The sequence below is a fragment of the Salvelinus namaycush genome, chromosome 35 (assembly GCF_016432855.1).
Source record: "Salvelinus namaycush isolate Seneca chromosome 35, SaNama_1.0, whole genome shotgun sequence".
Lineage (NCBI taxonomy): Eukaryota > Metazoa > Chordata > Actinopteri > Salmoniformes > Salmonidae > Salvelinus > Salvelinus namaycush.
In genome coordinates, this window is record NC_052341.1 from 20082967 (window position 1) to 20155055 (window position 72089).

The 72089-nt window shown below is 44.6% G+C and overlaps 1 protein-coding gene across 1 annotated transcript; it reads left to right on the forward strand.

The window, feature by feature from the left end:
- Positions 1 to 25966: 25966 nt before the first annotated feature.
- Positions 25967 to 55626, forward strand: rhbdf1b (rhomboid 5 homolog 1b (Drosophila)). The gene is made up of 16 exons (XM_038975356.1): positions 25967 to 26083; positions 26973 to 27112; positions 42678 to 42915; positions 43373 to 43579; positions 45131 to 45259; positions 45461 to 45630; positions 45839 to 46096; positions 46651 to 46762; positions 46926 to 47000; positions 48896 to 49057; positions 49167 to 49267; positions 49376 to 49534; positions 50858 to 51034; positions 54294 to 54447; positions 54654 to 54877; positions 55182 to 55626. The coding sequence occupies exons 1-16, from the start codon at positions 25967 to 25969 to the stop codon at positions 55375 to 55377; spliced, it is 2619 nt and encodes an 872-aa protein (XP_038831284.1). The 3' UTR covers positions 55378 to 55626.
- The last annotated feature ends 16463 nt before the right edge of the window (positions 55627 to 72089 follow it).

A 72089-nucleotide genomic window follows, 5' to 3' on the forward strand; every position in this document is an offset into this window, starting at 1 on the left:
TCTTACTTGGATTTAAGTGTATTTTGGGTATATGTTGTGAAACTGTTCGATATTACTTGTTAGATATTACTGCACTGTCGGAGCTAGAAACACAAGCATTTCCCTACACCTGCAATAACATCTACTAAACACGTGTATGTGACGAATACATTTGATTTTAGATTTTTGGATTAGACAGGAATAGTAACCCAGATATAAAGGAAGACAGTTAGACAGAACAGAACACCAATGGACACCCAGCCCGCAGGCTCTGTAGGAAGGAGAAAAGAGCCCACCTGGATAGGGTTTTGCCAGGAGGGGTTCTGTGGTGTTATTCTTGGCTTCACTGGTTAGGGTATCTAGTATCAGGAGGTATCCATGGCCCATCAGAAGTGAGGGGTTGCAATGAGTTTTAAAGGATAAGGAAAAATATAACATGCTCTCACAACTACATGAACCATATATGGCTGGCTCTCTATGGTAGAACGGTGTATCTATTTCATACTCACGCATAAAGAAGACGCACGCGCGCCTGCTATAGCGCGGGCACACCGGTTGGCGGTGACGTTTGACAACTCTCGGTTTCTCTCCAGCACAGCACAGTCAACCTCGCGTGTCCGTTCCCGGTACCCGGGAGCGAAACTGTAAAGTCGGACTGAAATTCCCCGCGGAATTAGCCGAGCCGACTCGGGGACAGCCAGCGGTGGGAGAGTGTCTCTGTTAAGGCAACGAAGAGGACACGGTTTGTGAGAGTGACAGAATCCCCCCCTTTCGGATGCAGTTTTAAAATAGGTTATATTGTATATGTCATCTGGCAGTTGCATGATTGAGTCATGAAGTGACTTGATTTACACGGTATATTGTTCATCGGAGTGCGACCAACAAGGTGGAGCAAGCTGTTGAGGACCGGAGCATTTTCAGTAAGGTAGGTGCTCTGGCAATTATGAGACTATGCATGCTTTGGTAGGCTACTCTAAAAAAATAAAAATAAAAAGTGCAAAGAATTACAAACTTAACATTTAGAGTTTTCTATACTGGAGATGCCAAATCTATGTTATGATGCACATTGTGTAGGCTATTCGAGGGAAAATAGGATTTGAATAATGAGAGAGGATTGCATTTGGCCTCAATCCAACACACTTCAATTTTTCAAAACATGATTTCGACTGTACAGCCTACTGTGACAAGCCGATAGTATTGCATCCGTGATGCTGTAGCATACACGCTTAGAAGTAAAGGAGCCAGGGCTGGAAGACCCCTTTGGGGTTCCCAAAATGGCCATACAGGGGGATCCTTTATATTTCAAAAACCCTCTGAAACGGGTCTTTGAGGAACTCTTGTGTAAAGATTTATTTAATTTCACTTGTCAGTGCAGTTTTTCAAAATACATTATAAGTAAAAATGTCAAATCAATTTGGTTAAAATTCAAAACAATAAACAATTCAAACAATAAGTAATCAAACCAACTTAAGCTAAACAGATCAAAATAAAAAACAAGAAAACAAATATATATATTCAGTGAATAATCAGGTATCAATAATCAGTCCATCAATTAGTTAGTCAGTCAGTCATGGTTGGTCTGGTGGAGTGGTTGCCGGTGTGTTAGTGTCTTTGTGTTGGGGGGGAGAAGCTGTGGGGTCTGGGCTGGCAGTTGTTGGATGGAGGTGGTAGTTGTGGTTGGTCAGTGCTGTGTCCAGGGTTGGTGCTGCTGTTGGGGCTGGGACCAGGAAAACCTGGGTTGGTGTTGGGGCCGGGTTGGAAATCGTGCTGGTACCAGGGCTGGAAACCAGGGGTTGGTGCTGATTTTGGTGCTGGTACTGGGGACCTGGGAAGAAACAGGAAAAACAGGAATTGTGAACCAAGAACCGGGAACGGGGGCTGGGTTGGCATCTATAGAGGGCAGGAAGGACAACCTGAGGAGCAAGCAGACACACAAAGGAGCCCTAGACCTGCCGGTCAATGGTGGAAATTCCCTGTGGGTTGCTCGCTTCGAGTGAAGGTCGGGTGTTTGGTCCCTTCTCCATGCCTCTTCTGGTGGTCTGGTGCTGTTGGTACTCCCCTGTCGCCTGCTTTCGGCGTAGGTTTAGAGTTTTGGCCTCTTCTTGTGTGGTGATGAATGGCTCCTGGTTCTGGTCTGGTTCTGTGAGAGGGAACCAGACCAGGGGAGTACCAGCCAAAACCGTTCGGAAGAGTTTGTGCATATATTACAACAACATTTTGTTAGTTTTGGACTTCGGTAAGGTTTGTTTTCGGTTGTTCGTGCATACATTTTTTTCTTTAGGCCACACCCCTTCATCTGTGATAGGTCAACAGTAGGGATTTTTCAGTAAAGTCTTTGTTGTCTTTCAACAAGAGACGACTCGTTTTCATGCACATTTCTTCATTGCGAAACACTGCACCAAACATATTAGTTAGCTTTAAAATTGAGTGACTAAGATCTCCTCTGCAAAAACATCAAAGTTAATGACACATTTCTTGAGTTATCGTAGATTAATTTGGACTATTTTGAGGAAGTGTAAACTGGCTACGGCGTCTCAAAATGGACAAACAGTACAGGTCTTCTGGTCTGGTCTGTTGTTGGTCTGTTGTTTGTCTGGTCTTTTCCGTTTTGACATTTTTGACCAGTTTGGGTCATCGTCTAAGAACCAGTTTGGGTCATCGTCTAAGAACCAGTTTGGGTCATCGTCTAAGAATCAGTTTGGGTCATCGTCTAAGAACCAGTTTGGGTCATCGTCTAAGAACCGGAGTTGTGAGGGGTAAAAACAAGGAATGCTTCACAAATGTGCATGTCATACACCTCTATAAGCCTCATTGAAGCTACAAAACTGTTAGTGTTCAACCTTAACATGTGATGACAATACAACAAAACAGATGAACAGGAATGACATTTACTCCCACAGGTGGCCTAAAAAGATCTATCTGAAAGCCATGACCCTACTAAGCCACACCTCCAGTCCAGGGTTCCTCCAGAAACCCTTTGCTAAATTGAAACATTAAAGGTTCCTCCAAGAACCCCTCAACTAGTCAAAGGTGCAAATATGAACCATTGACTAGCAATGGTTCCTTGAGGAACTCCAGGTGTTCCTTGAGGTTCTCCAGGGTCCCTCGAGTCACCACTAATTCGAAGAGTGTACAATGTGTAGGCCTATTGTTATGCTGATGAATGAGGACCCAAAAGCGACGTAATAGTAACAGAGTCTTTATTCCAGTAATAAACAAATAATGATTCTCCTGGATATTATCAATGGTCAAATCCTCTCGTCAATAGAGAGGAACGACTGGAGACGCGACCACAGACTGCAGGTCGCTTCAGGAAGGCACTGGCCGTAGCTGACATAGACACCTGCTCACACGCAGCATCTGAAGAAGGCAAAGAACACGACAGGGCGGAACAAGGACACAGGAACAGCAAACATCAAACAAGAATCCGACAAGGACAGAAGCGGAAAACAGAGGGAGAAATAGGGACTCTAATCAGAGGGCAAAATAGGGGACAGGTGTGAAAGAGTAAATGAGGTCGTTAGGAGAATGAGAAACAGCTGGGAGCAGGAACGGAACGATAGAGAGAGAAAGAGGGAAAGAACCAAATAAGACCAGCAGAGGGAAGCACAGGGACAAGACATGAAGATCAAAGACAAAACATGACAGTACCCCCCCACTCACCGAGCGCCTCCTGGCGCACTCGAGGAGGAACCCTGGCGGCAACGAAGGAAATCATCAATCAACGAACGGTCCAGCACGTCCCGAGATGGAACCCAACTCCTCTCCTCAGGACCGTAACCCTCCCAATCCACTAAGTACTGGTGACCACGTCCCCGAGAACGCATGTCCATGATCTTTCGTACCTTGTAAATAGGAGCGCCCTCGACAAGGACGGGGGGGGGGGAGGGAAGACGAACGGGGGCGCGAAGAAAAGGCTTGACACAAGAGACATGGAAGACAGGGTGGACGCGACGAAGATGTCGCGGAAGAAGCAGTCGCACAGCGACAGGATTGACGACCTGAGAGACACGGAACGGACCAATGAACCGCGGAGTCAACTTGCGAGAAGCTGTCGTAAGGGGAAGGTTACGAGTGGAAAGCCACACTCTCTGACCGCGACAATACCTAGGACTCCTAATCCTACGTCTATTGGCGGCTCTCACAGTCTGCGCCCTGTAACGGCAAAGTGCAGACCTGACCCTCCTCCAGGTGCGCTCACAACGTTGGACAAAAGCCTGAGCGGAGGGAACGCTGGACTCGGCGAGCTGGGACGAGAACAGAGGAGGCTGGTACCCAAGACTACTCTGAAACGGAGATAGCCCGGTAGCAGACGAAGGAAGCGAGTTGTGAGCGTACTCAGCCCAGGGGAGCTGTTCTGCCCAAGACGCAGGGTTTCGAAACGAAAGGCTGCGTAATATGCGACCAATCGACTGATTGGCCCTTTCTGCTTGACCGTTAGACTGGGGATGAAACCCGGAAGAGAGACTGACAGAAGCACCAATCAAACGACAGAACTCCCTCCAAAACTGTGACGTGAATTGCGGACCTCTGTCTGAAACGGCGTCTAACGGGAGGCCATGAATTCTGAACACATTCTCAATGATGATTTGTGCCGTCTCCTTAGCGGAAGGAAGCTTAGCGAGGGGAATGAAATGTGCTGCCTTAGAGAACCTATCGATAACCGTAAGAATCACAGTCTTCCCCGCAGACGAAGGCAGACCGGTAATAAAGTCTAAGGCGATGTGAGACCATGGTCGAGAAGGAATGGGAAGCGGTCTGAGACGACCGGCAGGAGGAGAGTTACCTGACTTAGTCTGCGCGCAGTCCGAACAAGCAGCCACGAAACGGCGCGTGTCCCGCTCCTGAGTAGGCCACCAAAACCGCTGGCGAATAGAAGCAAGCGTACCCCGAACGCCGGGATGGCCAGCTAACTTGGCAGAGTGAGCCCACTGAAGAACAGCCAGACGAGTAGAGACAGGAACGAACAGAAGGTTACTAGGACAAGCGCGCGGCGACGCAGTGTGAGTGAGTGCTTGCTTTACCTGTCTCTCAATTCCCCAGACAGTCAACCCGACAACACGCCCTTCAGGGAGAATCCCCTCGGGGTCGGTAGAAACCACAGAAGAACTAAAGAGACGGGATAAGGCATCAGGCTTGGTGTTCTTATTTCCCGGACGATAGGAAATCACGAACTCGAAACGAGCGAAAAACAACGCCCAACGAGCCTGACGTGCATTAAGTCGTTTGGCAGAACGGATGTACTCAAGGTTCTTATGGTCAGTCCAAACGACAAAAGGAACGGTCGCCCCCTCCAACCACTGTCGCCATTCGCCTATGGCTAAGCGGATGGCGAGCAGTTCGCGGTTACCCACATCATAGTTGCGTTCCGATGGCGACAGGCGATGAGAAAAGTAAGCGCAAGGATGGACCTTATCGTCAGACTGGAAGCGCTGAGACAGAATGGCTCCCACGCCCACCTCTGAAGCGTCAACCTCGACAATGAATTGTTTAGTGACGTCAGGAGTAACAAGGATAGGGGCGGATGTAAAACGCTTCTTGAGGAGATCAAAAGCTCCCTGGGCGGAACCGGACCACTTAAAGCAAGTCTTGACAGAAGTCAGAGCTGTGAGAGGGGCAGCCACTTGACCGAAATTACGAATGAAACGCCGATAGAAATTAGCGAAACCGAGAAAGCGCTGCAACTCGACACGTGACTTAGGAACGGGCCAATCGCTGACAGCCTGGACCTTAGCGGGATCCATCTGAATGCCTTCAGCGGAAATAACAGAACCGAGAAATGTGACAGAGGAGACATGAAAGGCGCACTTCTCAGCCTTCACGTAGAGACAATTCTCTAAAAGGCGCTGGAGTACACGTCGAACGTGCTGAACATGAATCTCGAGTGACGGTGAAAAAATCAGGATATCGTCAAGGTAAACGAAAACAAAAATGTTCAGCATGTCTCTCAGTACATCATTAACTAATGCCTGAAAGACAGCTGGAGCATTAGCGAGACCGAACGGCAGAACCCGGTATTCAAAATGCCCTAACGGAGTGTTAAACGCCGTTTTCCACTCGTCCCCCTCTCTGATGCGTACGAGATGGTAAGCGTTACGAAGGTCCAACTTAGTAAAGAACCTGGCTCCCTGCAAAATCTCGAAGGCTGACGACATAAGGGGAAGCGGATAACGATTCTTAACCGTTATGTCATTCAGCCCTCGATAATCCACGCAGGGGCGCAGAGTACCGTCCTTCTTCTTAACAAAGAAAAATCCCGCTCCGGCGGGAGAGGAAGAAGGCACCACGGTACCGGCGTTGAGAGAAACAGACAGATAATCCTCGAGAGCCTTACGTTCGGGAGCCGACAGAGAGTATAGTCTACCCCGAGGGGGAGTGGTCCCCGGAAGGAGATCAATACAACAATCATACGACCGGTGAGGAGGAAGGGAGCTGGCTCTGGACCGACTGAAGACCGTGCGCAGATCATGATATTCCTCCGGCACTCCTGTCAAATCACCAGGTTCCTCCTGAGTAGAGGGGACAGAAGACACAGGAGGGATAGCAGACATTAAACACTTCACATGACAAGAAACGTTCCAGGATAGGATAGAATTACTAGACCAATCAATAGAAGGATTATGACATACTAGCCAGGGATGACCCAAAACAACAGGTGTAAAAGGTGAACGAAAAATCAAAAAGGAAATGGTCTCACTGTGGTTACCAGATACTGTGAGGGTTAAAGGTAGTGTCTCACATCTGATACTGGGGAGAAGACTACCATCTAAGGCGAACATGGGCGTGGGCTTCCCTAACTGTCTGAGAGGAATGTCATGTTTCCGAGCCCATGCTTCGTCCATAAAACAACCCTCAGCCCCAGAGTCTATCAAGGCACTGCAGGAAGCAGCTGAACCGGTCCAGCGTAGATGGACCGACAAAGTAGTACAGGATCTTGATGGAGAGACAGGAGTAGTAGCGCTCACCAGTAGCCCTCCGCTTACTGATGAGCTCTGGCTTTTACTGGACATGACATGACAAAATGTCCCGCAGAACCGCAATAGAGGCAAAGGCGGTTGGTGATTCTCCGTTCCCTCTCCTTAGTCGAGATGCGAATACCTCCCAGCTGCATGGGCTCAGTCTCTGAGCCGGTGGGAGGAGATGGTTGAGATGCGGAGAGGGGAAACACCGTTAACGCGAGCTCTCTTCCACGAGCTCGGTGACGAAGATCTACCCGTCGTTCTATGCGGATGGCGAGTGCAATCAAAGAGTCCACGCTGGAAGGAACCTCCCGGGAGAGAATCTCATCCTTAACCTCAGCGTGAAGTCCCTCCAGAAAACGAGCGAGCAACGCCGGCTCGTTCCAGTCACTGGAGGCAGCAAGAGTGCGAAACTCTATAGAGTAATCCGTTATGGATCGATCACCTTGACATAGGGAAGCCAGGGCCCTGGAAGCCTCCTTCCCAAAAACTGAACGATCAAAAACCCGTATCATCTCCTCTTTAAAGTTCTGATAATCGTTAGAACACTCAGCCCTTGCCTCCCAGATAGCTGTGCCCCACTCCCGAGCCCGACCAGTAAGGAGTGATATGACGTAAGCGATCCGAGCTCTCTCTCTTGAGTACGTGTTGGGCTGGAGAGAGAACACAATATCACACTGGGTGAGAAAGGAGCGACACTCAGTGGGCTGCCCAGAGTAACATGGTGGGTTATTAACCCTAGGTTCCGGAGACTCGGAAGACCAGGAAGTAGCTGGTGGCACGAGATGAAGACTCTGAAACTGTCCAGAGAGATCGGAGACCTGAGCGGCCAGGGTCTCAACGGCATGACGAGCAGCAAACAATTCCTGCTCGTGTCTGCCGAGCATTGCTCCCTGGAACTCGACGGCAGTGTTGAGAGAATCCATAGTCGCTGGGTCCATCTTGGTCGGATTCTTCTGTTATGCTGATGAATGAGGACCCAAAAGCGACGTAATAGTAACAGAGTCTTTATTCCAGTAATAAACAAATAATGATTCTCCTGGATATTATCAATGGTCAAATCCTCTCGTCAATAGAGAGGAACGACTGGAGACGCGACCACAGACTGCAGGTCGCTTCAGGAAGGCACTGGCCGTAGCTGACATAGACACCTGCTCACACGCAGCATCTGAAGAAGGCAAAGAACACGACAGGGCGGAACAAGGACACAGGAACAGCAAACATCAAACAAGAATCCGACAAGGACAGAAGCGGAAAACAGAGGGAGAAATAGGGACTCTAATCAGAGGGCAAAATAGGGGACAGGTGTGAAAGAGTAAATGAGGTCGTTAGGAGAATGAGAAACAGCTGGGAGCAGGAACGGAACGATAGAGAGAGAAAGAGGGAAAGAACCAAATAAGACCAGCAGAGGGAAGCACAGGGACAAGACATGAAGATCAAAGACAAAACATGACACCTATTTGCTTTCTGTTTTAAAGTACATGCATGCCATTTCCTCAGGCACACACACACACACACACACAGGTCATTGGGGTGGGATCCCCAGACTTGCCTGAGGGAAGTCAACTATGATCTCATGTTTTTATTTTGAGTCTTGTGAGGCAGGAAAGGGCAACATGATTTCCATATCCTCTATCTTTACTTTTACTGTCATTCTCTATTCCTTCTCACTGAATGTCTGATAGGGAGTTTTGGATGTAGGGACCATTGGATTATGATTTGGGAAAGAGCACCAATACTATTACCGATAATCCTCTTTTCTGCAATCTACCATTTCGTAATCTCAATTTTATTACATCATCAATTGAGATTAGATCACACTGTGGCTGACTGAGTTATGAGATAAACAACACAAGACCAAACTAAATCTGCTCATTACACTTCAGACTGTATCATGCCAACTCTACATTCTTAGAAAAAAGGGTTCCAAAAGTGTTCTTCGGCTGTCCCCATAGGATAACCCTTTTTGGTTCCAGGTAGAACCCTTTTGGGTTCCAGGTAGAACCCTTTTTTGTTCCATGTAGAACCCTTTACACAGAGGGTTTAACATGGAACCCAAAATGGTTCTACCTGGTACCAAAAAAAGTTATCCGATGGGGACAGCCGAAGAACCCTTTTAGGTTCTAGATAGCAGCCACTGTGGGAGCCAGTCGCCAGAGAAGTTCTGTTCATACTGTAGCCAGGGGCCAGAGCCGAGTGTTGAAATGAAAGAAACAGGTGAAATGCATTCTCTCTCTCTCTCTCTCTCTCTCTCTCTCTCTCTATCCTCCCCCTCCAATCCATTAATGTGCTATCGATGTTTCCCTGGGTACAACTGAGACATGTGACCAGCACAGGAGCATCAATAACTTGGTACATTCAAATTTTCCCACCTGTACACACGCAAACACAAACCCACACCCACACCCACACACACACACACACACACACACACACACACACACACACACACACACACACACACACACACACACACACACACACACACACACACACACACACACACACACACACACACACAGGTCATTGGGGTGGGATCCCCAGACTTGCCTGAGGGAAGTCAACTATGATCTCATGTATTTATTTTGGTTCCAGGTAGAACCCTTTTGAGTTCCATGTAGAACCCTTTACACAGAGGGTTTTACATGGAAATCAAAAGAGTTCTACCTGGTACCAAAAAGGGTTCTTCAAAGGGTTCTCCGATGGGGACAGCCGAAGAACCCTTTTAGGTTCTAGATAGCAGCCACTGTGGGAGCCAGTCGCCAGAGAAGTTCTGTTCATACTGTAGCCAGGGGCCAGAGCCAAGTGTTGAAATGAAAGAAACAGGTGGAATGCCATCTCTCTCTCTCTCTCTCTCTCTCTCTCTCTCTCTCTTTCTCTCTCTCTCTCTCTCTCGCTCTCTCTTTCTCTCTCTCTATCCTCCCCCTCCAATCCATTTTTGTGCTATCGATGTTTCCCTGGCTACAGCCGAGACATGTGACCAGCACAGGAGCATTACAGTTTTTTCCAACTGCTTACACACGTTTTCAAAACTGTCTCCTTTTTTCAAAACTCTACACACAATTCCCAAAACTGCACACACAAAATGCAAAATGCCTCACATCTCCTTCAAAATGTAACACTGCATTCAAAATGCCATAAACACATGTCAGAATGAAGCATTTGCATCAAATGGCAAACAATGCTTTCATAATAGTACATTTTTGGATATACCATGTAAACACTGTTGTTCTAAATCTAAAGCTCTTTCATAGGCTTATATCTACATTTCAATACAATGTTCTACAGTGAAAGTAATCTGCTGAGAGGGGTAACAAGTACACAGTAAACACCAATGCAATGTAGAAACAGAAAATATTTATTAGGCCAAACATTACTGTTGTATACAGTAGCATACAACAAAACCATAAACATATGTAAACCAAAAGTATATTCTTTAGAATACAGTAAAGAACACAATTGTGTGTGTGGGGTCCCGGGGGGGGGGCAGTCCAGGAATTGGTGGGGGGGGCAGTCACCAGTGCTAAGCTACGCTTCATCTCTTCTCCGGCCTGGGTCTGGCCACAATACTTCGTCCACATCACAAGATACGTTTTCTCTTGCCAAACATCAAGGGAAGTATCTCCTAGCATGGCGTATCCAACCTTGGACAGAGGCAACCTCTATGTCTCCACATGTCCTCCATTGCCTGGAGAAGCGGCATGCGGGCATAGGGTTGGCGATCATACACTTTCCAGCGCCAGGCTGAGAATTCCTCTATGGGATTTAGAAAAGGTGAATATGGGGGTAGGTACAAAACTACAAATTGTGGATGGGTGGCAAACCAGTTTTGGACCAGAACAGCCCGGTGAAAACTAACATTGTCCCATAAAACCACAAATCTAGCAGGCTCCTGATCTGGATCAGGGACAAGCATTGTGTAAATTGCATCCAGAAAAGTGAGTATATGGCCGGTGTTGTACGGACCCAGTGTGGCATTGTGATGGAGGACCCCGTTTTGAGTGATGGCAGCACACATAGTTATATTACCCCCACGCTGTCCAGGGACATTGGTAATTGCCCTCTGTCCTATTACATTACTTCCGCGGCTGGTTTTGGTGAGGTTGAAGCCAACCTCATCCACATAAATAAATTCATGGCGAATTACATGGGCATCCAGCTCCAATACTCTCTGTAACAGACAAAAGGGTATACAGATGAGTAAATATGGTATGTCTGAAGTACTGGAAGTAGTGTTGCATACGTACCTCTACAAAGTCATGTCGCATATTCTTGACTCTGTCAGAGTTTCTCTCAAATGGCACCTTGTAAAGTTGTTTCATCGTCACTCGGTGCCGTTGGAGGATGCGTTGTATGGTCGACAGGCTTACAGCATTGATGTTGTTAAATATGGTGTCATTATTCAAGATATGCTCTCTTATCTCTCGAATCCTAATTGCATTGTTGGCCAAAACCATATTTATAGTTGCAGTCTCTTGTACATCTGTAAACAAGCATCCTCGTCCTCCATGATGTCTTTGCCTTTCCACTCTGTACAGAATTCAAACACAGTATGTGTTAAGCATAGGAACTGTAAACAATGTACAAAAAAATGTAGTACAGCATGATAACTAACCTCATTCATTCAATGCAGTGCAGTAATTGGATGGCTTAGAGTTACAAATGTTTATGCAATACTATGCAGTCATACGTATTTTACAGTACATTACTGTAATGCTAAAATAGTCATTAGATAGTTGCATACCTGTTCTCATTTCTGAAGGTTCGAATTATGGGCGCCACTGTAAATCGACTCAAGTTGGGCTGGACTCTCAGTCCGGACTCTCAGTCCAGCCTCTCTCATGGTCAAAGCGTGGTTGATCACATGATCAACAAGTGTTGCCCTAATCTCATCAGAGATGGCTCTCCTTCCTTCTCTTCTTTGCCCTCGTCCTCTTCTTCCTCTTCCTCTCCCTCCTACTCCTCTTGCTCTCTGTCCATTGTTCAAAACAGGTAATCTGACCTTTGACCTATTTATAGGCATATACTACAGTCAAGCAGTGATTGGTTAGTGATCAGTTAAGCTATTAGTGTTTGCACATGTGAGGAGTGTGTGTGTGACCTGGTGAATAAGTGTAGCATTTTGATTGGTTGTGTTTGGAAAAGGAAAGCATGTCACTTCCTGTTAGATTTTTGTGTTTTAGGTAGAGAATTGTGTGTAGTGTTTTGAAAAAAGTGTTTTATGCAATTGACAACTGAGTCAAAGGCTGAGAAATAGCTTATGGTTTTGGATATTTGGTGTGTAGTTTTGCACTTTGAGTGAGAGGTTTCAAAAATCGTGTGACATGAAAAGATTTTGTGTGTAAGCAGTTGGAAAAAACTGTAATAACTTGGAACATTCTCATTTTCCCACCTGTATATGTGAGTATATGGCTGGTGATATATTTGAGGCAGGCATTAGGCAATCCCTTAGAATATTTGCAGATTTTTTATTTATTTAACCTTTATTTATGCAGAGAATCCCAAATGAGACCAGGGTCTCTTTTTCAGCTGTGCCCTGTGTTATAACAAACAACAATCCCAAAATTCTATACAGAATTTACCCCATTCTCCCAACATGTGTGAGAGAGTAAGCGTTTAAAGACAGGGTCAATTTCCTCTTATTCATCTTGCAGAAGGATGATAGGATCCCATGGAGAGAAAAACTGACCCATAACCTCAAGTGTTTGTTTTGGTTTCCTGTTTGATAGGAAGTGACTTCTGATGACTCAAGGCTTCTATGTAAAAGTAGTTATTAGTGGACGTCGTTATGGTCCTTCCATAGACTGACTCATCGAACCATCTGAATAATTTGGTCACACTCATTAAGCGTGCATACATGGTGTATTACATATGGTGTTACATGGTGTATTACATATAGTGTTACATGGTGTATTACATATGGTGTTACATGGTGTATTACATATGGTGTTACATGTTGTATTACATATGGTGTTACATGGTGTATTACATATGGTGTTACATGGTGCGTTACATATGGTGTTACATGGTGCATTACATATGGTGTTACATGGTGCATTACATATGGTGTTACATGGTGCATTACATATGGTGTTACATGGTGCATTACATATGTTGTAACATGGTTTATTACATATGGTGTTACATGGTGTATTACATATGGTGTTACATGGTGCATTACATATGGTGTTACATGGTGCATTACATATGGTGTTACATGGTGCATTACATATGGTGTTACATGGTGCATTACATATGGTGTTACATGGTGTATTACATATGGTGTTACATGTTGTATTACATATGGTGTTACATGGTGCATTACATATGGTGTTACATGGTGTATTACATATGGTGTTACATGGTGTATTACATATGGTGTTACATGGTTTATTACATATGGTGTTACATGGTGCATTACATATGGTGTATTACATATGGTGTTACATGGTGCATTACATATGGTGATACATGGTTTATTACATGTGGTGTTACATGGTGCATTATGTATGGTGTTACATGGTGCATTACATATGGTGTTACATGGTGTATTACATATGGTGTTACATGGTGTATTACATATAGTGTTACATGGTGTATTACATATGGTGTTACATGGTGCATTACATATGGTGTTACATGGTGCATTACATATGGTGTTACATGGTGCATTACATATGGTGTTACATGGTGCATTACATATGGTGTTACATAGTGTATTACGTATGGTGTTACATGGTGCATTACATATGGTGTTACATAGTGTATTACGTATGGTGTTACATGGTGCATTACGTATGGTGTTACATGGTGCATTACGTATGGTGTTACATGGTGCATTACATATGGTGTTACATGGTGTATTACATATGGTGTTACATGGTGCATTACATATGGTGTTACATGGTGCATTACATATGGTGTTACATAGTGTATTACGTATGGTGTTACATTGTGCATTACATATGGTATTACATGGTGCATTACATATGGTGTTACATTGCTTATTACATATGGTGTTACATGGTGTATTACGTATGGTGTTACATGGTGTATTACATATGGTGTTACATGGTGTATTACATATGGTGTTACATGGTGTATTACATATGGTGTTACATGGTGCATTACATATGGTGTTACATGGTGTATTACATATGGTGTTACATGCTGCATTACATATGGTGCTACATGGTGCATTACATATAGTGTTACATGGTGCATTACACATGGTGTTACATGGTGTATTACATATGGTGTTACATGGTGTATTACATATGGTGTTACATGGTTTATTACATGTGGTGTTACATGGTGCATTATGTATGGTGTTACATGGTGCATTACATATGGTGTTACATGGTGTATTACATATGGTGTTACATGGTGCATTACATATGGTGTTACATGGTGCATTACATATGGTGTTACATGGTGCATTACATATGGTGTTACATGGTGTATTACATATGGTGTTACATGGTGCATTACATATGGTGTTACATGGTGCATTACATATAGTGTTACATGGTGCATTACACATGGTGTTACATGGTGTATTACATATGGTGTTACATAGTGTATTACGTATGGTGTTACATGGTGCATTACATATGGTGTTACGTGGTGCATGTCACAACCTGGCCTCTGTTATATTGATTTTCTTTATTAGTTTAGTTAGGTCAGGGTGTGACATGGGGGATGTTTGTGTGTTTTGTCTAGTTTAGGGTGTGTGTATTGTTTAAGGGTTTTTTAGTATGTATGGGGTTGTGTTCAGTGTAGGTGTTTAGGAAAGTCTATGGTTGCCTGATTTGGTTCTCAATCAGAGACAGCTGTTTATTGTTGTCTCTGATTGGGAGCCATATTTAAGGCAGCCATAGGCTTTAGGTGTTTGTGGGTAATTGTCTATGTTGAACGTTTGTAGCTTGTGTATGCACTTACGTTTGTAGCTTCACGGTCGTTTGTTGTTTTGTTTTGTAAAAGTGTTCGTTTCGTGTTTCGTCATCTTTAATAAAAGAAGATGTCTTCATATCCCGCTGCGCCTTGGTCCGCTTATTATGACGATCGTGACAGTGCATTACATATGGTGTTACATGGTGCATTACATATGGTGTTACATGGTGTATTACGTATGGTGTTACATGGTGCATTACATATGGTGTTACATGGTGCATTACATATGGTGTTACATGGTGCATTACATGTGGTGTTACATGGTGTGTTACATATGGTGTTACATGGTGTATTACATATTGTGTTACATGGTGTATTATGTATGGTTACATTGCTTATTACATATGGTGTTACATGGTGTATTACGTATGGTTACATTGCTTATTACATATGGTGTTACATGGTGTATTATGTATGGTGTTACATGGTGTATTACATATCGTGTTACATGGTGTATTACGTATGGTTACATTGCTTATTACAACGATGTTCCTCTATAAAAGCTGGTCGATAGAATGCTGAGGGTTTGAGACATCCCACACCCATGCTGTTTCTGTTGTCAACATGATTAGTTGACAACAGATGGGATATGCCTTTTTTTCCAACACGATACTTAGCTAGAAACATAACACACTGGTCTTACACTGGACTAGGGCCTATCCTGCATGCACCAACAGATTGAAGGGCATGAAATCCAATGGTTCCCTCGAGGGAAATTCCAGTGAATGACACAACAGCTTCCGAATTCCTCTTTACAGCAGCAAGGTGTTGGTCCGGTGTTTAGCAACAGTCTGTGGATGATATGGTGTTACTCTGAGGTAAGTACTGTATGTGGGAGTACTTTGGAATCAGTTATGCAAAGTGTTAACGCATTATGAAGGGTGTGGCTTGGTAGTGAAACATGCTCACATGTTGTTTATTATCCTACAGAGAGAGAGAGAGATAGCATGATGGAGAAAGAAAGAGATGGGGGGGAGAGAGAGAGTAGATATCCATCTAACCTTTTCCTTGTTCTGCTTGTTTCCTGTTTGTTACATATTGGTGTGTCCCCTTTTCTAATTCCAGTGTCAACTTCAATCCCCCTACACACACACAGCAGCCATGGGAAGCGTGTCTGGGCATGTTTTCTGCTAGGCACAGTAGGCAGTAAATCAAATCAGTGATGGTATTTATCATGTTTATATCAAGGCTGATGCTGTTGTGCTATCCTGACCAGTCACCAGCGAAGCTGCTGCTGTAGTAGCACCATTAGTAGGAGCCAGTAGTAATTTGGGCGGTGCTTATATTTGTCCATAGAAATTAGTTTTTTTGCATATTCCAACTTCCCCTAAGACACGGACAGGGAGCAATTGGGGTTAAGTGCTTTGCTCAAGGGCACAGCAATAGATTTTTCACCTTGTCTGCCCTGGGATTCGAACCAGTGACCTTTCAGTAGTAGTAGTAGTAAGTCAATATCAGTCTACTGTTTCCTCACCTGTATTATCATCTCACCTGGCTCCATGTGACAATACTGGTTAGGGTCAGTCCCATTTTAATCCTGTCAATTCAGGAGATTGAAAAGGTACACATTTTAAAAATCATTTTTCCTATTCAGATTTTGGGGGGGGGGGATTGATTTGAAATGGAGTCGACCCCATCCCTGCTGGTAAGACTTTATGTTGACATTATCATAACACCATTATGTAGTAGACTTTATATTAGAAGGTTCAAGGAAAGTGTTGCTAGGATATTTCAGTGAATTGGTAACCCGGCCGGGACTTTGCAACTCTCCGCAACTGTCAGTCCAACACCTTAGTCATTACACCCAGAGGTACGAACTTCTTACACTCTTCCCTCTGTGAAGGGAGATTGGCTTTTCCATCAGATGATAGGGATATGACAGCACTGGCATTTACTGGGATTGTTGCTGTAAAACCATTTGTGGTGGTTGCTGTTTGTTTGGGCTTCCCACAGAATGACATGAACAAGATGTGATCTGCCATGTGATCTGAGATGATCCTCCGTGATGATGATCTGGGATGTGATCTGAGATGATCTGGGATCTACTGCTATGTAGGCTGGGGACAACAGCCTACATAGTGGGATGGGCAGAGTAGGTAGATAGATAGATAGATAGATAGATAGATAGATAGATAGATAGATAGATAGATAGATAGATAGATAGATAGATAGATAGATAGATAGATAGATAGATAGATAGATAGATAGATAGATAGATAGATAGATAGATAGATAGATAGATAGATAGATAGATGAGTTTCATTTAGGGAGATTGCTGTAGGTTGGGGATAGGGTTATATTTTGGCTAAGATTTAGATTTTGCAGAGAGAAAATACATGTAAATGTAGGTGTGTAATGGAGGCTAGAATCCCCCATAAAAGTCTCACCAAACTTGAGCGGTTGAATGGAAAATGCTTCACCAAAGTCTAGTCACATCTTTCATTGATGTCAATTAACATGGATGATGTCAGTGGTGTCACAAAGGCCAAAGTTATTCATGGTGACTCCAGACTGAGTGCTCCGTTTCAAAGCAGCCACAATTATGACATTCTTCATTCTCCTCTCTAAATATTCTTTTCAGTGTCATTTTTCTCCCTCTCCACCCTTTTCTCCAATGCAGCATCTGTGCGCAATTACCATTAGATGTTTTTATCCAGTGCGAGCCAACAGAGGAAGCTGTTATGTCTAAGTCACAGCATGTGGATGGTCCATAAGGAGCTCTATTCATCAGAGCAGACTAAAGGCCACACATTGACTGTGACAATGGTCTTCACTTCCACCAGCTAGCTGAGACAAAGGAGTCTTCCATAAAGAGATTGACTCTCTCTCTCTCTCTCTCTCTCTCTCTCTCTCTCTCTCTCTCGGTCTTTGTTATTAATTATGGGACTGTGTCATCTAAAGATCTGTCATCTATCACATTCCCAGCAGACATCAGAAAGCCGTTGGTGCCTTTGACACAATGACAGTGTACAGGCTAAATATCCATAGCACATGGGGCACATTTTTCAGCGAAAAATAAAGTGACATTGGAATGGCCTGGTGAATGTCTGTGTTGGGCTTTTATGAGTTTATTAATAGATGTATTAGTTAGTGATAGATTCATTGAACTCATAAAACTGCAACTGCATGTAATCTGAAATGTGTGTTGGGCCGCCAAGTCTCCTCCAGTCTCACTGCATATTAGTCAAGCACTAGCCGCTGGGTATCAGTATCAAAAACAACATTGTGAACTGGAGGATGGGAGCAGATTTACCGCCGTTATAACTGTCATTTACAGTGTAACGTGAGTGTAGAAGGTAGACCAGGCAGCAGCCGGAGTCCATTTGAACCATGTCATATTACAAATATTACACCATGTCATAAAGTGGTAAAAGGTCTGTGGAGTTGTGTCTCCTTCAGGTGAGTTACAGGTGGATCCTTCCTACTGCATTATAGCGAACCAACGTAATGTAGGATTAGAATTGATTCACACCGTCATTAGTCAGTGGGCTACATGAAGCTTATAGCAGCTTAGCGACAGTGCTCTCAGTGGATGTGTACCCCTATGAAACTGTAGCTAATGCTTCATAATTCCTCTTTGCTAATGGACACTATGGGCCGTTACCTCTGGTGTGTTTCTGATACGCAAACGGCTCTCAGAGTTCCATTCCGGAATGGAATGAAACAGAATTGGAATACCGACTCCCATTCCATTCTGAGCTTGTTCCACACAGTCTTTATGGAATTGGATGACATTTTGTTGTCAGGTGATAGGACTGTTGGCTTGAGACCGTGATATGTGAAGCCACATCACGGTAGTGCACTATATGGAAAAGTGTGCCATGCATTTGAGCCCTTAGTCTGCGGACTGACTGGAGTGGGTAGTGGGTAGTGGGTAGTGGGTAGTGTGGGTAGTGGGTAGTGGGTAGTGGTAGTGGGTAGTGGGTAGTGGGTAGTGGGTAGTGGGTAGTGTGGGTAGTGGGTAGTGGGTATTGTATGTAGTGGGTAGTGGGTAGTGGGTAGTGGGTAGTTGGTAGTGGGTAGTGGGTAGTGTGGGTAGTGGGTAGTGTGGGTAGTGGGTAGTGTGGGTAGTGGGTAGTGTGGGTAGTGGGTAGTGTGGGTAGTGGGTAGTGTGGGTAGTGGTGACAGCGTAATAGTGTTTATTTTCCCAGGCAGTTTGTTCAGTGCCAGTTGGAGAAGAGACCAACCCTCAGACTCCTAACTGTGTCTGTATTCTCTCCTCTCCCCTGAGGGACCGCTTTGTGGTAGGTCTGGCCATTTCCACCCTGCCTCTCACTCTTTCCCTCTCATTCTGGGTCTCTGTCGTCAACTCACTGTTTAAAAATGACAAACTGACAGATGGGAACCAGGCTATGCCTTCTGCTGTGCCTTCTGCCCAGGCTTTTGAAGTAACTTGGTATGATATTGGGAAGAATTGTAACTTTTTATTTCAAGGTTTCCTGGCAGTCAAATATGCTGTGATAATATATTGGAAATGTTGGAACTGCAGTGAGTTTTCACTATAGGATTTTTCCATTCCATTTGGAATATAATATTTTGTTTACATCATTTCCGAGATATCTTCATTAACTTAGAACAGTCATTTATATTTCAAAGGTATGCAAATTGAGTGAATGTTATGTCAATAAGTTTTATTTAGAAGCAGACCTGACATAATTATGTTAGTGCAGGAATAAAGCAGTGCCTTGTGTGGGCTTTTCTTTCTTTAGTGTCATTAGCATCATTATTAACGCCAGACCTTTAACTAACTGAGTTAAGGGGATACTGCAATATTCTGGCAATGACTGGAAGTCTACAGCTACGATAGCGTATGCAATGGAAATGATGTATACGGATAGATAGACCCACTCAGGTCTGTGAGTTATCCAGGGGAAGAGACCCATGGCCAGGGAGTCCGAGGGGTCTGGAGGCAGGGATGATGGGTCCCAGTAGAATTACCACAGCGCTTCTCTCTTTCCTCTCTCTTTTCTTCTTCTTCAATGTGTCATGTGTTTTTCTCCACCCCACCCCCTTTGTATGTCTTCTCCTCCTGTTCATGTTCTCTCCTCTCCTCCTTCCTCTCCTTCTTTTTCACGGCTTGGTAATCTCCTGAGGGACTGAGAGCTTGGCTGATAACCAGCCTCTTACACATGCTTTCAGATTGACATTCAGAGCTCCAGCTGGGCTGGAATCCTCCTGCAATCCTGAATACAAATAGAGTGTTTAATACTGTATATAAATGCCTGGTGTGCACTTTTTTAGGATCGAAGGAAAACCCGCATTCACTGTAAATGGTCTTGAAAGATCTAGTGAACTAGTGAGACCGTTTTGGTTTGTAGAATTCGGGGGTTCAGCATAGCAAGCTTTTACACTTCTGTGATTTTTACATACAGTATTAAACCAGCCCAGGACAATGAATGACTGAAACTGTTGATGTTTGAGGGCTTAATTTATGCGTGTGAATATTCTCTATTGGACTACTGAGAACTCTTATTGTGAAAACAGCTGGTCTTTTGCTACGCCTGCATTTTCATGGCTATGGCTCAATAACAGAGGCCTAGGGGGTGAGTTTCCCGAAAGCCTCGTAGCTGAATCAGGCTGGCAGAGTGGTTTTGGTTCTGTAGCTGTACAGCCATTCCACACCATCACGGTTCACGCCACCAGAAACAGAACTGAGTGGGATGAAATGGGGTGGAACGGCCTGGTCTCTCAGGAGGAATGTGAGGTATTTCCGAGCATGTGCACCACAGAGTGTCGAGCCAACCAGGCGGTGCGCCATGACTATCAAGGGCACCACTACCACAGGACTTCTGGTATGGTTAACTTACCCTGGTCAAATAAAGGTTGAGAATGGTCTGTGCTAGCTTGGTGGTGGTTTGTGCAATAGAGAACTTTGATTCTACCTCTACTTCCCTAGCGATACATAATGCATTATAGACCGGATCTTATCTTGAGGAACGCACACAACAGCCGTTCTCATAAATCTTGTGTTGATGTGCATGGGATTTGTTTTAAATTCAAGTTATGCATATACATTTACGTCAGGATTGGGCTTTATGAAAAAAGAGAGGAAGTCTTTAGTCAAAAGCTTATACTTCCCCCTGTTTCCTGGTTGACCACTGGGTCTGAGGATTGAGGTAAATAGAATGGACCCGTAATACCAGATTAAACTTGGTGACATATGTCAATAGTAGAATGAGTTGGAAAACAAAAAAGATGACTGTATTTTCTCTTTATCAGATCATATTCTGGCTTGGTTTTGCTGCTGGGGATGATGACGGTGTGGGTGGATTATGGAACAGTTAGTCCAAAATGTGGGTAAACCTTAGTGGAGTCAAACTAAAATGTGACTTCTTGTTTGAACTTCTTAAAAAATCCATACATTCTCTTTCCAATATGATAAGGAGATGAACTACAAATACAATCGACTTTCTGTGCCAATGAGTGCACCGTCTTCTTTACTGCAGGTCAGGGATGGGCAACTGGCCGCATGCGGCCCGCGGCAACCCTTTTGTAGGCCCACGGACCAATTAAGTCAGGTTCTCAACTTACTGTTGAGAGTTAGAATAATAGAATACACAAGGTGCAATTTCGAAATGTGATTGTGTATCAGCAGTCACTCAATTAGCGCATGTCAGCTATTTTATTTATTTATTGGTAAGTTAGTCTAGCGGCCAGCTATCTAAACTTGTAGTTAGAATGGTCGAATGACCAAACTGTGCGGTGTCCATTGATCATCAGTTATCATATTAAAAACAACTAACATTTGCCTCCACCCTATGACAAAATGTATAGAATTGCAGGAAATTTGTTAGAAAATTGCAAACTCTTCTCTTCGCCCCATGGCAAAATGTGTAGAATTGCAGCAAACTTGCTTTAAAATGGCAACATTTTCTCTACGCCGCATGGCAAAATGTGCAGAATTGCAGGAGATTAACTTTAAAATGATTTTCGCTGTCACGTGGGGGGCCGCTAAAATGTTTTGCTCGCAAGGTAGTGGTGTTTTCTTTGGGGGGGGGGTATGGTTGTGGGTACGCAGACCCGTTTCTTTGTGGCCCCCACCCCCATCAAAGCAGCCCATCCCTGCTGTAGGTCATACTTTTATTGTGCATTCTGTGGCTGTTTTCTCTGTTATACTCACTGTTGTTAGGTAGATGTGTTTTTTGCAGCTGGTCTGAGCGTGTGTTGTAGTCAAACAAAGCGAGGGTAAGGCACCGGAAGAGGGACACAACACAACAAACACAACACACACACACAACACAGCACCACTCGCAGAAAGGAAGCAACAAAATGAGGTCATCCATCGCTGGAGAACACACACACAAAGAGATATGACTGTAACATCTGGCACAGATCAAAACCCACTACACAGACCTCTGATGATGTCACGGGGGGAGGGGGGGACACATAACTAGGACTTATCTAAGAGCAGATGGCGGGTTCGCTGGGGTTCGATTTTTCCAACACATCAAATATTGATTTCAGCCAAAGATTCATAACACACGAGTCCATTTACATGACACAAGAGAATAAATATCATCACTGTTTGAACTGAGATGATATCAGGCCCATTGCTTTGTCCATGGTGCATAAAGCATAAAATGCAGAGCTCCTCTACAATACTCTGTCAAGCTGAAATGAGAAGAGGTGGTATTGGGCTCTGTAAGGTTACACTGACCTTATCCTGAGTTCTAAATCGAGTGATTGTTTCGCATTTTTTTTTTAAATAAGCTATTTTGAGACACAGGGAAACACAGTCGGTGAAGGAAGTGTCAATTATAATGTCAAAAAATACAGCCTGGCATTTCTGTACTCGAGCAAGGAAGGTTGAAATGAGAGAGGTAGAAAAAGAGAAGAAGAGAAAAGGAAGGAAAGATGAGGAGAGAGAAAGAGAGAGAGCGAAAGAGAGAGAGAGAAAGAGAGAGAGAGAGAGAGAGAGTAGGAGAAAGATTGGTTTGGAAAGTGCAAGGCTATTGAAACAGACACAATGAAGAGTAACTTGAGCTCAGTTCAACCCCAGTACTGTCCGGCGCAAAGCTCTTTCCATGAGCACAGCAAACAGGGTAGGAGAGGACAATGTTTGGACAACTCTTTTATGCAATGTGACATTCTGTTTAATTTCAGCAAGATGTGTCTGGAAGAAATGTCCCTGAATGCAAAACAGGCCTAAGTACTTGATATTGGGAAGCGTAACTGTAAGAGAAGATCCAGCTGTTTCTCCAAATCCATCCATATACTGTAGTTTACAGTATTTTGTAGGCCGTCATTGTAAATGAGAATTTGTTCTTAACTGACTTGCCTAGTTAAATAAAGGTTAAATATTATTCTTTTTTAAGTAGTGAAATCAACACCAATTGCATAACACAAGAGCAAGTCCATTCAAACACATTCATTCAGTTTCATTCAGTGAAAACGCATTTCCATTCCGTTCCTTTTGACTCCTGGTGCAGGGTGACTTCCTGGAGATTCTTTATGTTTATGACATCACCCGTCCAATCCATGTCCTGATCTCCTTCTAGGCTGACAGACAGGAGGAGGCGTATTATCATGTGGTCTACTGCAGGATTAAAGCCTGTCCGTTGGACCTTAATCTGCTTGTCAAACACACACACACACACACACACACACACACACACACACACACACACACACACACACACACACACACACACACACACACACACACACACACACACACACACACACACACACACACACACACACACACACACACACACACACACACACACAGATGGAAAGAACTGACCGGGTGAAAGAGGGATAGAGGGATCATGGAATAGTAAACTACGTGTGTTGAATGCTGTTTTGTGTCAAAAGGGGATGAGAGAAAAAGGGAGTGCTATTGTTCTTATTATTTTACCTCTCATACTGCTAACTTCTGACTTAGGCCTTAACCGCAGTTTGTGTGCGTACGTGCAACTGTGTGTGCGTGCGTGTGTGCGTGTGCGTGTGCGTGTGTATGTGTGGCCATAGGATATGGTCATATTGTTCTGGTGAGATGCTATTTGTAGGAGTGTGTTTACTCTCTCTGGCTCTGAAAGACTCTGAAGGAGTACACAGGGTTCTAGAACCAACCACAGAATGACCTTCAGAACACAGCCAGCCAGAACCAGCCACAGAATGACCTTCAGAACACAGCCAGCTGAGGGATAACTGCTGCTTTTTTTCTGAATTCTTACCGTAAACTCCATTCCCTTGGGTTTGGAAACACACCCACTCTGACTGCCTGGCTGGCTAGTGTGTCGCTGCTGGTATTGAATAGCACACATCTTGTTGGACTTGGCTTCAGTGAGTCTCAAGCCTCAAGAATCAATGATGATATAATAGACGATTGTTCTGTTAATGATTTCATGGCAAGACCAACGACTGTAATTTCCCTTCTGAGAAATATTTCAAAAGGAACCTCAAAACCATCCACATCTGATATCTCCTTAAATGGTGGTTGTCTGTTCAGTCTTACAGATGCTGCATTCAGATGTCCTTTTCATGATCATCTCATGTTTAACTCTTATTTAACATTGGCTGGCTCTAGGACTTCTTTTCCAGATCATAGTTAGATCCCACATTGTCACCACACAGACATAGGACAGCCTCAATGCCTTACGGCCTCCTGTTGATCAGCCAAGACCACCCTGCTGAATGGATGAAGGATTATGTGGATACAAGTTTGCTTACATCAAAGATCATATCTTCGCTCTTGACACATGGCAAACAATCTATTAGTCAACTGCTTCAGTGAGGAAGCCCTGCTTGTCTGGAGACAGTGTGGGTTTAGGTTTGACTCAGTGGGTGTGCTACTGTATGTGTACAGTATACCAATCACGACTCTCTGTGGTTCTTCTATCCACAGGATTACTTAGTAGTGTATGTTTGTATGTGTGGAGTGGAGCCCCTAAGTATACTTGGATTGAGTCAGGCTATTCCTTTGATGCAGTGGTTCCGGTGCTGACGGTGGTGTGTGTGTGTGTGTGTGTGTGTGTGTGTGTGTGTGTGTGTGTGTGTGTGTGTGTGTGTGTGTGTGTGTGTGTGTGTGTGTGTGTGTGCGTGCGTGCGTGTGTATGTGAACATCCTCAGGGGTGGCTGAGTTCAAAGACATAGTGTAAATACTCGGGGCTCCTGAGTGGCACAGCGGTCTAAGTCACTGCATCTCAGTGCTAGAGGTGTCACTACAGACCCTGGTTTGATTCCAGGCTGTATCACAACCGGCCATGATTGGGAGTCCCATAGGGTGGCGTACAGCGTCGTCCGGGTTAGGGTTGGGTCGGGGTAGGCCGTCATGGTAAATAATAATTTGTTCTTAACTGACTTGCCTTATTTTAAAAATAAAAATAAATACAGTACAACATTGAGTGGGGTTGGATGAGGAGAAGTTTTTGAGGCAATCATCGCCCCCTTGTGGGAGAATATACTAGTACAAAGTCTTAAAAGACACACAGTCCATGGAAATCATAGGTCTGCTTTGATATAAGCATTTCGCTACACCCGCAATAACATCAGCTAAATATGTGTATGCGACCAATAAAATTTGATTTGATTTTGATGCAGTGGTACAGCGACAGCATACCCGACACAAATATATATGACTACGAAGAATGGAAGAGAGACAGTGAATATACATAGAGAGAGCCCCGATAGAGCAGACTAAATCTGAGGCTGTGTCCAGATGGGCAGACAGACAGTGGACACAGGGCAGGCTGTGTCCAGATGGGCAGACAGACAGTGGACACAGGGCAGGCTGTGTCCAGATGGGCAGACAGACAGTGGACACAGGGCAGGCTGTGTCCAGATGGGCAGACAGACAGTGGACACAGGGCAGGCTGTGTCCAGTTTGGAGGGCACGTTGTCTGTTTGTGTTAGACTGGCTGGCAGCATCACCAGCATTAGGATCAGCCAACTTCCCAATAATTAAAGGTACTCAATAAAGCTGCTTCATGCGCTCTGCTCTGAGTCAGATCACTGGGTTTATCTGTAATACGGCTGCAATGTGTGTGTGTGTTCTGAACTTCTGTCTCACATCTCTCCTCTCCCTGTGTCTCCAGCTGGCAGGTGTAGAGCGGTAGGGGGCGGTAGAGAGCATGGCTGAGCCAGGCCAGCCCCAGGAGAGCAGCAGTCTGCAGAGGAAGAAACCTCCATGGCTCAGAGTGGACATCCCCCCACAGACGTCCCTGGATGAGCCCTCAACATTCATACAGGTATGATGACACATCTTTCTCTCTCTCTCTCTCTCTCTCTCTCTCTCTCTCTCGCTCTCTCGCTCGCTCGCTCACACACTCACACACACACACGTTTGTTTTACTATACTTGTGGGGACCAAACAATTGATTCCCATTCAAAATCCTATTTTTCCTAACCCCTATTTTACCCTAAACCTAACCCTTAACCAAACCCTAACCGTAACCCCAAAACCCTAAAACTAAACCTAACCCTAACTCCTAACCCTAACCCCTAACTCCTAACCCTAACCCCTAACCCTAACTCCTAACCCTAACCCCTAACTTTAACCCCTAACTCTAACCCCTAACCCTAACTCCTAACCCTAACCCTTGACCCTAATTGTAAGCCTAAACCTAAGCCTAAAAAACCCTTTTTCCTTGTGGGGACCAGCAAAATGCTTTCCTTGTTTCACTATCCTCAGGCCCACACAAGGAAAGTATAACCAAACCACACACACGCACACACACACACGCACACACACACACACACGCACACGCACACGCACACACACACACACGCACATACACACACACATATACACACACATACACACACACACACACACACACACACACACACACACACACACACACACACACACACACACACACACACACACACACACACACACACACACACACCCCTTACATTCCAGATACAATGCAACTGGATAGACACAACACACACACTTATACAGGTAGAGCACACACCCCACACACATTCATACATACATGTACAGTTGCTGTAATCTGGTCTACACACAGGTTCAATACAGATTCAATACAAGCGTACAATAGAGACCAGCTACAGTTAATCCACTCAGCTATTGAGGTGCAATGTCTTCTTGTTGTCTGGTGTGTGTCGCAGCCGGTGAAGAGGCAGGGGTTCCTGCGCAGTGTGAGCATGCCTGGCGAGAACATACAATCAGGCATCGCAACCTTTGACACCAGCAACCATCTCCAACCCCCCTTGCAGCGCCAGCCCTCCATCACACAGACCATCAAGAGGTGAGACCACACACACGTACACGTGTATCACACACCACACCTTCCACTCTCCTTGCTTCTGCATTACCTGAATATCTTTTCTAAATAACACTAACTTTTACGAACTGACTCTTACTCTTTTCCAGCTGATCTAAACTTATACTCTTTTCATTTCCCTTTTTACTCCTCTCCTTTATTTCCCACTCTCTCTCCTTTCTCTTGGTGTCTCTTCCTTCTCCTTCCCCATCTGCCTACCTGCCTCCCCGGCTTTCCTCGGTCTGGTGTGTGTGTGTGTGTAGTGAGAAGAGGGTGCATTTCAAGCGGGTCAACACGGTCCCTCCTAAGGGCCAGAGGGGCCCCCGACGGGTGTCTGTGCTCCGCAGGCGCTCCTGTGTCCCCAAACTGGTCACCCGCCGCCGCTCGTCCATCCCCAAACAAATCATCAAGTAAGAGTGAGAGAGGGGGGGAGGGGATGAGGAGGAATATGAAGAGAGAGAAGGATGAAAGAAGGAACAAGGGAAGAGAGAGAAGGAAAAGATTAAGATAATGTGTCAATACAATAATGTAAGAATCCTCAATACGACAATGTAAGAATCCTCAATACGACAATGTAAGAATCCTCAATACGACAATGTAAGAATCCTCAATACGACAATGTAAGAATCCTCAATACGACAATGTAAGAATCCTCAATACGACAATGTAAGAATCCCCTGAAGAAATAACGCAAACTTCCAGCAATTCGCTCACCAAATCATGTGTCAGAACAACACACAGGGACCACATCTGCTGTGTGTTACGTTTTCATGTTTTTGACTATGTTCCATGACGCATAGAGGATACATTCACACGTTCCACCCACCACCCCTTATACACACACACACTCACACACACACACACACACACACACACAATGACTCATAAAGAGTAGCTACCTGGCCTCCCACATCAAGGCCGCTGTGAATCCATCGGAGCTCCATGTAGCTGGTTTGTGTGTTCAGCTCATTGTGTGACAGTGGACCAACACCAAAGACAGCTACCTCTTCAAAGGCCTGCCTGAACCTTCGCATGCGAAAGGTGGAACCACGGTGTGTGTGTGGTCCAGTTGGCTCCAGTAGGACTCTATCAATAGCATGACAGTAGCACAGTGAGGGGGCACTTGTACTGGCAGGCTAAGGCCTGTGAGAGGGACAGGAATGTCAGCAATGCTAACTTTCTATTGACAGCTATTGTCACACCTATGGAGTTATATTCATAGACATGATGATACAGTATGTGACTGACTGAGTTTGAACCCCCCCGTGTTAGCAGTGTGTTACAAGACTGTGTTAGCCTGCTGAGCGAAAGGCATTAGTTAACCTTTTTCACGCCTCACCCTAAGGTAGTTTCCTCATGATCATGCAAGGGGTTCATGACTTTGCAGTGTCAATTTTGTGTGCATTCTTTCTCTCTCTCCACCCCCCCCCCTCTCTCTCTCTCTCTCTCTCTCTCTCTCTCTCTCTCTCTCTCTCTCTTGTTGAGACAGGTCCCACACACTCCCTCCACCGCCTGATATGTACAACCTACCTTGTTTTTTCTCTCCTTGTAATCTCTCTCTTCCTGGGAAGTGCTGGTATGTTAGTGGGAGCGTTGCCCAATTTACACAAACTCCCCAAACAGGGGGGGGGGGGGGGGGGGGGGCAGAGAAAAAGGGAGAGAGGAGGGGTTAATAGAAAGAGAGGGCTGAGAGAGAGAGAGAGAGAGAGAGAGAGAGAGAGGCATGTAGAACTAAGTGTGTTAGGGAGGTGGGAACAGAGATTCACAGAGAGCAGATATGTAGATCCGTTGTCCATTCCCACTGAGGATCAGGCAGCTAGAGAGAGAGGATTCATGGAGATACAGGCGGAAAGATTTCACAGCCTCAAGTTCAGAGAGACAATCTTCTGTTGAATTAAAAGGAATCCTGGAGAGAGAAGACAGATACTGGAGAGAGAAGACCGTTTTGAGGAAAACTGGATACTCAACACTTCCAAGCACAGTAGACGGATCACAGATCATAGCCTGGAGGTTATGGAACTGAAGACAGCAAATCCCTGTAATAGATACAGACTAGAATATCACACTGCGTCAAGTTTGTCTCAAGTTCAGAGAGCAAATCTTCTGTTGAATTAAAAGTCTGTTGGATTCTATTTCCAAGCACAGTAGACGGATCACAGTGCTGCAGGAGAAAGACAATTATTTCGGAGTCACACTGGAGGTCAGCCAGCTTCTAGACGACACGTTCTCCTAGTGTGATCATCTGGTCTGAGGATCATCAACTTTGCCATGCCGTTTGATTGACCCCCTCTCTGGGAAGAACATACTACTGAATGGAAGTACATTTCACATCAGCACCCAGTGGATGTATAGCAGCTCTCAGCCTCAACTGACCTTCAATTATTCTCACCAGCTGTGAACCAGAGGGTGACGTGGGGTCAGATGTTGGACAGGGGTTAAGGGGGAGACCAGGACATTATGTGGTTGTGGCTCCAGGCTGCTGTAGCTCTGTGTGAGCCAGAGGCATGACCCTACCTGTTTCCTGGGACTGGGATGGACTGGACAGGTAAGAGGACTTTGGGGGGGGGGGGGGGGGGGGGGCAACATGGGAATGCCTGGACAGGAGGACTAGAGGGAAGAATGGGGAGAGGTGCGTTAGTGTGTTGGAAAGGAATACAGAGGGGAGACAGGAGGGGGGCAGGGGGAGACAGGGATGTGCTGGACAGGTGAGACAGTGTGGGACTGGGTAGAGGAACATGTGGGAAACAGGAGGGAGGGAAGGAGTCGGGGAACAGGAAAGAAGAGAGGGAGCGAGAGGGGAGATTAGAGGAGAGGATTTCCAGCTGTGCAGGGATCCCTGACAGTATTTTACAAAGGAACCGTTGATCTTTAGATTTTTCATCGTTGATGGATGCTTGTTTCTACAATGTTAGTTGCTCCAATGTGACCCAAATGTAATAGAACAAGGGAAATAGAACATGCACGGATCAGTGTGACATAAATAAGGATGTTCAACCCTCACTAAATGTCTCCCCAAGCTACACATGACCTTTGTCTGTATGTCCCTGGTAGTGGAATAATACCAGGAGCTTCTGGCTCTACTGGCAATAGCTGTTGATTGTTATGATCTCTGCCGGTCTCAGAATGATTGGAGAAAGTGGTAGCATTGGCTATCCTTATAGGGCACTACTTTCTCTTGGCATCTTTGTCTTTCTTTGAGTGGCAGATTTATTGCTTTGTGTGTGACTAGTCAGCTAAGCTTCCCAATCAGAGGTAGATAATGATTGTGAATGAAATAGTACACTGTGTGCACCAACCAACCCTACCTTTAGGATATCAAAAAGCCTATTGATGTAGGGTGATGTAGTTTCAATCGTTGTCGCTTGGCAGACTGGTGTACTCATGAACCAGTTGTTGTTGTGTTATTTAGTTTGGGTGTGACTGTGACACGCACACACATCCACACACAATCACGCACATTCAAATGCAGACACGCAAGCGTGCACACCAGGGTTTCCGTTAGCCGGTAATAGCCAGCTTTTGGCCTATAAAAAATAGAAAAGCCGTTAAGTAAAATTGCCGCCGGCCAATTGTCAGGGGGAAGAAGAAAAAATCCCATTGCGAAATAATTCCTTTTAGCCTATTCATTTATGGAATTACCAGTTGATGTAAATACATTTGACTGGTCTATTGGTAGATTTGCATAATTTTGTGGAATTAAATTTGCGCATGTGTAGGCTACAGTATATTCGTTATGTATCTTATTTTCACTACATGACAAAAAGTATGTGGACACCTGAACATCTCATTCCAAAACCATGGGCATTAATATGGAGTTGGTCCCCACTATACTGCTATAACAGCCTCCTCTCTTCTAGGAAGGCTTTCTACTAGATGTTGGTACATTGCTGCAGGGACTTGCTTCCATTGAGCCATAAGCATTAGTGAGGTCGGGTACTGGTGTTTGGCGATAAGGCCTGGCTCACAGTTGGCGTTCCGATTCATCCCAAAGGTGTTTGATGGGGTTGAGGTCAGGGCTCTGTACAGGCCAGTCAAGTTCTTCCATGCCGATCTCGACAAACCATTTCCTTATGGACCTCGCTTTGTGCACGGGGGCATTGTCATGCTGAAACAAAAGGGCCTTCCCCAAGCTGTTGCCACAAAGTTGGAAGCACAGAATTGTTTAGAATGTATGCTGTATCATTAAGATTTCCCTTCACTGGAACTAAGGGGTCTAGCCCGAACCATGAAAAACAGTCCCAGACCATTATTCGTCGTACACCAAACTTTACAGTTGACTATGCATTCGGGCAGGTAGCGTTCTCCTGGCATCCGCCAAACCCAGATTCCTCCGTCGGATTGCCAGATGGTGAAGCGTGATTCATCACTCCAGAAAATGCGTTTCCACTGCTCCAGAGACCATTGGCAGCAAGCTTTACACCACTCCAGACGACACTTGGCATTGCCGCATCAGTGGAGACTGCTGAGGGGAGGACGGCTCATAATAATGTCCGTAACGGAGCAAATGGAGTGGCATCACACATGGAAACATGGAAACCATGTGTTTGATGTAATTGATACCATTCCACCTATTCCGCTCCAGCCATTACCACGAGCCTGTCCTCCCCAATTAAGGTGCCACCAACCTCCTGTGTTGTGCATGGTGATCTCAGGCTTGTGTGCGGCTGCTCGGCCATGGATGCCCATTTTATGAAGCTCCCGACGAACAGTTCTTGTGCTGACGTTGCTTCCAGAGGCAGTTTGGAACTTGGTAGTGAGTGCTCGAGGACAGGCGATTTTTACGTGCTACGTGCTTCAGAACTCGGCGGTCCCGTTCTGTGAGCTTGTGTGGCCTACCACTTCGTGGTTGAGGCGTTGTTGCTCCTAGATGTATCCACTACACAATAACAGCACTTACAGTTGACCATGGAAGCTCTAGCTTTGACGGTGCCATGTTGAAAGTCACTGAGCTCTTCACTAAGGCCAGTCTACTGCCAATGTTTGTCTATGAAGATTGCATGGCTGTGTGCTCGATTTTATACACCTGTCAGCAACGGGTGTGGCTGAAATAGCCTAATCCACTCATTTGAAGGGGTGTCCACATATTTTTGTATATCTAGTGTATCACACCATACAGCATACAGTTACAGAGCATTTGAACAGGAAATCTGTCAGACAGTGCAAAAGTTGCTGCTGCAGGACCTCAAACGGCAACTGAAGGTAGGCTTCATCAGCGCGTCACACACCAATGAGCTGGAGGCAGTAGGCTATGCATTTTGAAAACGTAATTATTTGAAACCTGAATGTTTTAATATGTATTATGAGGCATGTCTTACCTCGCTTCAAAGTAGCCTATTATATCTCCTCTCTTTCTAAATTTCTAACAGATATTTTCATCTCTGTCACATGAAACCACTTGCATGTGCAGTGCCCTTTTGACAACCGTGTTCATTATGGAATGAACATTCACGCGTAGTGTAACGGCTGTCTAATTCCTCCTCCTCGGATGAGGAGAAGGAGTAAGGGTCGGACCAAAACGCAGAGTTGTTAGTGCTCATATTGATTTAATCAAAACGAAACTGAACACTTACAAATACAAAAAAACAACAAACGTGACAAAACCGAAAACAGTCCCGTGTGGCACGAACACTGGCAACGAGATACAAACACCCACAAACACACACGTGAACCCCGGCTGCCTTAGTATGATTCTCAATCAGGGACAACGATTGACAGCTGCCTCTGATTGAGAATCATACCAGGCCGAACACAACATCCCAACATAGAAAATCACACATAGACAAACCCACCCAACTCACGCCCTGACCAACTAAATAAATACAAGACAAAAGAAAACAGGTCAGGAACGTGACATAACCCCCCCCTTAAGGTGCGAACTCCGGGCGCACCAGCATAAACTCTAGGGGAGGGTCTGGGTGGGCGTCTGTCCACGGTGGCGGCTCTGGCGCTGGTCGTGGTCCCCACCCCACCATAGTCAATCCCCTCTTCCGTAGCCTCCTCCAAATTAACCCCACTAGATTAAGGGGCAGCACCGGACTAAGGGGCAGCACCGGACTGAGGGGCAACACCGGAATGAGGGGCAACACCGGAATGAGGGGCAACACCGGAATGAGGGGCAACACCGGAATGAGGGGCAACACTGGACTGAGGGGCAGCACCGGACTGAGGGACGGATCCTGGCTGGCTGGCTCTGGCGGATCCTGGCTGGCTGGCTCTGGCGGATCCTGGCTGGCTGGCTCTGGCGGATCCTGGCTGGCTGGCTCTGGCGGATCCTGGCTGGCTGGCTCTGGCGGATCCTGGCTGGCTGGCTCTGGCAGCTCCTGGCTGGCTGGCTCTGGCAGCTCCTGGCTGGCTGGCTCTGGCTGGTCCTGGCTGGCTCTGGCTGGTCCTGGCTCGACGGCTCTGGCTGCTCCTGTCTGGCGGAAGGCTCTGGCTGCTCCTGTCTGGCGGACGGCTCTGGCTGCTCCTGTCTGGCGGACGGCTCTGGCTGCTCCTGTCTGGCGGACGGCTCTGGCTGCTCCTGTCTGGCGGACGGCTCTGACGGCTCGGGACAGACGGGCAGCTCTGACGGCTCGGGACAGACGGACAGCTCTGACGGCTCGGGACAGACGGACAGCTCTGACGGCTCGGGACAGACGGACAGCTCTGACGGCTCGGGACAGACGGACAACTCTGACGGCTCGGGACAGACGGACAGCTCTGACGGTGCTGTGCAGGCAGACAGTTCAGACAGCGCTGGGCAGGCAGACAGTTCAGACAGTGCTGGGCAGGCAGACAGTTCAGACAGCGCTGGGCAGGCAGACAGTTCAGACAGCGCTGGACAGGCAGGCAGCTCAGACACTGGCTGCGCTGGAGAGGAGGAAGGCTCTGACAGCGCTGGACAGGTGGGAGCAACTGGAGAGAGAAGACGGAGAGACAGCCTGGTGCGGGGGGCTGCCACCGGAGGACTGGTACGTGGAGGTGGCACCGGAAAAACCGGACCGTGAAGGAGGACACGCGCTCTTGAGCACCGAGCCTGCCCAACCTTACCAGATTGAATGGTCCCCGTAGCCCTGCGAGTGCGGCGAGGTGGAAAAACCCGCACTGGGCTATGCTGGCGAACCGGGGACACCATTTGTAAGGCTGGTGCCATGTACGCCGGCCCGAGGAGACGCACTGGAGGCCAGATGCGTTGGGCCGGCTTCATGACACCCGGCTCGATGCCCAACCTAGCCCGGCCAGTGCGGCAAGGTGGAATAGCCCGCACTGGACTAAGCACGCGTACTGGAGACACCGTGCGCTTTACCGCATAACACGGTGTCTGACCAGTACGACGCCCTCTCACTCCACGGTAAGCACGGGGAGTTGGCTCAGGTATCCTACCCGGCTTTGCCACACTCCGCGTGTGCCCCCCCCCCCAAGAAATGTTTGGGTCTGACTCTCGGGCTTCCGTGCTAGCCGCGTACCTTCATACCGCCGGTTCCTCTCTCCGGTTGCCTCTGCTCTCCGAGCTGCCTCCAGCTGTTCCCATGGGAGGCGATCCTTTCCAGCCAGGATCTCCTCCCATGTGTAGCAACCCTTGCCGTCCAAAACGTCCCCCCATGTTCAATTCTCCTTTTTGCGCTGCTGCTGCTGCTGCTGCTGTCGCTGCCCTTTTACACTCCGCTTGGTCCTTTGGTGGTCGGTGATTCTGTTACGGCTGAAGTCTGAAGAGGAGGTGTAGGGATCGGACCAAAATGCAGAGTGGAAAGTGACCATGATTTATTATAAATAAACTGAACACTACAAGAAACAAAATAACAAAACGAGAATCTAACCGACAAACAGTCCCGTGTGGCACAACTACATACACGGAAGACAATCACCCACAAAACCCAACACCAAACAGGTTACCTTAATATGGTTCTCAATCAGGGACAACGATTGACAGCTGCCTCTGATTGAGAACCATATCAGGTCAAACACAGAAATAGACAAACCAGACACAAAACAATGAATGCCCACCCAACTCACGTCCTGACCCACTAAAACAAACAATTAACACAATAACTAGGGTCAGAACGTGACAGTAGCCTACTGCCTTGTGCACATTGCTATGAAGAAATAATAGGTTATCAACATTTTAAGCTAAACATTCTGATCTGTTGCATCAGACTCATTGCCTAATTTTTTTATGTAGCCTAGGCCTACTGGTTGTATGAATTTGGGATCTTTCGTCCCACAACTCCCAGAGTGTTTGGAACAGGCTATTCCTTGACAAGTTGACCAATAGAATAGGTTAAAAAATATATATATTGAGGATAGTAGATTGACATAGGCTTGTGATGTTGCTGTTCGTAACACATCTTGTTGGCTGAGGAAAAGTAAATGTGGCCAGTTATTCTTACATCTTCAAAGTGCACATCAGAATTCGGTAAGAAGCACCTCACATTGTTGCATCCTGGACTTGCATGTTCTGTTAATATGAATGACCATAATCTAAATGTGGTTTCTGTCATTCTGAGCACCGTGGTTGGACACCCTAATCAGGTTACGCACCCAATACATTTGGGTCTGGCAGATTTCTCAAATGTCCGGTAAATTCAAATTAAATTCAAATTAAATTCAAATGACCGGCGCCCCATTTTCCTAACGGAAACCCTGGTGCACACACACATGCACACACTAGGTTTGTAGCCTAGTGAATCAAGGTGTTTATTTTCCTAGAAACAACCTTCTACAGAGTAAATGAGTCTTCCCAGAACCTCATCTCACAGAGTGTGTTTAACTGTAAAGATGGACTGCATGTGTCACTCTATGTTTTCTCCTTCTGTGGTGTTTACGTATCCTGATACCCTGAGAGCCTCTCTCTGTCAATCACCACCACTCAGTCTACCCCCCCCCCACCCCCCCAACCCTGCTAAGCCCTCTCAACCACCATTCCCTCTAAGCTGCGCGTGTGCACGGGACTGCCGTGCAGCTTAGAGGGACTGCCTCGCAGAAGAAATATCAGCCTGTGCAGAGAAGTAACAGATTGAACTTCACTCAACTTTGTAGAGTTTTCCCCGTTAGTTAACACAATCAACGTTTCCCTTTACTGTGGGAATTGTGATCGAATCAACGCAATATTGGCCACTTTCAATGCAACATACTGAAACAAAACTAACTATGCAAGACTTAGTATACAATACTAACTATGCAAGAGATTTTTTTTAGGCAGAACGCATCGGAGTAGGATTCTATTGCATTGACAGGCACGTCTCAGGCCTGTACTCTACGCAGACTGGTGCGTCATAACCAATCAAAGCTGCAGTAGGCCTATATGCAAATTGACCATTACCATATTTGGATCTGTGCCTTTCACTTTGAACTGGACTGTTTTTACAGCATGAGCAGTCATGAGTAGATTGTTTGAGATCAAAGCGAGAGCTGCATGTAGCCACGTGTGCACATTTGTTAATATCCTTAGCTAGTTACTGAGTTATTAGCCCAGTTATAGATCATTTGTAGTCAGCAATGGGGGTGGTTGCTTCCTACAAGAGCACAAAATGTGTGCATTTCTAGCCATCTTTGAATAGTAAAGAGCTTTTTTTGTCTTAAAGGGGCAGTGTTGTATTTTGAGACACTAATGAATAAGCTAAGTAGCCAATAGCTAGCCAATAATGATGCATTTTATTTTGTAAAGGGGTTTCTTGCATCAAACAACACAACAACATTTTCAGTCACCTCTTTGTCTGAAGACCAAGTGGGATAAACAGGTTAATGTCATGCTCTGCATGCAGGCCTACATTGAACACCACACATTGGCTGCTACTGTAGGCTGAATGATATAACAGCTATTTCCATGTTAAAATGTTATGGGATGTGTTTTCTCCACTGTGTTTATGATGGTAGGCCACTCTGGCAGGCCTACATTATGATCAAACAGCCACAGTAACCTACTTGAACACGGTTCAATTGTAATTTAAAGCGGGGAAAGCCTCAGCGTTCACAGTAAACGCGTGCCGGTGTCACGTTCCTGACCTGTTTTCTGTTGTTTTTGTATGTGTTTGACGGTCAGGGCGTGAGTTTGGGTGGGTAGTCTATGTTATGTGTTTCTATGTTGGTTAAAGGGTGACCTGATATGGCTCTCAATTAGAGGCAGGTGGTTTTCATTTCCTCTGATTGAGAGCCATATTAAGGTAGGTGTTTTCACATTGATTGTTGTGGGTGGTTGTCTCCTGTGTCAGTGTATGTTACGCCACGCGGGACTGTTTCGGTTTTGTTTGTTCGTTCGTTTTATGTAGTCAGTTTTCCTGTTCTTGCGTTCTTCGTGTTTCATGTAAGTTCGTCGTCCAGGTCTGTCTACGTCGTTTGTTGTTTTGTAATTATTCAAGTGTTCGTCGTGTTTTCTGTTTTGTTGATTAAAAATCATGTCTTATCACAACGCTGCATTTTGGTCTAATCCTTGCTACTCGTCTTCGGATGAGGAGAAGGAGGAAGCCCGTTACAGCCGGAAGTTGCACAGAATTTTCACAATGTTCAAGTTTGCGCTCAGCAGACGTGAAATTTGCTCAGTGCCTATAAGAATTTGAGGGAACATTGTTCCCAACCTAAACCTGTGACCCCTCTTAAACATTACTCCCTCCTGGGAGGATTCTCCCTCCCTCTCTCCCCTGACGGTGCGCAGCCTTAAAAGGCTTCCCCAGCTGGCTGGTTTCTCTCTAATGATTGAGACTGTGTTATTACTGAATGTTCTCTACTGTAAACACTCCTCTACCCTCTGACTCACATCCTTCACAGAACACTTCTCCTCCTGATTTACACACTCTGAGACACTCCTACATATACAGAGGGTCACTAGGGGAAGACATACACATGCAGTGTAATGCACACACACACTAATAGTAATGCATACACTCACACACACACACACTAATACTAATGCATACACTCACACACACACTAATACTAATGCATACACTCACACACACACTAATACTAATGCATATAATCACACACACACACACTAATACTAATGCATACACACACACACACACACACACACACACACACACACACACACACACACACACACACACACACACACACACACTAATACTAATGCATACATTCACACACACACACACACACACACACACACACACACACACACACACACACACACACACACACACACACACACACACACACACACACACACACACACACACACACACTAATACTAATGCATACATTCACACACACACACACACACACACACACACACACACACACTAATACTAATGCATATACTCACACACACACACACTAATACTAATGCATACACTCACACACACACACTAATACTAATGCATACACTCACACACGCACACAAACACTCACACACACACACACTAATACTAATACACATGATCACACACGCACGCACACACACACTCACACACACACACACTAATACTAATACACACGCTCACACACGCACACACACACACACACACTAATACTAATGCATACACGCACGCACACACTCACACACACACTAATACACACGCTCACACACGCACACACACACACACACACACTAATACTAATGCATACACGCACGCACACACTCACACACACACTCACACTAATACAGACACTCACGCTAATACAGACACTCACACTAATACAGACACTCACACTAATACAGACACTACTAATACAGACACGCACACTAATACAGACACTACTAATACAGGCACTACTAATACAGACACTCACACTAAACAGACACTCACACTAATATAGACACCCACACTAATACAGACACTCACACTAATACAGACACTCACTCTAATACAGACACTCACACTAATACAGACACTACTAATACAGACACTACTTAGCTTTATGTGTATTGTATCCAAGCAATTGGAAAAAGTGTTAAGAGTTTTGAAAAATTAGCATTTTGATCATTGGTTGTGAGTTTTGTGTCTAGAGTTTTGAAAAATGACATCAAGGTTCTGAAATTAGTGCCAAAGTGATGGTAAAAAAACGGTAATACAGACACTCCTAATACAGACACTACTAATACAGACACTACTAATACAGACACAACTAATACAAACACTACTACAGTTTTTAACAATCACTTTGGCACTAATTTCAGAACCTTGTGGTCATTTTTCAAAACTCTGGACACAAAACTCAAAACGGTCATCACTTGTAACACAGGCTGTCCAATGTTCAAAACATTGCATTGTGCATTCATATCTTTAAAGAAACCTTGCACTTGCAGAATCATTGGTTAAAATAACTAATTTATCATGAAATACCATAGGAACATTCATTTAGATCACCTACACACAAGATACCAATAGTTTCACTTTGTAGTTGTTCGTCCAATCATTAAATATTGTAGTACAAAATATGTGATACATGTTTCATTATGCTACTACACGTAAATACATCACTGTAAAATGACTAGTAGAGAGAATACAACAGACACAGTGGAATCATTGAACAAAATATGAAATTTATTGATGAAATACAATAAAATCACAACATAGGTTTCTTTGAATCAAAGCAAAAATAATTAGCTACAAAAAAAGAAAAAACAGTTAAAGGTCAACTGCAGTGTTCCTCACCTGGCTTACTGTAAAAAGCAACACAAAAGATTGATTACTGTACTTCGATATTTCCATCAACACTGTCTTGTGGATTTGGCCACAGGTTCTCATCCACATCACAATGGATGTTTTCATTAGCCAAACATCTTGGGAAGAATCTTTGGGCATGGCGAATCCAGGCCTGACACTGGTCTGCCGTGATTTCATTGCATGCGTCATTCATGGCCTGGAGAAGTGTGGCTTGTTCGGGAGGGCGCCTATCATATACCTTCCACCTCCATGTGGAGAAAAATTCCTCAATCGGGTTAAGGAAAGGAGAGTATGGGGGTAAGTACAGGGTGGTAAATTGTGGTTGGGCCTGAAACCACGCTTGCACCATTTGAGCATGGTGGAACCTGACATTATCCCACACAATGCAATAGGTCATGACATCACCTCTACAGACCTGACTTAGCTCATCAAGCATGAGCTAATCTAAGCAACTTTGACCGTGGTATGATTGTTGATGCCACACATGGTGATTCCAGCATCTCAGAAACAGCTGCCCTCCTGGGATTATTACGCACTACAGTCTCTAGAGTTTACAGAGAATGATGCGATAAACAAAACACATTCAGTGAGCGGCAGTTCTGTGGGCAAAAACACCTTATTAATGAGAGAGGTCAGAGGAGAATGTCCAGACTCATTCAAGCTAACAGAAAGGCCACAAATGCTCAAATAACAGCTGTTTAAAACAGTGGTGTGCAGAATGGCATCTCTTAACGTACAACACCATGAATAATTCAGGCTGTTGTGGAGGCAAAAGGGGGTCCTACCCAGTACTAGATAGGTGTACCTAATACAGTGGCCGGTGAGTGTACAGTAATGTTTGTCAGTTTCCATAAAACTATGCATTAAGAGTAATGCAACAGTTACTTATCATTTTGAGCAGTTGTATCAATTGATAGTTAGATCATTGTAATGAAATGAATAGACAGTCATTTCAGATGTAATGTGTGAATTGCATTTTGAAATGGTAATACTTTGATGTTAAGTTGTGTCATTTTGAACAGGTGATTTTAGTTCAATGAACAAATGATCTTAGCTTTATGTGTATTGTATCCAAGCAATTGGAAAAAGTGTTAAGAGTTTTGAAAAATTTGCATTTTGATCATTGGTTGTGAGTTTTGTGTCTAGAGTTTTGAAAAATGACATCAAGGTTCTGAAATTAGTGCCAAAGTGATGGTAAAAAAACGGTAATACAGACACTCCTAATACAGACACTACTAATACAGACACTCCTAATACAGACACTCCTAATACAGACACTACTAATACAGACACTACTAATATAGACACTCCTAATACAGCCACTACTAATACAGACACTACTAATACAGATACTACTAATACAGACACTACTAATACAGCCACTACTAATACAGCCACTTATACAGACACTACTAATACAGACACTCCTAATACAGACACTCCTAATACAGACACTCCTAATACAGACACTACTAATACAGACACTCCTAATACAGACACCACTAATACAGACACCACTAATACAGACACTCCTAATACAGACACTACTAATACAGACACTACTAATACAGACACTACTAATACAGACACTCCTAATACAGACACTACTAATACAGACACTCCTAATACAGACACTACTAATACAGACACTACTAATACAGACACTACTAATACAGACACTAATACAGACACTACTAATACAGACACTCCTAATACAGACACTCCTAATACAGACACTACTAATACAGACACTCCTAATACAGACACTACTAATACATACACTCCTAATACAGACACTAATACAGACACTACTAATACAGACACTACTAATACATACACTCCTAATACAGACACAAATACAGACACTCCTAATACAGACACTCCTAATACAGACACCACTAATACAGACACCACTAATACAGATACTCCTAATACAGACACTACTAATACAGACACTACTAATACAGACACTACTAATACAGACACCCCTAATACAGACACCCCTAATACAGACACTCCTAATACAGACACTACTAATACAGACACTCCTAATACAGACACTACTAATACAGACACTACTAATACAGACACTACTAATACAGACACTCCTAATACAGACACAAATACAGACACTCCTAATACAGACACTCCTAATACAGACACTACTAATACAGACACTACTAATACAGACACTACTAATACATACACTCCTAATACAGACACAAATACAGACACTACTAATACAGACACTACTAATACATATATCCACTAAAAGAGGAAAGAGGGCTTATCTGTAGACTTTATTCTCCCAGGTCCTTTTCGTCACTGGGTTTGATGTGTACGTGCATGTGCATGTGTGTGTGCTTGCGTACATGCATGTGTGTGCATGCATTGGGGCTGTATTGTGTGTGTCTGAGCATGTTTTTGTGTGAGTGGCATGTCATTGGTACTGTAAGGCACCTATTTTGCAGCTGGAGTTGACTTCCACTCTGTGTGAGTGGAAGTGATGTAATCCTGCTGTGCTCTGTCATTGTTTGACTGAGTGGTGACGCACAACACTAATGCCCTAGTCCGGTCAGTCGCTCCAAATATCTCAGGCTTTACACTGGGGTAGGGTTTGAAATGGTGGAGCTGAGGAGAGGGGAGTAGGGGAACACACTCACATGGTGACATTAAATGGCCAAACTCCATATACAAATAAACTACAAACCCACTGCATTGCCTGGGCTGTTTAATCTATGTTATTGTAATCTGTTTCTGTCTTTTCCGTGCACTCTCTGCAAAGAAAAGAGCCCACACTCAACCCGAATACTGCCTCGTAGACGGAGTGTTTGTTTCGTGCCATTTCTCTTTGAACTAAATTGGAACTTTTTCTACCAACTATTACTACCAAGTACATTAGTGAACTGAGATTCACCCTGACCTAATCTCCGTCTCTGTCCCCTCAGGGGCACGGCAGACTGGTTCGGGGTCAGTAAGGAAAACGACAGCACCCAGCGATGGAGGAGGAAGAGCCTGCAGCACTGCAACCTGCGTTACGGCCGCCTCAAGGCCCAGGTGATGAGGGAGATGGAGCTGTCCAGCCAAGACAATCTGTCTCTGACCAGCACTGAGACCCCACCACCCCTCTACCTCCCCCCACACCACCATCACCACCACCCCCACCACCCCTATGCCATGCAGCGGGTAGGGCAGAGCCGCCCACAAACATACTATACATTCATAGACTCTCTTAATATCTCTCTCTTTTCTCTTTCTGTCTCTTGCCATACATATGTCATGTGTTGTGTTTCTTTACCCAATATCAATCCTATGTCTCTCCCTTGGGAACAATGACGTTATTCAATACAATTCAAAATAGATATGAGAATTGATATTTGGCTTGTTTGGGGTGTTTGTTTCTGTGATGTAAGCTGATGAGTGTATTAATACATGGAGTAATGCAACTATTAGAGGTCCATCACTATGGTAACCTGTGTATTGATATGACCGTGAACTTGACCTGTCATGTAGCCTCTTAGCAGAGCCCCATTGTTGTAACTATTCAAGTGAGTTCACCACCAAATAACCTGAAAGGATATGCTTGGCTCCGTGGTGTTTACAATCCCATGGGACATTACAGTGTCTGCCTCTGTGTGTGTAGATTGTGGACCCCCTGGCGCGGGGCCGTGCGTTCCGCATGGTGGAGGAGGTAGATGGTTACAGCGTACCCCAGACCCCCATCACCCCTGGTGCCGCCTCTCTCTGCTCATTTTCCAGCTCGCGCTCCGCCCTCAACAGGTTACCGCGGCGACGCAAGCGAGAGTCGGTCGCCGTCATGAGCTTCAAGGCCGCCGCAGCGCTGGTTAAGGTGTGTGTCGCACAGACATTGTCAGACGTGAGGATCAGAGTGTGTGTGTGTGTGTGTGTGTGTGTGTGTGTGTGTGTGTGTGTGTGTGTCTGTCTGTCTGTCTGTCTGTCTGTCTGTCTGTCTGTCTGTCTGTCTGTCTGTCTGTCTGTCTGTCTGTCTGTCTGTCTGCGTGCGTGCGTGCGTGCGTGCGTGCGTGCGTGCGTGCGTGCGTGCGTGCGTGCGTGCGTGCGTGCGTGCGTGCGTGCAGGGAGCAGATGTGTTTCCCGCATGTTTACCACTGTACTGTTGATGAATCATCCCTGATACTCCAGCAGCTGAGATAAAACAGTTCTAGTAACAGACACTGCTTTGATCTAACTAAATGCATCATTGGGAGTCACCTTGACTCATATTTACTATCTCAAGCCAAGTATGCAAACACCTTAGTCTCTGTAGTCTCAGTATCGCTTAGATGCTGTCTGTCTGATATGACTCTGGTCACTGAACAGTTTCTGCTCTATGGTCTTTGTTAATGGTGGCACAATAAAACAGCTAAACACAGCAGAACCCTACTGGATTGCATTGTTTGGTCTAAGCATTGATCTCTTTCCCCAAAATGGTTATTGAGATGGAAAAATGGCATGCATCGAGACTTAATCACACAACCCCAGTTTACTGTCGCCTGCTAATGGACACACGTGCGCACACATACACGGGTACACACACAAACGCACGCACGCGTACACACACACAAGCACAAACACACAGAGTATGTGTATGTTTATATCCTATAGGACGATTACCAATGTCAGTGTTATGTAAAAGTTGAGCTCCAGCTTGTCTTGTAGGATTAGGCTTTGGTGTAACAGTACAGTACAGAGGCTGTTCCTCTCTCCTGTCCTGTGGTGTCAGGCATGGTGGTGGGGGGCACATAGGTAGATGACTAGGCTGGGGAGGGAGACAATGTTTGCATCCCAAATGGCACCCTATTCCCTATTTAGTGCACTACTTTTGACCCTGGTCAAAAGTAGTGCACCAAATAGGGAATAGGGTGCCATTTGGGACACATGAATTAACAGATGGCATTAGGATAACTCTGCTGTCAGTCCCGTCCTCCAGTCAGAATGCTCAGCTGTGTGTCTGTTCTGTTAGCCAGTAGAATACTGTGTATTCTGGAACTGAAACATTGAACGCTGCAGGGCTAATCCCGCCTCAAGAGGTCAAAGCATCATAATCATCATGGCCACTGGCCACAGATGGTTGTCAGGAGTCAGAGAGGACACTGGTCTGGGGCTTTGGGGATGCTGTTTACCGGATGTGTTTTTGATCCCGGGTTGGGGTCAATTCCATTTCTATTTGAAATTTAATTCACTTCCTGAACTGACGGAATTTAAATGGAATTGACCCGTCATGGTCTCATTGTCACACAGTAATGTAATATCATGCAATAAATGTGTATCAGAGAGTATTTATTAGCGGTTACAACGGCGGTGGTGATGATGACGACAATGTGATGATGATGACAGTGATGATGATGACGAGGATGATTATGATGATGATGGTGTGTGTCAGGGCCGTACGGTGAGGGAGAGGGAGGGCGCTGCCCGGCGGTGTCGCAGGCGGAGCTTCATGCCAGTGAGTTTCCTGGAGGACGACACAGTGGACTTCCCTGACGAGCTGGACACCTCCTTCTTTGCTAGAGTGAGTAACACACACACACACACAGACACACACACATTCCATCACACATTCACGCACAGATAGCACACTCGCACAGTTCCTCCTGTCCCTCTTCATCTCTTTTCCTTCTCCTTCTCCTTCTCCTCCTCCTCTTCCTCCTCCTCCTCCTCCTGCTCCTCCTCCTGCTCCTCCTCCTTCTCCTCTTTCTCCTCCTCCATGCAGGATGGTCTGAGGAGAGGAGATGAGGAGCTGTCTACCTATGCAGACGATGTGTTTGATTCTCCGTCTGAGGCCGCCATTAAAGAGGAGGAGTCTAACACAGCAGCGGATGAGAGTGACCTCACAGGTGGCGCCTTGGACAAGAACGAACTGGAGAGGAGTCACCTGATGCTGTGAGTGGAACACAGACATCACACACGCAAGTTGTTGCTGCTACTGTAGCCAGTTTCACTTAACACACACCCTCTTCTGACCCTCTCTCCCACTATCTCCCCTTCCTCCGCTACTCTCTCTCTCTCTCTCTCTCTCTCTCTCTCTCTCTCTCTCTCTCTCTCTCTCTCTCTCTCTCTCTTTCTCTCTCTTTCTCTCTCTACTCCACAGGCCCCTGGAGCGGGGCTGGCGTAAAGGTAAAGAACCTGGACTGTCTCAGGTCCAGCCCAAGATGCGTCTGCGCCAGGAGGTGGTGAGTGTGAGCGGGCAGCGGCGAGGCCAGCGGATCACAGTGCCCGTCAAGAAGCTCTTCGCCAGGGAGAAGAGGCCCTACGGCCTAGGAATGGTGGGCAGGCTCACTAACAGAACCTATCGCAAACGCATCGACAGCTTCGTCCAGCAACAGATAGAGGACATGGACGACCACAGGTACACTTTATTGTCAATGAGGATTTTCCGATTCTTTAATTTCAATGTGGAATTCGGAATTTGCTACATTGCTATGCATTTGACTTCAACTCTGGCATGGTCACATAGTCGCACTGTAACATAAAACATGTCTAAGATTTTATCACACTACAGGAGAAGAGCCCAGTCACATCTGTAGTGGAGGTCGGAGCTGTGTCTGAGTTTGCCCCAGATAAGATACAGTATGAGTCATCACGGATAATAGAAAGCACCTCATTTCTGTGACTGACCTGGCCTCTAGATTAATAAACAAACCAGGACTGTGTGACTCAGTAACAGATGGTCGAGTCCCAGCACACCATGTGGGAAACAATGGTTTACACAGTTGTTGTCATACATTACTAACTCCTATCCTAGTGGATGCAGCTGTTGTCAGTGTGAAGTCCACACAGACATACTGAGATAGTTTTTCTAACAGAAGAGGTAAGCTGCTGTACTATGTGATATACCGTATTGATATTGTGTGTGTGTCTGTGTCTCTCTCTGTGTGTGTTTGTGTGTGTGTGTGTGTGCAGGCCTTTCTTTACCTACTGGATCACATTTGTCCACCTGTTAATCACCATCCTGACTGTTTGTCTCTACGGCATCGCCCCTGTGGGCTTCTCCCAGCACGAGACCGTCGACTCGGTCAGTACAGTGACTGTTATATAATGTAGTTTGCGTTATGAATGTTACAGTGATGGTTGTATAGTGCTTTGCTATAATGTGATGAGTGATCCATTGCGTCAATGTGTTATGTCTTTGCATTTGACTTTGTAAACCCTTTGGCTTTTCCCCTGTCTCTCTTTAGGTATTGAGAAATAAAGGTGTTTATGAAAATGTCAAGTTTGTGCAACAAGAAAACTTCTGGGTGGGACCAAATTCTGTAAGTGTAACTTTTTTTAGGCTAACGTACTTCATTTGATCATTTAAACCTACAGTATATGTCAGCTATGAGACGCTGTGTTGTATTTGAACAAACCTTACACGATGGTAAGTCATAGCGCCGGTAGCATAACTCTCTGTTATGCTGCTCCCAAACTTTATATTTTAATAAAACTTTGGTGATTAAGATGTTTATTAATACGAGGGTTACCGGCACAAAAAGCACATCTCCGTTCTTGTTCCGTGAGCATAAGGGAACTGGGTGTCACAGCTGGATAGGTTGCGCTTTCGCTCACAAAATCCATGCCATTACGCGTTACCACTAATACCTGCTTTTCGTTGGTCTTAAATCTCTCGATATGCGCTGCAGGGGTTGGAACCAAAATGCTTTTCAGAGGGTTTGTTCCACTGTTCCGACCAGATTTACTTCACCAATCAGTGCGGATAGGGCAGCTTGCTATGGAGCAGGCAGTCTATAGTTACATGTGTGATGGAAAGAAAAGTGTAGGGCACGAGATGCGACTAAAATTTTACAGGTGGGGAGAGAGCAAGAGAGGGTGGAGAAGGACGCTTGGCTTGAAGCGCTGGGGATCTTGTTTTGACATGCATTATCTGAATTAGGCCCACAGAATTATACCTACGGAGGTGCAGCTTCTATGGAGGAACTTTGAATGTCTTTGATCTTCAGAGAAATGGCTTAATGTTGGACCTAACAAGCTTGTGTGTGCAGACCGGCACCAGAATTCTGAATCATGCTTGTAATGTCAGTAGGCTACACTAGCCTATGCTTCAGAGGGGAGGGGCAGGTAGCCTAAACACACCCGCACTCTGACAAAGATTTTCTGCTGGCAGGCAGACACTGGAAGAAGTTTCTGAGAGACAGAGGGAGGGCTTTGCATAGCTGCTTTGTTGCGCTTTTTGTGGGACAAAAAAAAAATGCCTGCAATGTTAAATAATGTTATTAACCGGTTCCCATGCTTTTAAAATAATGGTTCTGTTTCCCGGAAAAGTATAGATCACTTTTGTTCCCAGTTCTGATTCTGTTCCTTGAAAAATGTTGTTATTTTCCGGTTTCCAGTTCTGTTCCCTGAACTGATTCCAACCCCTGCTTTTGCACTTGTTTTCAAGGACACACCACAAATATTCCTACCTCAGCGCATCTAGCTGATATTAGACAGGTAAATTGATATTAGATAGGTAAATTGATATTAGACAGGTAAATTGATATTAGACAGGTAAATTGATATTAGACAGGTAAATTGATATTAGATAGGTAAATTGATATTAGACAGGTAAATTGATATTAGACAGGTAAATTGATATTAGACAGGTAAATTGATATTAGATAGGTAAATTGATATTAGACAGGTAAATTGATATTAGATAGGTAAATTGATATTAGACAGGTAAATTGATATTAGATAGGTAAATTGATATTAGACAGGTAAATTGATATTAGACAGGTAAATTGATATTAGATAGGTAAATTGATATTAGACAGGTAAATTGATATTAGACAGGTAAATTGATATTAGACAGATAAATTGATATTAGACAGGTAAATTGATATTAGATAGGTAAATTGATATTAGACAGGTAAATTGATATTAGACAGGTAAATTGATATTAGACAGATAAATGTATATTAGACAGGTAAATTGATATTAGACAGATAAATTGATATTAGACAGGTAAATTGATATTAGACAGGTAAATTGATATGAGACAGGTAAATTGCTGAACCTGGCGCATGTGGTGCAAAACGCCAGAGTACCTGTTTTTACATGCTGTAATGTCAAAACGAACGTGCGTTTGGCACTTGCGCTGCCGTAGCGCCAGCCGAAAATAGAGCCCCTTGTCTGTGTTCTGATTGCACACCCTCCCCCTGACCTGCAGGAGGCGCTAATCCACCTGGGGGCTAAGTTCTCCCCCTGCATGCGTCAGGACCAGCAGGTCCATGACCTGATCCAGGAGAAGAGAGGAAGAGAGCGGGAGTCAGCCTGCTGTGTGAGGAACGACCGCTCCGGCTGTCTTCAGACCTCACAGGAGGAGTGCTCTGTGAGTTACCCTGGTGTTCCACTACTGTTACAGTCATATTATGTTTAATATCCTAAAATCTGTAGCAATTAACCCCTGTCTCTCTCTCCCCCCTGTTCTCCCTCTCCAGTCTACTCTAGCAGTATGGGTGAAGTGGCCTCATCACCCCAGTGCTCCTCTCCTGGAGGGGAAGGTCCGTCAGCACGGCTCAGTCTGCCACCAGGACCCCAGGTAATAAACTTCTTCTCTCGCTCCTCTTCATCCATCTCCCTCTCTTCTTCTTTATCTCCTCTTCCCTCTATACGTTATATGTTCTTTCCTCTGTTCCTCTCTTTTCAGAATATGCCTGGAGCCAGCCTCTGTGTCGCCTCATGAGTGGCCTGATGACATCACCAAGTGGCCAGTGTGTACCAGGTACAACCCAGGCAACCACACTAACCTCCCCCACGTAGACTGTGCCATCACCGGACGGCCATGCTGCATTGGGACCAAAGGGAGGTGAGGACAGACAGTACCCTCCACAAACTGCACGGTAGTGGTGAATACTATATGAGGTTCCTCAACTGGCCCCTCAATTTTTCTGATTAAAAAAATACATTTTTTTTTACAATTATTGTTGGACATAAAATACTGGAAAAAGATTGGAAAATCAGCTCCAAGTGACAAAAACTTTGGAAATATATTCCAAAGTATTTTCACGCATAATATAAAGATAGAGCTCTGGAAAAAATTAAGAGACCACTGCAAAATTATCTGTTTCTCTGGTTTTACTATTTATACGTATGTGTTTGGGTAAAATGAAAAAATGTGTTTTATTCTATAAACTACTGACAATATTTCTCCAAAATTCCAAATAAAAACATTGTCCTTTAGAGCATTTATTTGCAGAAAATGACAACTGGTCAAAATAACAAAAAATATGCAGTGTTGTCAGACCTCGAATAATGCAAAGAAAATAAGTTCATATTCATTTTTAAACAACACAATACTAATGTTTTAACTTAGGAAGAGTTCAGAAATCAATATTTGGTGGAATAACCCTGATTTTCAATCACAGCTTTCATGCGTCTTGGCATGCTCTCCACCAGTCTTTCACATTGATGTTGGGTGACTTTATGTCACTCCTGGCGCAAAAACTCAAGCAGATCGGCTTTGTTTGATGGCTTGTGACGATCCATCTTGCTCTTGATCACATTCCAGAGGTTTTCAATGGGGTTCAGGTCTGGAGATTGGGCTGGCCATGACAAGGTCTTGATCTGGTGGTCCTCCATCCACACCTTGATTGACCTGGCTGTATGGCATGGAGCATTGTCCTGCTGGAAAAACCAATCCTCAGAGTGGGGGAACATTGTCAGAGCAGAAGGAAGCAGGTTTTCTTCCAGGACAACCTTGTACGTGGCTTGATTCATGTGTCCTTCACAAAGACAAATCTGTCCGATTCCAGCCTTGCTGAAGCACCCCCAGATCATCACCGATCCTCCACCAAATGTCACAGTGGGTGTGAGACACTGTGGCTTGTAGGCCTCTCCAGGTCCCGCACCTACTGTGATGATAATTTTTCCCAGAGCCGTATATGTGATTGTATAGTGATTATGTTTTAGTCGTCTATAAATGATTTGTAATTATGTTCTGGCCTCCTGAGCATCCGCTCAAGAAGAAATCTAGTTCATGATCCCTGCTATATGACTTATCGAAACAATTAACTATGTTTTGAAAGTGTGTTGCTGAGGAGCCTGTACTTTATGCTTTTCAGTTCCCTCAGTCTTCACAGATATAGGTAGTTGATGTTGTAATGGCTTGTCTTGTGTGTTCACTATTCAGGTGCGAGATCACGTCCAGAGAGTACTGTGACTTTATGAAGGGCTACTTCCACGAGGACGCTACTCTCTGCTCCCAGGTGGCCTGTATGGATGATGTGTGTGGCTTGCTTCCTTTCCTCAACCCTGAGATCCCAGACCAGTTCTACAGACTCTGGCTCTCTCTATTCCTCCATGCTGGGTGAGTAGTGTTTCTCTGTAAAGAATATTCATTAGAATATTTTTATGTGTCTATTTTGAAAGGATTAAGCTAAGAACATGAACAACTTCATAGTTAAGAATACTAGAACAATATGGAAGAAAATTAAACGTATTCTACAAGAACAAATATCACTTCCTAAAAACACAACCCTATGGAACAATCCTTGCATAGCTTTTCAGAAATCACCGATAAATTGGTACACATGGAAAACTAAAGGCATAGAAACCATAAATGACTTGGTAACAGGAAATACATTTATTTCCATGACAGAATTAAAAAGTCATTTTGGACTGACCAGTGTAGATAGTTTCAAATACATCCAACTTAAAAGTTACATTTCAGTTTTAAATCTTTAAGCCATCAGAGCAACCTTGTGGGAATCTTATTTGAGTCAGAAAGGTATGTTCATTTGATAGGGAAGATATACAAAACCTTGCGTAGAGCATATCCAAATGACAATCTCTTTGAAAAAAAACTTCAAAAGAACTGATGTTGGCACAAGATGGAGGGAAAGTTGGAGCATAATTAAAGAAATGACAGAAAACGTACGTTTAATCCAGTATAAACTAATGTATAGCATCTATTATACAAGAGATACAATTCACAAATTTCAGAGTCGATGTCTCAAGTGTAAAACTAATAATGACTCAATAATCAATGCTTTCTGGGAATGCTATCAGGTCTGGAAGTTGTGGGCGGAGCTAGAAAGTTGGCTGTATTACAGGAAGTACTACAATGTAAACTTACTTTTGATCCGTCTGTCTGCATATTTCAAGACATGGAATATGGGAGTGTAGTGAGATACCTGATGAGCTGGACGATTCTCTTCTCATCACTCATCTTGATAAAACGTATACTAAATACTTGGAAGTCAATCAATCCGCCATCATTGACACAGTGGAAAAATCAAATTATTTATTATTGAAATAGCATGAGCGACCGTGAAAAAATCATTGGTAAAATTTAAGGCCAAGTGGCAAACAATAATGCAGGCACTAGGGATTGGGGTGTGAGCATGCGGGTCTGGGCAGATGAGATGTAGTCATTGTTTGTATGTGTCTGTAAGTTGTTGTTCAAATGTATGAGTTTGTTTTTAAAGTTTAAAAAAAAGTGGGGAAAAACTAAGATATATATAATACCAGTAAAAAGTTTGGACACAACTACTCATTCCAGGATTTTACTTTGTTTTTACTATTTTCTACATTGTAAAATAAAAGTGAAGACATCAAAACAATGAAATAACCCATATGGAATCATGTAGTGACCAAAAAATGATTAAACATATAAAAATAGATGTTATATTTGAGATTCTTCAAAGAAGCCATCCTTTGCCTTAATGACAGATTTGCACACTCTTGGCATTCTCTCAACCAGCTTCATGAGGTAGTCACCTGGAATGCATTTCAATTAACAGGTGTGCTTGTTAAAAGTTAATTTGTGGAATTTCTTTCATTCTTAATGCGTCTGAGCCAATCAGTTGTGTTGTGACAAGGTAAGGGTGGTATACAGAAGATAGCCCTATTTGGTAAAAGACCAAGTCCATATTATGGCAAGAACAGCTCAAATAAACAAAGAGAAATGACAGTCCATCATTACTTTAAGACATGAAGGTCAGTCAATACGGAACATTTCAAGAACTTCTTCAAGTGCATCATCAAGTGCTATGATGAAACTGGCTCTCATGAGGACCACCACAGGAAAGGAAGACCCAGAGTTACCTCTGCTGCAGAGGATAAGTTCAATAGTTACCAGCCTCAGAAATTGCAGCCCAAATAAATGATTCACAGACACATCTCAACATCAACTGTTCAGAGGAGACTGTGTGAATCAGGCCTTCATGGTCGAATTGCTGCAAAGAAACCACTACTAAAGGACACCAATAATAAGAAGAGACTTGCTTGGGGCAAGAAAAATTAGCAATGGACATTAGACCGGTGGAACTCTGTCCTTTGGTCTGATGAATCCAAATTGGAGATTTTTGGTTCCAACCGCTGTCTTTGTGAGACGCAGAGTAGGTGAACGGATGATCTCCGTATGTGTGGTTCCCACCGTGAAGCATGGAGGAGGAGGTGTGATGGTGTGGGGGTGCTTTGCTGGTGACAATGTTAGTGATTTATTTAAAATTCAAGGCACACTTAACTAGCATGGCTACCACAGCATTCTGCAGCGATATGCCATCCCATCTGGTTTGTGCTTAGTGGGACTTGTTTTTCAACAGAACAATAACCCAACACACCTCCAGGCTGTGTAAGGGCTATTTGACCAAGAAGGATAGTGATGGAGTGCTGCATCAGATGGCCTGGCCTCAACAATCACCTGACCTCAACCCAATTGAGATGGTTTGGGATGAGTTGGACCGCTGAGTGAAGGAAAAGCAGCCAACAAGTGCTCAGCATATGTGGGAACTCCTTCAAGACTGTTGGAAAAGCATGTGAAACTGGTTGAGAGAATTGCAAGAGTGTGCAAAGCTGTCATCAAGGCAAAGGGTGGCTACTTTGAAGAATATAAAATATAAAATATATTTTGATTTGTTTAACACTTGTTTGGTTACTTCATGATTCCGTATGTGTTATTTCATAGTTTTGATGTCTTCACTATTATTCTACAATGTAGAAAATAGTACAAATAAAGAAAAACCCTTGAATGAGTAGGTGTGTCCAAACTTTTGACTGGTACTGTATATATGTAAAATATTAATTGGTATTAGACAAGTTGTGTTCAATATGTTTAAACTTTGTCCTGCACAATGTCCTGCATGATGTGTCAAACATCATGAATGAATTAGGAAGCTACTGTATTTGGGCAGAAAATCGTATTTTTGCGTCTCAAATGTTATGTGAATGTGCAACCTGTAGACGTTTGTTTGTCTTGTGTATCGCAAGTCAGCTTTGTTCCAGGGCGTTAGTGTGCTTCACACATACCAGTCGACGCACTAGCTCTGTTAATCACTCTTGCTTGTGCAGCTAGTTAGTACAGACTAGCTAGGCTAGGTAGCTAGTACACGCTAGCTAGGTTAGGTAGCTTCTAATTATACATGTAATTTCACCACCCGTGCTGTTGGTGGCGGTAACGCACCATCCTCTCTGGCACCAACATCCTGTCTCATGTTGTATGTCTCACAGTGTCTGTGGCGGGAAAATGTATCTGCTGGAGCCAGACCCTATTGGACAATAATGTAGTTTGTAACCTGCTGAGACTCTCCATATCTTTCTTTATTTGCTAATATGTATCCCTGTAGGATCCTGCACTGCCTGGTGTCGGTGCTCTTCCAGATGACCATCCTGAGGGACTTAGAGAAGCTGGCCGGCTGGCTGAGGATCTCTATCATCTACATCGTCTCTGGCATCACTGGCAACCTGGCCAGCGCCATCTTCCTGCCCTACAGAGCAGAGGTACAGTACTGTAGATACACTGATCATATAGGTCTAGTGATATCACTGGTATAATCTCAAATATAATAAGAATCTCAAATGTAATTGATTTTGTGTTGTTGTCATCACACTGGCTGTCCCTTAGGTGGCAGGAGGACAAGTATTTAACTGCCAATATGTGTGTCTCTCTTTCTGTCCTCCTGCTCCCTCTCCCCCTTCCTCCCCAGGTTGGTCCAGCTGGCTCTCAGTTTGGTATCCTGGCCTGTCTGTTTGTTGAGCTGTTCCAGAGCTGGCAGATCCTGGAGCGTCCGTGGAGGGCTTTCACCAAGCTGTTGTGTGTCGTCATCTTTCTCTTCTCCTTTGGCCTGCTGCCCTGGATAGACAACTTCGCCCACATCTCCGGATTCATCTCTGGACTCTTCCTCTCCTTCGCCTTTCTGCCATACATCAGGTGAGAGCTGGTTTGATTTAGTAATATTTTGGGGATTTTTTGTGTATGTAATGTAAAGCGCTTTGAACTACTTAAAAAATAATGTGGCTCAGATCTAAATGGCTCAGTTGGTTCTGGGTTTGAGGCCTCATATACCTGAATATATTATGTTTTACTGTAACTTTAAGTTACTTTGGGTAATATTTTTATATATTTTATTATTACATTGAAATTAAATATGGCCTCAAGGTTATGCTATACCCTTTAACCTCTACGTCAAACACTAATTTTGATTTTATGATCTTATTCTCCTTATTATTTCCAGTTTTGGCCGTTCGGACATGTACCGTAAGCGTGTCCAGATCTGTGTGTTCCTGTTGGTGTTCCTGGGTCTCTTCTCAGGGCTGGCTGTACTGTTCTACATCCACCCGGTCAAGTGTGAGTGGTGTGAGTACCTCACCTGTATTCCCCTCACTGACAAGTTCTGTGACAAGTACGACCTCAACGCCCACCTCCACTGACCCGGCCTTTGACTGTACAATTGCAATGACTAGAATGGACAATCTCAAAGAACTATAGCCTCACGCGCCAGGATAGCAGGACAAAAGGGTCGGCTGGTGAACAAGACTCTAAGCAACGTCATGGCATGGACCAGACCGGCGGCCATATTTGGTGTAGCATTCAGGACATTGGACGTGAAGATTGCCAATCTTGGAAAAATAACTGTTGATCTTAATAACTGTTGATCTGTCTCCATTCGATTTTGTTTATATGGACATTGCTAGCGAGTGACCTGTCACTTTCAAAGCATAAAGACTTAAAGAGAGAAAGGGGGGGGAGAAGGGGGTAAAATGTGACTATTGCCTTGCCGCTGCTCTTATTAAAAACAGACACAACAGCACCACTTTGTGGCCGTCAGACCACATACAGCTGTGGAGGGATTTTGTTTTGTATTTTTCTACCCACGTCATAAAGCTGACTAAAAGTTTTATTGGTTTATTGGATGACCTCAGACAGGGAACTATCTCACAGGAAAGAAAAGGGATTACTGTAGTACTGTAGGATGACTGCCTCTGGTGCCTTGGTTATTACTGCCATATCTAGGTCCAAGTCTCAAATGGCACACTATTCTCTATACCAGAGGTTCCCAAACTTTTTCACTCAGGCCCCCTTCCAGCGTTGGAGAACATCTCACAATGGCACAAGCATTGTTCATGACACAAACTGTTCACACCCCTCTTGTTGACAGAGAGAAAATGTTGCAGGTTTAAACCTTATTTCCTGCAATTCTAGACATTTTGCCAAGCCTAATGTGTTTTCATGTGATATTTGAGTGACTCAAAAATTACAACAAAATCTATGGGCTAAAAAACATTAGCTGACATGGGTTAGTTGATCTGGACATTTCTGACAAGTTATAAAGAGCTCTCTAAGGTCTACAATGACTGACATGACAAGAGGAACTGATGATGCACTACCCAATATGGAAAATGCACCTTTTGCATTCAACTATGACAAATATACAAGTGTTTTTTTTGTGTGGGGGGTGCTGCCGACCCCTCATCCCCCTTGGGGAACCACTGCTCTATACAGTGAACTATATAGGGAATAGTGTGTCATGTCTGCCCTATATTACACTAGACAAAACACTTGTAGGTTAACATGTATACTGCTGTCTAAGTGGTGGTGAGTGTTTGGAGGGTAGCGTTTTAGCTACCTGCTTATCTGTACCTGCCAATACAGCAACACAAACTGACGCTTTCTGTCTGTGTGTCCAATTTATTTCTGTTGTGTGAATGTGTGTGTGTGTTGCTTGGGTGTGTGTGTGTGTGCGTGTGTGCGTGTGTGCGTGTGTGTGTGTGAGGGATCTGAAACTGTTGTGCCTTGTTGCACATGCATGTTTCCCCCAGTAGATGGTAGAGTTGCTTTGAGTAAATGGCTGTCATCAGGAACATGTAACGTACACAAGATGCATGTCTGATGTCATCATATACCCTTAAACAAACTTAGTCTGAATGGCTCTTAAAGTAAGATATATAATGCACACATTGTGTGCATAGAAACATTTCTAGTACTCTGTGTTATCCACATTGTCTCTGCTAGGGGATTTGTAGGCTAATGACGACTACAGACCTATGTTGTTCCATGGCTCTGGCCTCATGATTTAAATGTGATATGTTTATACCACACAACTCTTAATGGTGCACTTCAAGACATTTCTTTTGTCGTTGACTAATTCTCTCTGCCTCTCCTTGAGTCGCCAGCCTCTTCCCACGCATACACACACACACACACACACACACACACACACACACACACACACACACACACACACACACACACACACACACACACACACACACACACACACACACACACACACACACAGTCTGTAATTTATGGTGCACTTCAAGTCCTCTCTCTTTTGTCGTTTACGAATTCTCTCTTCCACCCCCCTCTCCTTGAGTCACCAGCCCTTACACACACACACACACACACACACACACACACACACACACTGAGTCTGTAATTCAAAGTTAATCAGTGCGTCGACTCCACTCAAGCCTACTGTCGATGAAAAGCTGAATATGACAAACCCTTATTTGCAGCCAAGGTATAATAGCTACGTAGTATGTTTAGGAGCTATTCCATGAATCTCACCCTACAGATCCTTCTCTGCCTGTAGATTGAATGCCATATTACTTTCACCCATCCAGCCCTTTTAGATGGGACTAGTTTTGGCTCACTTTCTCCTCTCAACTGTATGTAATTTCTATCATATAGCTCTCCCCCTCAAAACGTCTCTCTCGCTCTCTTTGTTTTTCTCCCATTCTCTCTCTAAGACAGCTGAACAGCTGAGGTGGGCACACAGTGCTGTTAAACTCACCCAGCCTCTCTCTTCCCATCCTATCCTCCCCACCCTCTCCTCCATCCATGGCCCTATGGAGATGCTAATTTGATTTTAAGTGGGCAATACCCCTTCCTTTCCCTCTCCACATCAGCCGACTAGATGACCTCTGTCTGATTAGCAAACTGCACTGGGTCATATGGATCAAAGAGAAGGACATGCTGTCTGGCCTTTTTACCTCTTTCTCTCACTCTATCCAAGTAAATGTTTTATTAATTTTCTCTGTCTGTGTCTTATTTGGACATTAGTCATTGGTCACCCTTTACAATACATACCCACTTTAATTTTTTATTTAACTAGGCAAGTCATTTAAGAACAAATTATTATTTTCAATGATGGCCTAGGAACAATGCGTTAACTGCCTTGTTCTGAATGACAGATGTGTACCTTGTCAGCTCGGGGATTTGATCTTGCAACCTTTCGGTTACTAGTCCAACACTCTAACCACTAGGCTACCTGCTGCCTACATTATTAATCACGCCATCCATAGAATAACCATTGTTGAAATGTTATGTCTGTCTTTCCAATCCTAAGCCATTGTCTTACATCAGATAGCGCAGTGTTGTAGTACTTGAGTCCAGAACTCAGACTTGACCAGTAGTGATGTTGTCAGAAAATCTTTCTCCCTTGCTGAATTCACTGCAGTAGCTACTGTATTAGCTAGCTAGCCCTACTAATGTGCAACACCGTAAGTCAGCTAGCTTTCTACATTATTAAATGGAACTTAAAAGATTGCTGGACCGCAGCTTTTAGCCTATCAAGGGACTCACGACTCGACTTGGGATTCTATAGGACTCTAACTCAAACACTAGGGACTTGGGACTCTATAGGACTCTGACTCAAACACTAGGGACTTGGGACTCTATAGGACTGACTCAAACACTAGGGACTTGGGACTCTATAGGACTCTGACTCAAACACTAGGGACTTGGGACTCTATAGGACTGACTCAAACACTAGGGACTTGGGACTCTATAGGACTGACTCAAATGTTAGGGACTTTGAACTCAATTTGGACTCAAGTTGTTGGGACTTAGCGAACCATTGTATGGGTAGTTCATTTAGTTAAATTGGTACAATTGAAACTGCTCCAGCCTCTCTAACTTATTGTTTGTGTGTAAGTGTGTGTGCATATCTGAGGGATTGAAAATACATTTCCGTCCCGTATAGACTAATAAAGTAAATATTTGACCTCTTATAAAAGGGAATTTGAACTGCATCTCTTTTTAACCATGTCAATGTTCTAAATGGAACTTTACTTGCATGAATAGAAACTGCAATCAATTAAATAACCTGCGGAAAACATTTACTGCAAACAGAAATGTTTTTCCCTGTTTTTCACACCGGCTAGTCTCTCCACCCACTGGTGCCTACTGCCCAGTAAACTCTTGTTATACTAGAAAGCACAACTTTGGCTATATCGATTAATTAAGGTTATTGGGAAATTGACGCGATCAGGACTACTTCACAAAAATTCAACAATCAAGTCTGCATGATAATTTAGTCAAATTGCTCCAATTTAGGAGATAAAACTGAATTTCAACAGTATCCCCCTTTTAACCATGTCAACATTCCAAACATTACTTTGCCTGATTTGATCTTGTGGCATACTGTAAAAATGCAGGTGATTAACTGAGAATTAAACATGCAGTGACATTATTCTGGAAAGAACATTAGATTGATTCATGATGATATTTGCCCACCATTTAGTGGTGGAAGAAACAAATTGACCTGAACTGTTCAGCTTTTATTCAAGAACAACATATATTTTCATTGTTGTTGCTTCATGGTATAAGAACCTTGTCGGTTTAGTTTAAGGTTAGGGTTTAACTAACCTACCGTAGCAGGCGTGAAAAGACATGGATGGATGAAGGGATGGATGAATGGATGGATTGATAAATGAATAGATAGATGGATATATGGGCAGGCAGGCAGGTAGGTAGGTGGGTGTGCTACTGCCTCCCTGGCTGGAAAGCCGACCCTGAAACTGGACCCTGACAGCTGCTCAGCAGGTGGTCACTGACAGGCTCTCTTTCTTCATTGTGCCTGGAGCAACACACACACACACACACACACACACACACACACACACACACACACACACACACACACACACACACACACACACACACACACACACACACACCAGGCCCCCAGGCTCTTAGCTCAGGTGAGGGGGATGGGAGAGGGTCCACAGTGCACCTGTCTGAGCCCAACTCCACCCCCTCCAATGACACAGTATTATTGTGAATAATAATAGCCTGAATCACACTTGGCCTATCTGCCACCTGGGCTGTGACTGACTGGCCCACTTCCCCCTGGAAGAGAGAGAGGAGGGAGTTTAAGCACTAAGACAACACTGAGCTAAGCGTATCCACACTGGTTCTCTTTTCTCAGTTTGTTGTTCTTGTGTGACTGACTGTCCCCCTTCCCTCTGGCAGAGAGGAGACACACGGAGAGGAGAGTGTGTGTACTAAGAATATGCATCTGGTCTTAAAAGGGTGCACATTCAAAAAACACCCTCCTGTCCTGCTGTCCCCCTCCTTTCCTTCACCCCTCACCTGTCAGCTCCAGAACCCGCCCTGCCAAGTCCCTGTGTCCCCCAGCAGCCCTACAGACGTCCCCCCCGGCCCCGGCCCTGGCCCTGATCCCCTAAGCCCCTTCTCTCTGGTCCTCTGTTTCTAATCACACACACAGAGAGCGATTTGGGTGCCCTTTATAGGACAGATGCATTATGGGTAAGGTCAGAGAGTACAGCGGACCTTATGTCTCTAATAGTTTATTTTCAAAAGATGAGCGCAGAGGCGAGGAGAAGAGAGGGAATCAGTGTACTAATATATTCGCATCCTTTCAAACACACAGGTGATTCAGCACATCTATGTTTAACCGTGTAGAGGAAGTAGAAATATTTCCATCCATCATGGTGTATGACGTCACTCCAGAATGGAATGTCCACTTGAGCTCCTGTTCTAAAGAACTAGAACGTCTTGTCCATCTGGGCTGTGTTCCACTGACTGTACTGTGTGATGGGTCAATAGTTGTGAAGAAGCAGGCAGCCAATTGTTATATTATGTGTCCTGTGTAAAACCATCAGTGAACAGGGCAAGTAGAGACCTGCCTGGACTGAGGAGCGGTCCGTATCCCTGGTCAGGCTTAATATATTGTCCCTTTCTGACTCAGCACTGGGAACAGAACAAACACACAAACGCATGCATTCAAATTTATGCAGGCACGCAGACACACGCACGAATGGGTGCACACACGCAGACACACGCACGAATGGGTGCACACACGCAGACACACACACACACACACACACACAGACACACACACACACACGCAGACACACGCACGAATGGGTGCACACACGCAGACACACGCACGAATGGGTGCACACACGCAGACACACGCACGAATGGGTGCACACACGCACACACACACACACACACGCAGACACACACACACACACACACACGCAGACACACGCACGAATGGGTGCACACACGCAGACACACGCACGAATGGGTGCACACACGCAGACACACACACACACACACACACACACACACACACACACACACACACACACACACACACACACACACACACACACACACACACACACACACACACACACACAGACACACACACACACACACGCAGACACACGCACGAATGGGTGCACACACGCAGACACACGCACGAATGGGTGCACACACGCAGACACACGCACGAATGGGTGCACACACGCACACACACACACACACACGCAGACACACGCACGAATGGGTGCTCACACGCACACACACACACACGCAGACACACGGACGAATGGGTGCACACACGCACACACACACACGCAGACACACGCATGAATGGGTGCACACACGCACGAATGGGTGCACACACGCACACACACACACACACACACGCAGACACACGCACGAATGGGTGCACACACGCAGACACACACACACACGCAGACACACGCACGAATGGGTGCACACACGCAGACACACGCACGAATGGGTGCACACACGCACACACACACACGCAGACACACGCATGAATGGGTGCACACACGCAGACACACGCACGAATGGGTGCACACACGCACACACACACACACACACGCAGACACACACACACACACACACACACGCAGACACACGCACGAATGGGTGCACACACGCAGACACACGCACGAATGGGTGCACACACGCAGACACACACACACACACACACACACACACACACACACACACACACACACACACACACACACACACACACAGACACACACACACACACGCAGACACACGCACGAATGGGTGCACACACGCAGACACACGCACGAATGGGTGCACACACGCAGACACACGCACGAATGGGTGCACACACGCACACACACACACACACACACGCAGACACACGCACGAATGGGTGCTCACACGCACACACACACACACGCAGACACACGGACGAATGGGTGCACACACGCACACACACACACGCAGACACACGCATGAATGGGTGCACACACGCACGAATGGGTGCACACACGCACACACACACACACACACACACACGCAGACACACGCACGAATGGGTGCACACACGCAGACACACACACACACGCAGACACACGCACGAATGGGTGCACACACGCAGACACACGCACGAATGGGTGCACACACGCACACACACACGCAGACACACGCATGAATGGGTGCACACACGCACGAATGGGTGCACACACGCACACACACACACACACACACACACGCAGACACACGCACAAATGGGTGCACACACGCAGACACACGCACGAATGGGTGCACACATGCATACACACACACAGACACACGCAGACACACGCAGGAAAGCTGCTGTAGATTTGGATGAATGCTCATATTATTATTATTTCTCTCAAAATCTTTTGACCTGTAGAAAATCACCCTACATCACTATATTGAATGTGTGAGAGTCAGGATCAGCCAGTCCCCATCACTGAAAGTGAAAAAAAAAAATGAAATCTCTCTCTCTATTTCTCTCTCGCTTCTGCTTCATTTAGGAAGAAATTAATTTGTTAGAAACTGTTCAACTATTTTCTTTCTCTCTCTTTGAGGCAACTATTCACCACATTTTATGCACTGCAGTGCTAGCTAGCTGTAGCTTATGCTTTCTGTAGTAGATTCATTCTCTGATCCTTTGATTGGGTGGACAGCATGTCAGTTCATGCTGCAAGAGCTCTGATAGGTTGGAGGACGTCCTCCGGAAGTTGTCATAATTACTGTGTAAATCTACGGAAGTGGGTGAGAACGATGGTGAGAACCCAGTGAGAACTAAGTTTTGTATTGAAGTCAATGTACTCAGAGGATGAAAGCTAACTGTCCTCCGGCTACCACATGGTGCTACCCTACAGAGTGCTGTTGAGGCTACTGTAGACCTTTGCAAAATAGTGTGTTATAATCAATTATTTGGTGACGTGATTATATTTAGTATAGTTTTATCTAAAAAAGGATAACTTTTTAAATGTTTTAATTTGTATGAAATTCACTGAGGAGGATAGTCCTCCCCTTCCTCCTCAGAGAAGCCTCCACTGTCATAAAGATATATATTTTTTAACCACTAACCTGTCGATAAAAGCTTATGTCAGAAGCTGATCCATCAAGTCAATTGATTAAGGCATAATTCTAATGATGTCATGTATAGTTTTCAAACATCCAGTCACTTGTTGATATTTTGCTAACATTATAAAGGCAAAATGAACTAGAGGAGACAATGGCCCTAGCTTAAACAATTTTAAATTTTATTCAGATCATCAGTTTACGTTGTATTACTTTCGTCCCACCCGTCTCTCCAGTAACTTCTCTCAGGCTAACATCCAAGACTATCTAGCATGATACTTGAAACCTATGCTGTTATTTAGTCACTAAATGGGTTAAGAAAATGACATGTGTTTGGAACCTTAATGGTTGAGGATTATAGAGCAGGTTTTAACCCTTTACTTCCTGATGCCTTGACAAGCTCTGTGTTTATTGTCTTTGTCTCGGTGTCTTTGTCCTTTCAGTACAGCTAAAAGAGCAGGTACACTCTTTCTGTCTCTTTTTTTACACAAACCGTCCAAAACATTGTAATAGGGACCACAATGGAAATAAGTCTTACTTTTTTTGTGATATACCTGTCATGTTTTTAAAACTGTACATACATTTTAAAAACATGTTTTTTTAACTGGCAAATAAAATAAATCAATTAACCTGTATTTACCTCAAGATGTTTTTTTTAATGTCACATACACCCGGATGGGGTGCAGTGAAATGTGTTGTTTTGCAGGGTCTTGCAGGGTCTTGCTCAAGGCCACATGGACAGATTGTTCACCTTGTTAGCTCTGGTATTTGAACCAGCAACCAACCGTTCAATGACTGGCCCAACTCTCTAACTGCTAGGCTACCTGCCACCCCACCAAGATCACTTCCCTAACCCCAAAAACCACGAGAACAGAACCCTTGTTATTAGGTCAGGGGAACTCTGTGTTCTATCCGTCCTATCCGATCTATCTCTGCGGTGGTTGTTTGTTGTCTCACCTCCCTCTCGCCCGCTCTTCTCTTACCCTTTATCTTTCCTCTGTTTTATATGTGTCCTGCTCGTCCCATTCCATTCAGGCCTCACTTATCATCACAATGGCAGCCTGGGGAGACCGTCTACCCAGCTATAGCCCAGGCCGCTGTGGGCTCCTGGCAGCTTCATTCACTCGGCCAACCCATTGTGAGCTGTAAAGGGGTGGTGGATGTCTGGGTTGGATGTATAGGCCATAGTAAAGATTCAGACCACGCTTGTTGTGTCTGGTGGATGTAAAATGGAGGACCGGGACGGTTTGGGACAGGATGGTGCGGCTATTGGTTTTATGTGCTGACTGTGCACTCTTGAATGGACAGGAAAGCTGTTGGACTGCAATTGTGCAATGTTAAATTTGAAATAGACAATGGATGAATAAATTGCTACGTAGGGTGCAATGTTCTTCCAATTCTTGTGCTTAGTTTCGGTATTATAGCCATTGGGAAAACAACTGGTTTTGGTACTGAGTAAATTAACTAGGACTGTTGTAGGATCAAATGCAGTTCCGCCATGCATCAGGCTTCAGACAACCTTTCCTATCTTTACAAATCTGCCAACAGATTTCTTTGTCTGAAGTGAATGCACATTCTAACGTAACCAAGGAAATGCATACTACTCTCTCTCTCTCTGTGTCTCACCACTAGTGTACTGACTCAGTGTGCTAATGGCATGAATGGGAAATGTGAATACAGTATAATGTTGTGTTGTGTGGGGGAGTTGAGACAAAGAGGTTAGAAGTGACTCCTTGGTGGGGTTTTGGAGGTCAGTCAGGCTGGTTGGAGAGTTTAGGCCTCTTTAGTAGCTGGTGGAGGCAATAAATGATTGCTTAGTCTGAAGAGCCACACTCCATCCAAATCAAGCAAGTTGTAATTTTGTCGCCGGGCACCGACAGGGTCTGTCTGTGATTAGAGGAGTCTGTGTGTGTGTGTGTGTGTGTGTGTGTGTGTGTGTGTGTGTGTGTGTGTGTGTGTGTGTGTGTGTGTGTGTGTGTGTGTGTGTGTGTGTGTGTGTCCTCATGCCTCAGACCTTGGGAGGGCTGGCTGAGCAAGCCTGAGCTTGCCTTGGTGATGTCACAAACCCTGTCAGAGTTGAAGGATGGTGGCAGCGCTAGCTAGGATAATGTTTCCCTAGTCATGCATTATCAGACCAAATACACAAACACCACCTAATAGTCGTTATATATCTACCAAACCTGGGTCAAATGCATAATGTAAAAATACTTTCAGATACTTGAGCTGTGCTTGGTTAGTTCTGCCCAGTGCAATGGAACCAATGGAATAGTTCAAAAATAACAAACTCCAATAGCACCTCAATTACCTTCATCATGCATATTTGAAAGTATCTGACATACACTACCGTTCAAATGTTTGGGGTCACTTAGAAATGTCCTTGTTGATGAAAGAAAAGCACATTTTTTGTCCATTAAAATAATATCAAATTGATCAGAAATACAGTGTAGACATTGTTAATGTTGTAAATGACTATTGTAGCTGGAAACGGCAGATTTTTTAAATGGAATATCTACAGTACATAGGCGTACAGAGGCCCATTATCAGCAACCATCACTCCTGTGTTCCAATGGCACGTTGTGTTAGCTAATCCACGTTTATCATTTTAAAAGGCTAATTTATCATCAGAAAACCCTTTTGCAATTATGTCAGCACAGCTGAAAACTGTTGTCCTGATTAAAGAAGCAATAAAACTGGCCTTCTTTGGACTAGTTGAGTATCTGGAGCATCAACATTTGTGGGTTCGATTACAGGCTCAAAATGGCTAAAAACAAAGACCTATCTTCTGAAACTCGTCAGTCTATTCTTGTTCTGAAAAATGAAGGCTATTTCATGTGAGAAACTGCCAAGAAACTGAAGATCTCGTACCATGCTGTGTACTACTCCCTTCACAGAACAGCGCAAACTGTCTCTAACCAGAATAGAAAGAGGAGTGGGAGGCCCCGGTGCACAACTGAGCAAGAGGACAAGTTCATTAGAGTGTCTAGTTTGAGAAACAGACGCCTCACAAGTCCTCAACAAGCAGCTTCATTAAATAGTACCCGCAAAACACCAGTCTCAACGTCAACAGTGAAGAAGCGACTCTGGGATGCTGTCCTTCTAGACAGAGTTGCAAAGAAAAATACATATCTCAGACTGGCCAATAAAAAGAAAAGATTAAGATGGGCAAAAGAACACAGACACTGAACTCTGCCAGAAGGACAGCATCCTGGAGTCGTCTCTTCACTGTTGACGTTGAGACCGGGCGCCTGCAGACTGACCTCGGTCGTCAGGTGAATGGTGTTTTCTCAGCAATTCACATTTCCTGCTAGGTAACCAAATGACACCTGCATCTCTAGCTGTAGTCACCGAAGCCAGGCGCTCCCGAGTGGCGCAGCGGTCTAAGGCACTGGATCCCAGTGCTAGAGGCATCACTACAGACCCTGGTTTGTTCCCCGGCTGTATCACAACTGGCCGTGATCTGGAGTCCTATAGGGCGGCGCACAGTTGGCCCAGCGTCGTCCGGGTTAGTGGAGGGTTTGGCCAGAGGGGCTTTTCTTGACTCATCTCGCTCTAGTACTCCTTGTGGAGGGCCGGGCGCCTACAGGCTGACCTCGGTCGTCAGGTGAATGGTGTTTCCTCAGACACATTGGTGCAGCTGGCTTCCAGGTTAAGCCGGCGGGAGATAAGAAGCGCGGTTTGGCGGATCATGTTTCGGAGGACTTTTTTTTTTAAAGTCAAGACTTAACATTTTCTGAATCTACATCTCTGAATCTCTGAATCTGAATCTGAAACCTCTTATGAAGTTGGTTTTGAAGCATAAACTAGACATTTGAATTTTTTTATTGATATTAGGAATGTCTTTTTGTCTGCAAAGTAGTTAAAATGCTGTCAGTTCCACTTTAAACCACTCAGAGAAGCTTGACTTTTGTGAGGTAATCAGTAAAGGTTTGTGTATGTGGAGTTGAGGGTGGGGGAGGGGGCCTGTGTGTACCAATGATTATCTGTATGAATGGACAAAGCCATCGATCACATGACACCATTCATTCCTATGTGAAGACTCAATATTGCATTGAAACCAAATTAAGTCAGTTAAGATGGCATCTCATGGAGACGTAACATGCGCAGTTTGAGCTAATCCAGAAAGTGACGTTGCAGGCTAGCTGAGTGCTGCCCCCTCTCATTGAGCTGCTCAAGTTGAATACCAACTGGGTACTGCAAGCTGCCATTAGCAACTAAAATATCCTTATAACTTCTTCTGTTTGCAATTTTTTTTTTTTTTTTTTATTGGTTGAAGGACATACATCTGGTGTATTAGAATAAATTATTGGTACCATGATTGTCTTCTAAAAAATGTTTTACTTACACGAAGACCGCCATTTTTCCATTCACTATAATGAGTGATCCTTTTTCTGCTAACAATGCCTGCAGTACCGTGGTCGGCCTTGAACTTCCGTGGCCTAAATGAGAGGGGGCAGTCGTTCTCCCCTGGTGTTTACTCACAGCACTGAGAGGGTGAGAGGGAGGGAAAAGGACAGTAAACAGAGGGAAGAGAGGAAACTGACTCTTCCTTTCCTCCTTTTCTCAACGCTTCTCCGTTTCTCTCTGTACTACTTCAACACAAAAAGAAATACATTATCACCAGTGTCCTGCTCTCCTCTGGCACACACTGTGGGGTCATCTGGTAACCCAAACCCTCAACACACACATACATGTGGACTCTGACATTGCTTGTTCTGATATTTCTTAATTTCTTAATTTAAATTTGTGGGATTTATGTGTATTGTTTTGTATTGTTTGGTATTACTGTACTGTTGGAGCTAGAAATAAAAAGCATTTCGCTGCACCTGCGACAACATCTGAAAAATATGTGAATGCGACCAATAAAATTTGATTTGATTTGACATGTTTACTAGAAATCAGATTCAAGGCTCACTGACATGACCTTTCTCTCTTTTCATCCCTGTAGCCTTTCTTTTCTCTCATCTCTTGTATCCCTTTGTTTGTCTGTTCTTTGTCTCTCAGGGCTGTAAGGGTCTTTGGAAGACCACCTTGTGTGTTTGGCATCTCTTCTTGTTTTACTGGTAGTCACACACACACACACACACACACACACACACACACACACACACACACACACACACACACACACACACACACACACACACACACACACACACACACACACAGTGATCACTCACACGCATGAAGGCACAGAAGCACACACACACTTTTATGTCCAACAATGTCAAGTATTGGCATGAATTCAATGTTCTGTACACTCAGTGTATATCATGGATGGATTTAAAAGGAGGTTGTGTCTTATGCGCTCGGTTTGCAAGACAAAGCAGTAGCTACTGGGAGATGTCCTTCAGTCTATGTCCTCTGAACATATACTCCATATTCTGAAAATGAATTCCTTTCTCTGTAGCTTTTTGAATATTCATCATTTGATGTTGGATTTTCAGTCACTGACATGATCATGCTAATTCACCCAAAGTGAAATAAAGAGCACAGTGTCAAAAATAGAAATATGGATATAAACGCAAATCACAAGTGTGAACTTTTATGATCCACTAACATTTCCAGATGACGCCAGTAGTCTCTTTGTATCCACTACCTTCTCGTAAATCATTTAAATGCTATGGGTCACATACTGTATGCATCTCATGGATCATAATGTGACCATTTTTGTCAAGTTTAATGTCTATTTCATTTCAGCTTTTCATCAAATAAAAGCTTGACATTTGTCATTGTGACATAACCCCGAATGAGAGATCAAATGTCTATTCAAACACAGCCCTGACTTTGGTGTATTTTAGTTGGGACACACACACACACACCAGTGATGGTCGGTACCGTTTAAGATGAGGGATGAAGATGATTATTATTTCTTATTATTATTTCAGCATATTGGATGATATTCCATTCACCCAACTCAAAGTATCATCGATAGGTTTAGGCTTCTCTAATTTTCCCTATACCCATCATGAGGTTGCAACAACCTAGCCTATGAATGAAAGTTTACAACGTAGGTGCACAGGTCCAGAGACATTTGAGTAATCAAGGTGACAGACATTGACACATTCAATACCGCCTTGCACAATCTTGCCTGCATCTAGCTGATCTAGGGTGTAATCATTAGTCCACTCTTGCCTGCATCGAGCTGATCTAGGGTGTAATCATTAGTCCACTCTTGCCTGCATCTAGCTGATCTAGGGTGTAATCATTAGTCCACTCTTGCCTGCATCGAGCTGATCTAGGGTGTAATCATTAGTCCACTCTTGCCTGCATCTAGCTGATCTAGGGTGTAATCATTAGTCCACTCTTGCCTGCATCTAGCTGATCTAGGGTGTAATCATTAGTCCACTCTTGCCTGCATCGAGCTGATCTAGGGTGTAATCATTAGTCCAATCTTGCCTGCATCTAGCTGATCTAGGGTGTAATCATTAGTCCACTCTTGCCTGCATCGAGCTGATCTAGGGTGTAATCATTAGTCCACTCTTGCCTGCATCTAGCTGATCTAGGGTGTAATCATTAGTCCACTCTTGCCTGCATCTAGCTGATCTAGGGTGTAATCATTAGTCCAATCTTGCCTGCATCTAGCTGATCTAGGGTGTAATCATTAGTCCACTCTTGCCTGCATCTAGCTGATCTAGGGTGTAATCATTAGTCCAATCTTGCCTGCATCTAGCTGATCTAGGGTGTAATCATTAGTCCACTCTTGCCTGCATCAAGCTGATCTAGGGTGTAATCATTAGTCCACTCTTGCCTGCATCTAGCTGATCTAGGGTGTAATCATTAGTCCACTCTTGCCTGCATCTAGCTGATCTAGGGTGTAATCATTAGTACACTCTTGCCTGCATCAAGCTGATCTAGGGTGTAATCATTAGTCCACTCTTGCCTGCATCTAGCTGATCTAGGGTGTAATCATTAGTCCACTCTTGCCTGCATCTAGCTGATCTAGGGTGTAATCATTAGTCCACTCTTGCCTGCATCTAGCTGATCTAGGGTGTAATCATTAGTCCACTCTTGCCTGCATCTAGCTGATCTAGGGTGTAATCATTAGTCCACTCTTGCCTGCATCGAGCTGATCTAGGGTGTAATCATTAGTCCACTCTTGCCTGCATCTAGCTGATCTAGGGTGTAATCATTAGTCCACTCTTGCCTGCATCTAGCTGATCTAGGGTGTAATCATTAGTCCACTCTTGCCTGCATCTAGCTGATCTAGGGTGTAATCATTAGTCCACTCTTGCCTGCATCTAGCTGATCTAGGGTGTAATCATTAGTCCACTCTTGCCTGCATCTAGCTGATCTAGGGTGTAATCATTAGTCCACTCTTGCCTGCATCTAGCTGATCTAGGGTGTAATCATTAGTCCACTCTTGCCTGCATCTAGCTGATCTAGGGTGTAATCATTAGTCCACTCTTGCCTGCATCGAGCTGATCTAGGGTGTAATCATTAGTCCACTCTTGCCTGCATCTAGCTGATCTAGGGTGTAATCATTAGTCCACTCTTGCCTGCATCTAGCTGATCTAGGGTGTAATCATTAGTCCACTCTTGCCTGCATCTAGCTGATCTAGGGTGTAATCATTAGTCCACTCTTGCCTGCATCTAGCTGATCTAGGGTGTAATCATTAGTCCACTCTTGCCTGCATCTAGCTGATCTAGGGTGTAATCATTAGTCCACTCTTGCCTGCATCTAGCTGATCTAGGGTGTAATCATTGGTCCACTCTTGCCTGCATCTAGCTGATCTAGGGTGTAATCATTAGTCCACTCTTGCCTGCATCTAGCTGATCTAGGGTGTAATCATTAGTCCAATCTTGCCTGCATCTAGCTGATCTAGGGTGTAATCATTAGTCCACTCTTGCCTGCATCTAGCTGATCTAGGGTGTAATCATTAGTCCAATCTTGCCTGCATCTAGCTGATCTAGGGTGTAATCATTAGTCCACTCTTGCCTGCATCTAGCTGATCTAGGGTGTAATCATTAGTCCAATCTTGCCTGCATCTAGCTGATCTAGGGTGTAATCATTAGTACACTCTTGCCTGCATCTAGCTGATCTAGGGTGTAATCATTAGTCCAACAGTTGCAAATGAACATTTCTATTGCACAAATTCAGGTATGTTTATCCCCGTTTCGTTCCGTTTGCTTCCGTTTAAGAAAGGTTTTTCAACAGAATGAATACACCCCTGATCACACGCAAACACAGTTCACTTTCATTGCAGCCACATACAAAAAGCATGATCCCTTTGATTGTTGTATTCCTTCTCGCATCTTTGCGCTCTCCTCTCACCTTTTCCTTTGCATGTGGACTTCAGTGCAAAACACATCAACTTTTTGTGACCAGGTGAACAAAAACTTTCCAAGCCAAACCTTCATATCATAACCGCTAGCCACTACACACAGCCTACATTGTTGTCACCATATTAACGTCAATCATCATAGCTACTAGAACTAATGTGTTAGTAAACCCGCTACAATCATGCAGTACAGTATACAGTCAGCAGCAAGCACTTTAGCAGTTACTCCGGTGGGACCCGGAGGAAATAAATGAATTAAACCAAAAGCTTACCTTGACTTGGAAGAGTTCCAGTGTTGGATAGCCATAGTCAGCTAGCTAACATAGCACCCCTCTCTGTTTGAGCCCGGTGTTTGACTAGGCTAAACTAGCTGGGCTGCATTTGCTAAACTGGCTAGCTGCATTCACTAGTGAAAT

Excerpts from the sequence above, each read along its gene's own strand:
- rhbdf1b (XM_038975356.1), top strand. The coding sequence starts at position 25,967 with ATGGCTGAGCCAGGCCAGCCCCAGGAGAGCAGCAGTCTGCAGAGGAAG. Across the intron at positions 26,084-26,972 it reads AGCCCTCAACATTCATACAG|CCGGTGAAGAGGCAGGGGTT; the intron begins GTATGATGACAC and ends TGTGTGTCGCAG. Across the intron at positions 49,535-50,857 it reads TGCATTGGGACCAAAGGGAG|GTGCGAGATCACGTCCAGAG; the intron begins GTGAGGACAGAC and ends TTCACTATTCAG.